Here is a 72,089-nt window from a genome sequence, read left to right as displayed (position 1 = left end):
GTTAACACATTATACCTGTGAATATGACATGCCTTCCTGTTTTTGGTACATACTACGTCTTTCTATTAACCATGTTCTTACATCAAACTACTTTTCTTGTGTATCCCTCATTAATGCTCCTAATTTGTTAAAATGCATCTCCTTAGCTTACACATTATACATGTGAATATGACACGCCTTCCTGTTTTTGGTACATACTACATTTGCCTATCACACCACGTTCTTACATCAAACTACTGTTCTTGTGTATCATGCGTCTATCGCTTATGATGAGATAGTCACGCGCGTGGGTTAATATGAGACGCAATACTCTTATAAAGAATGCAATTTCATCCTCTCCACATGATTCTCAAGAAACAGCAAGCCTAAATGAAGATATTGAACGTAGCTCTGTACCTGAAGACCGCACTTCCCCTACACCACCATCACAGGTGCTTTCTATAACTTCGCAGTGTGATATGTGGTTGCATGTTGCATACGGTGTCTAGCTTGTAATGCTTCTAATTAGGGTAAATTGCATCTGCTTAGTTTACACACTATACATGTGAATATGACATGCCTTCCTATTTTTGGTACACACTACATCTATGTGTTAACCTTGTTCTTACATGAAACTACCTCTCTTCTGTATCCTGCATCAATCACTTACGATGAGTCACCTTTACTCGTTGCATATTGCATATTATTTCTAGCCTGTTTCCATGTATTGCTTCTAATTTGGTCAAATACATTTGTTAGGGCACCCTTTTAATTTGGCAGAGTGATATTGGTTTCATCTTTCATATGGTTTCTAGCTTGCATCGATTCTAACAAGTTGAAGCACCTTGTGCTTAGTTTACACTATATACATGATACATTTCAATATGTCACGCCGTCCTGTTTTTCATACATATTCCATCCTCCTATCATGCAGCTGCCTTACACGAAAGTAGTGTTCATCAGTATCATGCATCAATGAGTTCTGAAGAGCAAATTTTATTCCTTTTTCTTGTGGGTTTGACTTGACAAGGCAAATTCAAGAAAGAGGAAGGAAAAGAGTAAGGAAGGCGATGATGGTGGTCCTCTGCAGCAACGTAAACGGAGCATCTGTACCGATTCTCCTTGTACTGATAGTGCATTACAAGGTCCAAGTCTCCGCTCCCCTACTCCACCATCCAAGGTGCTTGCTCTAACTTGGCAGTGTGATATCTGGTTGCATGTTGCATATGGTGTCTAGCTCGTATTGCTCCTAATTAGTGTAAACTGCATCTGCTTAGCTTACACATGATACATGTGAATATGACACGCTTTCCTGTTTTTGGTACATACTATATCTGTCTATCACACCATGTTCTTACATGAAACTACTCTTCTTGTGTATCCTGCATCAGTCACTTATGATGGGACATCTTTAAGTTGGCAGTGTGATATTGGTTGCGTCTTGAATATGATTTCTAGCATGTATTGCTTCTAGTTTGATGAACGCCACCTATGATGAGACAGTTTTAACTTGGCAGAGTGATATTGATTGCACCTTCCATATGGTGTCTTGCAGTGTTTCTAATTTGTTGAAGTGCCTTCTGCTTAGTTACCACATCATAGGTGTGAATATGTCAAGCCGTCCATTTTTTCGTACATATTCCATCCTCGTATCATGACTTTGCCTTTCATCAGAGTAGTGTTCGTCAGTATCATGCATGAATGAGTTCTGAAGAGCGAATGATATTCCTTTTTCTTGTCGGTATGACCTCACAATGCAAAATCAATAAAGCTGAAGGAAATTGGCAAGGCATTGGATGATGGTGGTCCTTCCGAGCAACTGAAACGGGGGTTCTCTACAGATTCTACTCCGCCATCCTCCCAACGAGATTCGCAAGACAACGCAAGGCTAGACAGTGAACGTAGTTGTGTAGATGATGAGCACATCTCCCCTACTCCACCATCACAGGTGCTTGCTCTAACTTGGCACTATTATATGTGGTTGCATGTTGCGTATGATGTCTAGCTTGTATTGCTTCTAACTTTGTTGAATTGCATCTGCTTACTTTACACATAATGCCTGTGAATATGACATGTGTTCCTGTTTCTACATCAGACTACTATTCTTGCATATCCCGCATCAGTCACTTATGATAAGGCACCTTTAAGTCGCCACTGTGATATTGGTTGTATCTTGCATATGATTTCTAGCATGTACTGCTTCTAATTTGTTGAAACGCTATACAGTTTGAACTTGACAGAGTGATATTGGTTGCATCTTTCATATGGTGTCTAGCTTGCAGTGCTTCTAATTTGTTGAAATGCCTTCTGCTTCGTTACCACATCATAGGTGTGAATATGTCACACCATCATGTTTTTCATACATATTCCATCCTCGCATCATGTGTTTGCCTTTCATCCGAGTAGTGTTCGTCAGTATCATGCATGAATGAGTTCTGAAGAGCAAATTTTATTCCTTTTTCTTATCGGTTTGACTTCACAATGCAAAATCATTACAGCTGAAGGAAATTAGTCCGGCAGTGGATGATGGTGGTCCTTCAGAGCAACTCAAATAGGGGGTCTCTACAGATTCTACTCCGCCATCCTTCCAACAAGATTCGCAGGACAACACAAGGTTGGACAGTCAACGTAGCTGTGTAGATGATGAGCACATCTCCCCTACTCCACCATCACAGGTGCTTGCTCTAACTTGACACTATTATATGTGGTTGCATGTTGCGTATGATGTCTAGCTTGTATTGCTTCTAACTTGAATTGCATCTGCTTACTTTACACATAATGCCTGTGAATATGACACGTGTTCCTGTTTTTAGAACATACGTGTACATGATGAGCACATCTCCCCTACTCCACCATCACGGGTGCTTGCTCTTACTTGGAACTGTTATACGTGGTTGCGTTTTCCGTATGATGTCTAGTTTGTATTGCTTCTGATTATGTTGAATTGCATCTGCGTAGCTTACAACTTATACCTGCAACGATCACTTACCCATAAGACACATTTAACTTGGGACTGTGATGTAGGTTGCATCTTGCATTGTCTTCTAGCTTGTACTGCTTCTAATTTCTTGAAATGGCACTTACGACGAGACACTTTTTACCTGATAGAGTGATATTGGTTGCATGTTCATATGGTGCCTAGCTTTCATTTCTTCTAATTTTGTTGAAATGCCTTCCGCTTACTGTTCTTTCATACATATTCCATCCTCCTATCGCACGTGTGAATATGAAACGCTGTCTTTTTTTGTATAAATTCCATCCTCCTATCCTGCGCTTGCCTTACATCAAAGTAGTGTTCATCTGTATCATGCATCAACCAGTTATGCAGATCTAATTTTATTCATCTTCTTGTGGTTTTGACTTCATAAGGCAATATCAGAAAATAGGAAGGAAAAGAGTAAGTTAGGGGATGTTGGTGGTCCTCCGCACCGACGCAAACAGAGACTCTCTAGATTTTCCACTGCTACTGCTAATGAAGTTGAAGTCCCAAGTCTACATGATGAGTTCATCGCCCGTACTCCACCATCGCAGGTGCTTGCTCTAAGTTGACAGTGTGATAATTGGTTTCATGTTGCATATGTTGTCTAGCCTGTATTTCTTCTATTTTGATTAAATTGCACCTGCTGAGTTTATACGTTATACATGTGCATATGACATGGCTTTCTGTGTCTAGAATACACTGCATCTATCTATCATACCATGTTCTTACATCAAAGTACTACTGTTGTGTATCCCACATCAGTCACTCATGATTGGACGCTTTTAACATGGCAGTTTGATAGTGGTTGCATCTTGCATTGATTTCTACGTTGTACTGCTTCTAATTTTTCAAATTGCCACTTATGACAAGACACTTTTAACTTGGCACAGTAATATTGGTTGCATCTTTCATATGGTGTCTAGTTTGCATTACTTCTATTTTCTTGAAAATCCTTCTGCTTAGTTTGCACATCCTAGCTGTGAATATGTCATGCCGTTCTGTTTTTCTTACATATTCCATCCTCATACGGTTGCCTTACATCAAAGTATTGCTTGTCTGTATCATGCATCAATGAGTTCTGAAGAGTGATTTTATTCTTTTGTGTTGTGGGTATAGCTTGACATGGCAAAGTCAAAAAAGAGCAAGGAAAATAATATAGTAGGAGGTGCTGCTACTCATCGGGTGAAACAGAAAAAGTTCTGCCGTCGAGATTCTGCTGGTACTTATAGTGCAGTAGAAGGTCCAAGTCCACCGGCTAAATCTACAAACACAGTATCACCTGCTCCACCAGCTGCAGCATCCGCTTCAATTGTACCAGCATCTCAACCAGTTACTCGTTCGTTTGCTCCAGAACTGGCCAGTTCCCAAGCTGCCTTCACACCTCACACTACTTCTGAAGCACTGCTGACACAACAGGGACTTGGCAAGATCAGATGAACCTCATGAGCATCAACACCAAGATGGTACCTGACCGAGTCAAGTTGCAGTTGCATGCTCCTTTATATGTACTCTCACAGTTTGATGTACACTAACACTTTCCATATTCGTTGTTGAACTAGCACCGCGGCGCAAGCGAAAACAGACATTAGGGATAATGCTTGACAGATTAACAAAATCTAAAGGAGGAAGAATGGAGATCCATTTTGAGGCAGGTTTAAAAAGGCCACGTGATGCTACAGAGTCAACCAAGTTAGTATCAGAGGCAGGAGTTGCCGTTAGGTGTCATGCGTGTATCCTCCCAACGTGGATCCAGTACAGGAATGAGAAAGACAATACCCAGTTTAACACCTTCCTTGACCATTTATCCGTAAGTAATGTTATTCATCGCAATTAGTAATATTGTCTTGCTCTGTCCCATACTTTCTAGCTTCCTCCTAATAAGACTCACATTCTTTTTTCAATGGATGAGGTTCAAGTTGGATCCGAAAGATGATGCAACTAAACAAGCATGCACTCATATTTTTCGGTCTGCTCTGCGACAGTATTGGTACCACCTTAGAAAATTTCACTTTGAAGGCAAGGCTAACAATGAAATCGCCCAAGCATCTCCAGTGGAATATATTACAGATGAAGACTGGACAGCCCTCGTTAAACACTGGTCTAATCCAAAGTATCAGGTAGGCTATATGTATTTGATCAGACCACATATTGAACTTGTATTTATGTATGTGCCTTACAAGTGTATCTTCTTCAAGGCTAACTATTTGAAGAACAAAACCAACCGTTCTAAAGTGAAATTCCAACACACAACAGGATCTCGTAGCTATATTGCACACTGCGAGGCTCTTGTAAATAGCTGCTACTTCCTTCTTTTTTGTGCCATATTATCATATCTATATTGACTTGTTCCAAATACAGAGGAAAGCCCGTGCGGACCAAAAAGAACCTGAACCGAATGCAGTGCAAATCTTCAAGGATTGCCACACCATCAAGATGAAGGGCATGAGCACACTAGTTCAAGCCGCTGTTGTAAGTTCTTACTCCTCCTGCCTTGAACTGATTGGTACTGTGATGTGTTCATTTAACTACTTGGTTTGCAGCCAATGTCAGTTACTATGTTCACTTTTATTCACAGTTGTCTTAACGTATCATTTCACCTTACATGGTTTAAAAGAGATGAAGGATATTCTTTTGGTCTTGATCTGTAATCTAGTTGTTATGTTCACGTGCGCACACAATGATAAAATAGCCTGTTTGGTTTATATCTGTTTGCCCATGATATGAATGATGTCATACTATGTTCATCCTACTTTAAACCATGTCTCTTTATCCTTAGATGTCAACGAATGTGAGGAAATAGACAATACATTAGGCATGCTACATGGACATATGTTCCGAAAGTGATTTTATTATGTAGTTGGCACTACAACACATGCTAATGTATTACAGTAGTTCACCAAAATAAGTTATGTATAAACGTTTAACCTACTTTGTTTGTTTTTGTCTCATTAGTAACTTATCTGGTACACTAATCTACATGTTCAAACTTTCAGGAAGCTATGGAACAAATGATTGAACAACTGTAACACCCCAAGTGTCACTCTACAGTAAACTCTTGTTTATGGTGCCACGTCATCATAATTAAAAATTTTCTAATCATCACTTTGTTCCAAACTGATCTCGAATTCAAATTTAAAAGATAGGTCAAATTATTATTTCTTCAAACTATAAAACTAAAATGTTCGAATTTTGGTATAAAATCCCCTAATCAATTGTCAGTTGTAACCAACATCATTTGACTTACCATTTAATTTCTAGGAAAATGTAAAGTGGTCAAACAGCTACCAAAATAGCCATTTCAGAATAAACAAATGTTTATGTGTTTCCAAACCACTTAAAACTTTGTGGGCCTCTCCAAAATAATGAAGACTATTTATATGACAAGTTTCATATTTTACATAATGCTTTTGCTATTAAAAATAAATAGAAATCGGTAACTCTATTTTGTGCACAGCCCAGCCCATGTAGCCGCCATCTTCAACCTCCTGTTCACTCCATCGCGGTGGACGGCGCTCCCGCGTCCATGGCGCGGATGGCCACACGTCCGCCATCCTGCGGCCTCCCCGACGTCGTGGGTGCCTACTAGACCGCTCTCGCGGCACCTCGGCGAACCCTAGCCTCCCAATCCCCTTCCTCTCGCTCTCTTTCTACTAGAGCTCGCGCCCGAGACTCCCGTCAGCGCCGCGTCGTCGTTGCCGTGCTCCGAGGCATCCCCGAGCTGCTACAAGGTGGCCAGGATCCTCCCCGACCTCGTCTCCTTCACCTACACCTCTGGATCGAATCCAAAAGGCCATGTATGTTCCTCATCGAGCTGCAATCCCCACCATGGCCGCCGCAGCCATCGCCGTCGATCTCCACCACCGGCGCCTCCCCGACCTTCCCCGAGCTCGCCTACGTTCTCCCCGGTGAGCCCTTCTCCGGATCCCCCTTCCTCCGCCTCGATTCGGTCACCGTTTGCCTTCCCCGAGCACATCCAAGCCCGCGTCGCGTGTACGCGTACGCGTACTGGCGTAGGCGCGTGCGTGAGCTGCTGCTGCTTAACCACCGTCTCCTGCGGCGGCGTACTGCTGCTGAAGCGCGCCCGCCCTGGCCTCGCCTCTGCCTGGCGCTGCTCGCCGGCCATCGGCCGCGGCCATGTAGCGCGCCCCTGCTGCTCCTTGCAATGCGTTGCTGCTCATACGGCTACTCTGCTCTGCTTGCTACTGCTGTCGCTGCACTGCTGCTCCATTTGCTGCTGCTCACGGCCGCTGCTACTGCTTTCCTTGTGCTGCTGCCGCTGTTGGCCATGGCCGCCGTGGCTTGTGCCTCGTGCGTGCTAGCCATGGCAAGCACAGCCAAGGCCCGGGTGTGCCGCTGCCAATGGCCGACCCAATTAGTAGGTCTAATTAGTTTAGGCTAAATTAGATGTTAATTAGTCTAAGGCTATTAGAAGTGGACCCAGGCTAATTAATCTAATTAACTAGAATAGTTTAGTTGTTGTCTATGATGTGTGGCTCCCACCTCTAATTAATCTAGATTAATTAATCTGTTAAACTAAGACAATGACAATTGGGCCCCACTGTCACTATTCATCAGTGGACTAGTCAAACTTGACTGGGTCAACTGAGCCCTCCAGCCCCACATGTCATGCACACACACACATTCCTGGGTACACTCCTGTGTACCCATAGCCATTTTTTTATTTGGATTAAATTTAATTCCAGGATTTCAGAAATGTTTAAAACTTCATAAAATCATATAAAATAAACCATAAGTCGGATGAAAATACTTTGTACATGAAAGTTGCTCAGAACGACGAGACGAATCCGAATTCGCAGTCCGTTCGTTCACTACACGTCCCTAGCATAGTGAACCTGCAACTTTTCCCCTCCGGTTCATCTGTCCGAAAACGTGAAACATCAGGAATACTTTCCCGGATGTTTCCCCCCTTCGCCGGTATCACCTTCCACCGCGTTAGGGCATACCTAGCACCGCGCATTGCCACATTACGTTTTGTGTTACTTTGTTTGGTCTGTTATTTATTGTGTTCCCCCTCCGTTACTTCTTTCCGGTAGACCCCGAGACCGCTGCCAGTACCCCCGATCGACTACGGTGTTGACGACCCCTACTTGTCTGAGCAACCAGGCAAGCCCCCCCTTCGATCACCAGATATCGCCTACTCTTCTCTATACTGCTTGCATTAGAATAGTGTAGCATGTTACTGCTTTCCGTTATTCCTATCCTGATGCATAGCCTGTCGTTGCTACTACTGTTGTTACCATTACCTGCTATCCTACTGCTTAGTATAGGATGCTAGTGTTCCATCAGTGGCCCTACACTCTTGTCCGTCTGCCATGCTATACTACTGGGCCGTGATCACTTCGGGAGGTGATCACGGGCATATACTATATACTTTACACAGTTACATTACCTATGGTACTGTTCGGAGTTGGGGGCTGAAGGGGCAGGTGGCTCCATCCCGATAGAGGTGGGCCTGGGTTCCCGACGGCCCCCGACTGTTACTTTGTGGCGGAGCGACAGGGCAGGTTGAGACCACCTAGGAGAGAGGTGGGCCTGGCCCTGGTCGGTGTTCGCGGATACTTAACACGTTTAACGAGATCTTGGTATTTGATCTGAGTCTGGCTACTGGCCTATACGCACTAACCATCTACGTGGGGACAGTTATGGGCACTCCACGTCGTGGTATCAGCCGAAGCCTTCGTGACGTCAGCGACTGAGTGGCACGCGCCGGATTGGACCGTAAGCCTGCTCTTGTATTAAGGGGGCTAGTTCTGCTTCCGGCCGCGTACGCAACGTGCAAGTGTGCAATGGGCGATGGGCCCAGACCCCTGCGCCATAGGATTTAGACCGGCGTGCCGACCTCTCTGTTGTGCCTAGGTAGGGCTGCGACGTGTTGATCTTCCGAGGACGGGCATGACCCAGGAAAGTGTGTCCGGCCAAATGGGATCGAGCGTGTTGGGATATGTGGTGCACCCCTGCAGGGAAGTTAATCTATTCGAATAGCCGTGTCCCTCGGTAAAAGGACGACCCGGAGTTGTACCTTGACCTTATGACAACTAGAATCGGATACTTAATAAAACACACCCTTCCAAGTGCCAGATACAATCGGTGATCGCTCTCTCACAGGGCGACGAGGGGAGGATCATCGGTTAGGATTATGCTATGCGATGTTACTTGGTGAACTTACCATCTACTCTCTCCTTCTGCTGCAAGATGGAGGTTACCAGAAGCGTAGTCTTCGATAGGAGTAGCTATCCCCCTCTTATTCCGGCATTCTGCAGTTCAGTCCACATATGATACCCTTAATCCTTTTGATACCAATGCATACATATGTAGTGTAGCTCCTTGCTTGTGAGTACTTTGGATGAGTACTCACGGTTGCTTTTCTCTCCTTTTTCCCCTTTCCTATATCTGATTGCTGCAACCAGACGTTGGAGCCTAGGAGCCAGACGCCACCGTTGATGACAACTACTATTACTCGGGAGGTGCCTACTACTACGTGCAGCCCACTGACGATGATCAGGAGTAGTTTAGGTGGATCCCAGGCAGGAGGCCTGCGCCTCTTTCGATCTGTATCTCAGTTTGTGCTAGCCTTCTTAAGGCAAACTTGTTTAACTTATGTCTGTACTCAGATATTGTTGCTTCCGCTGACTCGTCTATGATCAAGCTCTTGTATTCGAGCCTTCGAGGCCCCTGGCTTGTAATATGATGCTTGTATGACTTATTTTATTTGTAGAGTTGTGTTGTGATATCTTCCTGTGAGTCCCTGATCTTGATCGTACACGTTTGCGTGTATGATTAGTGTACGATTGAATCGGGGGCGTCACAACAGCCACAACCACCTGAAGGTGACGAGGCTACTACAGGAACAATGTCACCTCTTGTTGCAGTGCATCAGTATCTCTCCACTAACAGTGCAAAAAGCACCTTACTGCGTAATTCTGGGTTGGTTGTCAAGGTAACCTCGTCCAAATCGCCTACTGAACAAAATCTTCCTGCTAGACAGAGTGATATATCTGTGCTCCAGACACAAGTCTAATCCCTAATGAATGTTGTTTAGGAAACAAGAATAGTGTTTGAGAAATGTCGTCAAGATATGTATGGTTTTGAAACCAGACTATCAGACATTTGCTTCGTTGTTCAAGAGCAATGGCGGAAAAAAGGTGGAGATCGTGCTGCTCCATCAGATTCTACAGCCTGAAACATTAGCACTCAGGTCAAATGATCTGTGCTTCTATACATCTGATGGTGCTTTTATCTGGAAGGACTGTAAACTTTATGCCAACAGGCCTTTTTTTGTATGGTTGGAATTTATTTTGTTGTGATAAACATTTATGATGTTGCCTTAGGCTGTAGTAATTACGACGCTATTTTTGTATAGTGTAGGTTTATCTTAGTAATGTATTCGGCCGAAAGCTTCGTAGGAGCCCAACATGCCAACACTCGTCAGGCCCATTACAATTGGGCTAAAAACGATTACGGGCCGAAATTGGCATGTAGCCCACTAAAAATATCTGGGCCTAAATCAGCATAAGCTTTCATATTTTTCTGGTACGCATGTGCCCATAGTGGGCCTTTAACAGGCCTAAACATAATTTGGGCCCTCAGTAAAAATAGGTCGTTTACATGTGTAAATATCTCGAGCCCATAAAAAACATGGGCCTTTAATAGACCGAAAGTGAGATTGGGCCCTGGTTGTGCCAAATAACCCACTGGACTTAGCAGGCCGAAATGGTGGCCCATTTACGATGCGGATCTTTAACAGGCCGAAATTCGGACGAGATTAGAATAGAATGAGGTCTAATGAGAAAGCACTACCCATATGCACATGAAACAAACACAAACATTTCACTCAATCAATCAAACAAGGGCATACAATCGATCTAACTATCGTTACCAAACTGCTCGGGCTATACTATTTACATGGTGGAATACTACTACTGATGTGGTGGTCTACTAAAAATATTCTTCGGTTGAAGACTCCATGATGTCTACTCCAGCTTCGTCTTCATAGTCATCATCGCTATTGTCGGGGTCCGAGTCGGTGTCGTCGATGATGATGTAGTCCTCCGGGCGAATCTCATTGGGTTCTTCGTCTTCTTCTCCTGGTGCGGGGTCTCCCAGGAATACTCCTAGCTTCATTGTTAGGTCGGCATTCTTATCCACTAGTACGACAATTTCCTCCTCATAATCTTCATGTGTAGCCTTGAGTTCTTCCTCCAGTTCCGTGATCCTAGTCATTGCCTTCTTCAAATCTATCATTCTTGCACACATCTGGTTCTCCTGGCGACGAATATGTTGGTTTAACTCCTGGATGAAAGCTGCAATTGATCTATCCTTCCTGGTGATGATCATCTCCCATTGCTCATCTCGGCGCCCACAAATCTGATGGATAGTATCCTTAAGCTCCTTCTGATAAACTTCTCCAATGGGTCCCATGGTGATGTGAGCTGTCATACTCTTTCCTAGACTCCAGGTTGGTGCATCGAAGGAAAATTCTATGGGCTTAGTGACTGGCGTGAATGTCCTTCCTGGAACTTGAACTTGAATCATCCATCGCTCCTCTTCTGGTAGAGTGGTGTTGTAAGTCCCGGTGAAGCTTGGTATTCCAATGTTCAGGTACCTAGTGACTTCCTTCAAGTGTCATCCAAAAGGTGCTTCTTCATCCGGTTGTGCAAACTTGTTTCTTGCGTCCGCCATTCTAAAGAGTAGAAAATGGAGAGGAGTCAGAAATGAGAAGAGAATAGTGATCTAGGGCTTTTAGCTTAGTGGTCGTGTCCTACACTCAGCGTGTGCTCTGATACCATCTTGTAGCGACCCGACCTCAAACGGTCAAGTCTCAGTGCTTCAGTGTCATCCCTGGATCGATAATGCTGACACACACATTACTCGAGGATTTATAACAGAGTAGCAATCACACACTTATTACATTGGATATCTCAAAAGAGAACTTATTACAATAAATATGGCTTAAGGCCATCTAATACGATAACAGTGGAAGGCTTGGAAGATAAAGTGAGTCCATCAACTCCAACAGCATAGCGAGCTGCACGGCAACGACCTAACGAACCTTACTCCTCGTCTGAAAAGTCTGCAACATAATACGTTGCAGCCCGAAAACGGGTCAGCACATGGAATATGCTGGCAAATATAACACAGTAGAGCAAGAACAGAATAATACTATCACTACATGCATATTTGGCTGGTGGAAAGCTCTATGGTTATAGTTTTGCGAAAAGCCAATTTTTCCCTACAACAAAGGAATAGATTTTATTTAACTATCATGGTAGTTGAAACATCATTGAGAAGGTTCCTCCAACTCAATCCCAATTAAAGTAATTAACAACCCAACAATATTATTTTAGAGTGATGAGATACTTATATACTCCAAGTACTAGATACTCAAGATGTCCATAACTGGGAACACGGCTAACCATGATTAGTTTATACACTCTGTAGAGGTTTGCGCACTTTTCCCCACAAGACTCGATCTCCTTCGTTGGATTTCTCGCACTACAGGGTGTTTGAGAAACGGATGACCGAGACACAGTCTTTCAGAAGCATTAACCCCTTACTCCGGGCAGACCATACCAACCTACATCCCTCTACCTGCTGATCCACCTCTTCGGGAGCTTCACGCAACTTACTCAACTATGCTAGAGCCCATAATAGCTTGTGGCTGCACACGGAAGTTCCTAGCATGAAAATATCTCAGTTCCCTTTGAGCCTGGGTGGCGGACCATAGGATTATCACACGGGTACTCCGGGATATCCTAGGACAACACTGGGTTCTCTAGGTGCCCAACAAACAATCCACCCAGATGTGTATTCAAGTTGCCACCTTAAGTTGAACCATTAATTAACAATCTCACATCTGTCATGGATTTCACTCACCCAAACCACGTCTATGAGCATAGCATAGCAACATAAGCAATTCGTAGAAGTAACTCCCAAGGGTTTGATAATAATAGGGCAATAGGTTCTACCTCATCAACTACTTCCCAACTCACATGTTAATCACAACCTAACCATGCAATGTTTGAGGATTGGAACTAATGCATAAAAACTGGGTGATAAAGGGATATGATCAAAGTGTTACTTACCTTGCTGATGATCCGCAAAACCTAGGGATTCATAGTAGCACGCTTCGCACTCCGAGTGTTCTATCGCAAACAAACAATAGCATACATAAGCAAACAAGCAAAGAAACACTGGTAAATCTCAAACAAGAAGATCTAACCAGAAAGTTCAACTTAAGAACTCCGGTTTGCGAAAAGAATCAAATCGAGCGAAGCAACGAAACTCAAACTGCGAAACAAACAAGATCGGTTTGCTAATCTGGACTAAGGTCAAATTTTACAGTAGCAAAAGCTTGTTCAAGTTGGTTAAACGGAAAAAGGGTTTTAAGACGAAGATCTAGGCGCTTGAATCACCTGATTCCAACAAACGAGCGAAAAAATAAACTAAAACAAAAATCTGATCAGAAATCGCGATTGAAAATAATCGCGGAAAATCCGAGAAAAAGAAAAGTGACGAACAGGCTAACGAACGAGCGTTCATTGTCTGCGGCTAACGAGTGAACTCCGTTCGTTAAAATGAACGTACGGACGAACGTCCGCAAAGTAACTAAACCGAAAAAAAACCGGCGAACCGATCTATCCAAAAAAACTAGGGTTTCTAAAAAACCGAATCGATTCTTTAAAAAAACGAATGGCGCTATACCTCCGGCGAGGTCCGGCGCGGCGGGCGGCTCCAGCGAGCGGTGGGGCAGTGCGGGGCGGCGGCGCGGGCAAGCGGCAGCGGCGGCGGCGGGGCGGCCCGGCTTGCGGCGGCGGGGTGGCTCGCGGCTCTAGGGGGTGTCGGGGGCGGCTTATAAGAGACGGGGGCGGCGACTTGGAGGAGGGGCAAGGCGCAGTGGAAACGGAGTCCCGGCCGGACTCCGGTTAGCGGCGGCGGCAGCGCGGTCTCCCGCTCGGAGACGGCGGCGGGGAAGCGGGCCGGCTCGACTGGGCTTCGGCCCAGTCGGGCGCTGCGCGTTTTTTTAAATAATTCTACCAAACTAAAAAAATCCTAGAAAATAAAATAAAAATCTAAAAATGCCAAAACAAATTTTCACCATCTAAATAAAATATTTAGAGCAAGATGAACATTTTCTTGGCCCTAAAATGCAACTTTGAAAAAACGTGCAATTTTTCTAATTCAAATAAAATAGCAATAAACTCCGAATGAAATCAAATATTTGATTTTAATATTTTCCCTCCAATATTTCATTTATTTTGAAGAAGTCATATTATCTCCTCTCATATATTTTAACATGAAATATTTTCGGAGAGAAAAATAATTAAAACCAAAAATCCTCGTTTCGATATTTGGTAAAACCCAAATATGAAAACAGGGAAATCCCCAACTCTCTCTGAGGGTCCTTGAGTTGCTTAGGATTTCGAGGATCGCAAAAAGAAATGCAGTAAAATATGATATGCATGGATGATCTATGTATAACATTCCAAATTGAAAATTTGGGATGTTACAAACCTACCCCCCTTAAGATGAATCTCGCCCTCGAGATTCGAGTTGGCTAGAGAATAGGTGTGGGTGGTCTTTGCGAAGATCATCATCTCATTCCCAGGTGGCTTCATCCTCGATATGGTGGCTCCACTGAACTTTGCAAAAATAACCTTGCTGCGGGTGACTCGGCTGGCAAATTCGAGAATCCTGACTGGCTTCTCCTCATAGGTCAAATCACTGTCCAACTGAATCGCCTCCAAGGGTACTGTATCTCTTAATGGTTTATCGGCCATCTCAGCATGACACTTCTTCAGCTGTGAAACATGAAATACATCATGAACTCCTGACAGTCCTTCGGGTAACTCCAACTTGTAGGCAACTTCTCCCATATGTTCCAAAATTCGATACGGTCCTACAAATCTCGGGACTAACTTTCCCTTAACTCCAAAACGTTTCACTCTTCGCAGGGGTGACACTCGCAGATATGCTCTATCTCCAATTTCACAGGTTATTTCCTTGCGTTTCGAATCTGCATAACTCTTCTGCCTGGACTGAGCTATCTTCAGTCTATCTCTGATCAACTTGACTTTCTCTTCAGACTCTTTGATCAAATTTGGTCTAAACAACTGTCGGTCTCCGACTTCATCCCACATCATTTTAAAAAACTAGGGTTTCTAAAAAAATGAATCATTTAAAAAAAACGGCGCTATACCTCCGGGGAGGTCCGGCGCGGCGGGCGGCTCCGGCGAGCGGCGGGGCAGCGCGGCAGCGAGGCGATGCGGCGCGGCTTGCGGCGGCGGGGTTGGCGGCTTGCGTCGGCAGGGTGGCTCGGGGCTCTAGGGGGGGGGCTTATAAGAGACGGGGGCGGCGACTTGGAGGAGGGGGCAAGGCGCGGGGGAAACGGAGTCCCGGCCGGACTCCGGTTCGCGGCGGCGGCGGCGCGGTCTCCCGCTCGGAGACGGCGGCGGGGAAGCGGGCCGGCTCAGCTGGGCTTCGGCCCAGTCGGGCGCTGCGCGTTTTTTTAATAATTCCGCCGAAACTAAAAAAATCCTAGAAAATAAAATAAAAAACTAAAAATTCCAAAACAAATTGTCACCGTTTAAATAAAATATTTAGAATAAGATGAACATTTTCTTAGGTCTAAAATGCAACTTTGAGAAAACATGTAATTTTTCTAATTCAAATAAAATAGCAATAAACTCCGAATGAAATCAAATATTTGATTTTAATATTTTCCCTCCAATATTTCATTTATTTTGAAGAAGTCATATTATCTCCTCTCATATATTTTAACATGAAATATTTTCGGAGAGAAGAATAATTAAAACCAAAAAATCCTCGTTTCGATATTTGGTAAAACCCAAATATGAAAATGGGGAAATCCCCAACTCTCTCCGAGGGTCCTTGAGTTGCTTAGGATTTCGAAGATCGCGAAATGAAATGCAGTAAAATATGATATGCATGGATGATCTATGTATAAATTCTAAATTGAAAATTTGAGATGTTACAACACCTATGAACACGCATATCCGAGCACATTGAAAGAATACAAAAATGAATCGATTGAAAACAGATTTTTCTTATCTTCTCCTCCTCCTTCTTCTTCTTCAAATACTTGTCATAACTTAACTCGAGATAGCTGTCCACACATGTCATGTGGTTGAATAAACTGCTACTTCCTCCGTCCCAAAATACTTATCATGGTTTTACTTAAAACGATAAATATTTTGGAATGAAGGAAGTATGTACTAAGCCTACCTCGGAACATGTGAAAAACTATACATATGTATACACTGATCGTATAATCCCAATGGGCAACTAGCCTCCGTTCCTGACGCCATTGATGTGCATTCCTCAATGTCTGGGCCCCCTTTCTCTTCCTCCTTTTATCAAGCTTGGGGTGATGGCGAAGGCAAGACAGGTTGTGGCCAGAACCATGGCCGGAGCAGGTCCAAGGCCATCGCCGCCGACGAGCGCAAGAAGAAGGCTAATGCAGGCGTCGGAGAGAAGGAGCCGAGCGAGGCGCTTGGGAAATGGTTTCCCTCCTCCACTCGCGGCCACAACCTGGAGGCCCTACAGGCCAAGAAGCCATTGTCGCCACAAGGAGTGCTACAATGGAGGATGCCGAGAAACAAGGCCGTCCCGGCATTGGTCGGGGACGAGCGCGTCGCGCACCAACAATTTTTCGGCCAACTTTATCATGGTGTGCGAGTGCCACCACGAGACGGCTCCGCATTTCGAGTTGTTCAGGTGCTTACTTCGGCAGCGCCTTGGAGGTGGTAATGATCGACGCAGAGCCCCTTGTCCTCTCCGATGGTGGTGAAGGCGAGGTTGGTGTTCTCCTCCGTCCTCAAAAACATTGAGATTGAGGTGCTAAGATCATACTCCATCCGTTCATCAATATAAGATGGTTTCCATATTTTAATATGGACTATATAAAGACTGAAATAAGTGAATACACTAAAACATCTCTGCATACACAGTTAGGACATCTTATATTTGTAAATGGAGTAGTTTTTAATAGCATGCTATCTCGGTGTCATAGCGTTTGGAGGGGCCTCACACTAAATGCATCGTGTACAACTTAGCGTCATCTAAACCGCTATGGCACCATTTAGCGTGTTATAACATCAATTTAGCGCCAAACATGGAATGTCATGGCCATTATTTAAAACTAGGTTAATATGCAAAAACGTGATGAGCAATCTTGACGTACAAGGGCGCCCACCGCGTAAGCTAAGTAGCAGCATGTAGTTGTCCACAACTGATTCCATTCATGATGATAATGATGTTTACCAAGTACAAGTAGTAGTACACTACCAAACATTGTCACATCATTTGGTAGTTCATGAAACACTGCAGCCCCTTGACCATCTGCCACTACTCCAAAATTCATCGTACATGCACAAGTCTGGTGCCGGCGTCGGTGTCCATATAAATATGGGGCAAAATCGCAATGCAGAGCTCCCAGAGCATCAGGATCATTTTTCAATTGGCTTGGACTACACGGAAGGGCGAATCCGGAGGCGCTTCCGTTCACATTTCTCTCTACACAGCCAGAGTCAGAAAGAATGGGAGAGAAAGGAGCACACAGTACATGATCCAGGAAGCTGTCGATCAGTCGACACGATCTTAATTTACAGAGGAGCAGGGCAAGTGATCTACGAGGATACGTCCAGATCCTTGAAGTACTCGTGCTCGAGGGCGGTTCGGGCGTTGATTCTTCTGGTTGGATCTAAGCAGAGCATTTTCTGCACGATGGTGTGGAGAGAAGTTAGCAAGCAAGGTTATGAATGCACATGAATAGAATCATATACTCATGGCAAAGAACAGAAAAGGTAGAAATGAAATAAATCTATCATAAGGAGCGTATATCATCAATGGTGTTATGTGGTATTATGCTCGTGATATAATCGCATCAAAGGAAGCACACATGTATACAATTCATGACTGCAAATGCAGCAATACAAATCATGCAAGAGCCATGATGAGAATGGACTTACTGCAATATCTACTCAAAAGGGGTCACATGCCTAGCAACCTAGATAAATTAGCAATGTGCATCCAAAGTGGCATTCTGGTAGCATATGCACCTACAATCTATAAATGTTTTTTTAACATGACAACTTCAGTTTGTACCAGACTAAGATTTTTTTTTTAGTATGTTTGTCTGAATTCATGTGGGAAGGGAAGCACAACTTAGAGCGCTGCTACATAGTCTCAAGACTGCAACAACAGGAATAAAATAAGCACAGACAAGATCACAGCAATAGAAGCAGAATCTACATTGTTCACCTTAGATTATTGAAATGCAATAAAAAATAAGGCATTGCAAACCCCTCATAAAAGATGCACCGTGTATCCACACACTAAGCAAAGTGAATGCAGATAGCAAGATAATAAGCACAAATGCACAATCCATGACACATTATGGAAACAAATAACATTTGATTGTGAAACTTACAGAGAGAAGATCAAGTCCCAAAGGTTCGAGTGTTGGAACCACAGTTGCAAGATCCTGCAGCAAACTCCTCGGGTTAGAAACAAAATCCCAGAGTAACAATCAGTATAATGTTGTATAATCACAGAGTTACAACTAATTCCATAGCAAGGAGAAACTACAAGGTCTGACCCCTAACGGCAACTTGATATTTTAACCCCTTTTTCACAAGAATAATGAGAGAACATTTATGACTTACCACGGATGGCCACTTGGGGAAAGCTGATTTGTAGTCAGGTAACGAAGAAACACCTGGCCAGGTTTCTTCATTAGGAGTGCCCATAATTCTGCATGAAAGTAAAAGATTTGGCAACCAAGATTAGCTGTTTCTTCAGATGCATGGAATAGCTTAAAGCAAGACCACACAATTTACAAGAAAAACCTGAAAATCTTGAAGAGTTCATCAATCTCAGAATCACCAGGAAATAGAGGTTTCTGATTCACCATTTCGGCGAAAATGCAACCAACCGACCACACATCAACAGGGGTAGAATACTGCCTCGCACCCAGAAGAATTTCTGGTGCTCTGTACCATAATGTCACCACCTATAAACATCATTCTGTTTAGATCAAAAAACAAAGGCAAAAGGCAGGAGCAAAATTGTAACATGGGAACAGCTCATTAATATGATCATATGAATACGCTCAAACTAAATTAAGCTTGGAGCTATGCTTGCCTACAATTTGAAAATTTTCATAAAACAGAAACTTCATGTTTCATTCTCTTTTGCCCATAGTAACAAACACTGTATGTTCTGGGAATGTAGCAAATTGTTCTGTACCTTTCCTAGATTATCTTGCCTTTTGTCACGTGATCCGTCATACAGGAGAGTACAGCTAAATTGGCAAGGTAGCACTACGACAAGAGACTAGCAAAATCATCCACCGTTGATTATGGAAACACTTGATAAAGGCTAAAGAGGAAGGCGATAAGCGAACAGTCTTAAGATGTAGTACCAAACAACAGTGAACACTAATAGGAGACGTCAACCTCTCTTTTGTTTGGGAATGGGAGATATCAACCTCAGTTTGCAACAAGACATAGTACATAGTTATCTCTTTTCTATGAAGACATGCACACTTTGATAGCCAAATGAGACAGATAGTAGTACGTACGCCAGCAATAGTGTGCACACGTGGTCTACTGAATTCAAGTACAGAATGCATTTCAGACTTGAAATGAAGGAGGTATTGATAGGTATCACTGTAAGTCTGTAACTAATTAAAATTAAGTGCATTCTGCCCCTGACAAAAGCATAGCAGAACAATTTTCCAACTGCCATCTCCCAGATACATGCAACTTAAATCACAATGTACCAGACCGACGACATGTCGGTGCTGCAAAACGTACCTCATGAGTAAATGTCCGGACAGGAATGCCAAACGCCCTGGCCAATCCGAAGTCAGCAAGCTTCAATGAATTGGTGCGGCGATCTATCAGCAGGTTCTGGGGCTTGAGATCCCTGTGAAGCACACGGTGCGAGTGGCAGTAGGCGATGCCGCGCAGGATCTGGTAGAGGAAAGACTGCACGCAGGGCACAAAACAGCATCACATTTCACATTTCCACATGATAGCAGCCAAATGGAGCTACTGTCAGTAAGCAGTAACCGACAGTCGGCAATCTAAGTAGTGAAGGAAATCAAAGGGGGTGGCGGCTGTGACCTTGACTATGTGGTGGTTCTTGAAGTCCGCGGAGGAGTCCATGTGCTTCTTGAGGTCGAGGTCGAGGTACTCGAAGACGAGGTATATGCACTTCTCGTTGTGCACCACGTCCTGCAGCCTGCGCGGCAGCAGCCAAAGGGGTCAGCCGGTCCATGCATTCGGCAGCGGCCAAATCCAGCCCAAACCCTGACGCCGGGGAGGAGATACGAGACGGGACGGGGGAGGGGAGGGGTACCTGACGATGTTCCGGTGCTGCATCTCCTTGAGGAGGGAGATCTCGCGGATGGCGGTGGAGGGGACGCCCTCGTCCTCCTGCTCCAGCCGGATCTTCTTGAGCGCGATCGTCTCGTTGGTGTAGCGGTCCTTGGCCTTGTACACCACCCCGTACGTGCCCTCCCCGATCTTCTCCACCTTCTCGTACTGCGCTCAACGCAAACACAAGCTGACATTACGGCCGGCGCCGGCACGGACGGGGGCAGGGAGGCACACAGGGGAGGGGAGGGAGCGGCGCGGCGATCGGACGGGCCGGGCGGGCTCACCTGGTCCATGGCGCGGCGATCCGCGCGGCGCGGGGCGGATCGGAGCGGGGCGGCGGCGGCGGCGGCGGGGAGGAGTGGGGTGGGGGGAGGGAGGGGGAGGGAGGGCAGTGTGTGGTGGTGGACTCGGGAGTTGGGTTGGGTTTGTGGTGTCGTGTGTGCGGCGTCGTCGCTGTCAGAAATTAAATCGCTCGCGCGTTCGTTCGTGATGCCCTCCGGTCCGGCTCTGGCCTGCCAGGTCAGAATGTCATGGACCGCCCGTGCACGAAATGAATTCTTTGGTTTGGCATCTTTGGTTGCACATTATGATTCTATATTTCTATTCCACCACTACGTTTTGGCGACCACAATCGAGTTTTGTGGCGCATTCCACTGATTTTTAAAGTTTGCTTTCTAGTGTTTGCTCATAAATTCGTTATATAACCGCATTGATTTGGTTTGGTTTGGTTGTTGATATTGATAACAGTATGGGGAAAACAAATTGTTTCACGCACCGTGAACCGGAAGAAAACCGCAACGTTTGAAACGAAGCACCAGGTTGTACAGGTAGATTTGGGCTATCTATGGTCCATCATTGCGCTCGATGCTTATTTATAAATTTCTTTTGTTCCCTTGCGAGGGATCAACCATCGTTTCTATAGGAATCTCTCTTCCAGGAGCTTCAAACGCATCAAATTTATAAATTCACATACGAAATCAATAAACATATTGGCTGAATAGTACTGAATCTTTTTTCCCAGCATACACAATTCGGCACAAATGTATTTTGGAAAGTCGATTTCATATCTGCGCATGGCACGAGCAAAGGCCACGGTCCACGGTCCACGGAACACCATCATCAGCGGCAGTGGTACGCCGAGTCCACGGAAGCTGTCAAGCGCGAGCGGGAGACGGGGAATGGGAGCGCAAATTGCCGCTCTCTCTTTTCGGGCGCGGGCGAAGAGCGGGAAGGACGCCCATTGACGCGAACTAGTCGCGGGGTCAGCGCGTGCGTGTGCCTGGTCCAGGTGCGCCGCGGCGCCCCGCGTCGCGCGACCCTGGTCAGGTCCACGAGGACCCGGCGTAGCGGGGTGGGCTGGCTGGCGCCGGTTACCACGTTTGACCCGGCCCGCTGTCAGCGGCGGTGCGTGGGGGTGCCGTCACGGGCTGTTTTCGGGCCCGTCTGGCGCCACCAGGTGACGGGATCGGATCGCCTTCCCGCGGAGGAGTACTGCGATGGTCAAACGGCGCGCGCTTCCCCGGCGTTTGGCCCGGAATCGTTTTATTCGGTGGAGAGCGGCCGATCTCGTTTCGCCGCCGTGAAACGAGACGAGGGAAAGTCACGCGTATCCTGCGCGTGCGGTAAGCCACGATCACGGTTCATGATTCGTGAATGAATGCCCTGCATCAGGGCTTCACGCGGATGGCACGTACTCCCTCTATTTCGAATTACTTGTCTTGAATTTGTCTAGATACGGATATATCTAGGCTCATTTTAGTGTTAGATGCCTCCGTATCTAGACAAATCTAAGACAAGCAAAAAACTCTGTGCAGCAAGGGGTAAAGAGCGCCTCCAACGGATGCCAGAAATGACGGCCCAGCTAAAACAAACCGCCATTTTGTTGAGTCCCCTTGACCCCTTGGCCCCTGGAAGGCCCCAACACCATTGTTTGTTGTCTCGGCCCCGACGGCATCCGTCAACCAGTATCGAACTTCCGCTCCGCCTCCTTGCCTCCCCTCTATGGCCTCCTTTAGTTTATGGAATAGAAATATAAATAAGAATATGAAAATTATAGAAAGTGAGATGGTATGCATCCCAATTCTTATAGGAAAAAAAAGATGTCATTTAATGCATAGGATAAATTTTTTTCATTGAGTCTAAGCTAACTTTTTTTTCTCTAAAATATGAATGATTGATTCATATCCTACATAGGAATAGGAATTCATTTTTCCCACAAACCAAACGGCTTCAAAGAACTTTTTCCTTCGCAAATCCTATCATATAGCATTCCTATAAAATTCCTACAAACCAAATGAGGCCTATAGCTGGCCATCTGTCGGGCCGGGCCGGGCCTAACAAATCCCGAGGGAGAAAACCTAGGCCCGAGCCTGGCTCGGTCGTCGGGCATGTTTTTTAGGCCCAAGCATGGTCCGACAGTGATAAAGCCTGCTGGGCCTCAGGCCTCGGGCCAGGCCCCTTCCCTAAAACGCAAAAATGTTAAGCCCAAGCCCGGCCTGACGTTTGCTTCGGGCTCAAAACTCAGGCCCAGCCCCGGCCCGCGAACAAGACTGGGATGGGTCGGGTCAGGCCAGTCGGGCCGGGTATCCCATGGCCAGGTATACTTCCCTCCCTACCGTCGAATCTCATGTCTCAATCGTTTTCTAAATGTTGGGGGCACTGGTTATAGGGCTTTACTGGGAAAACAAAACTTTGCTGGTTCCAAAAACCTTCTCTCACCTAAGACCATGTTTAGGGCATAAAATGTTTGGTCATCTGTTGGAGATGCTTTAATCCAAGCATGCGGAAACGGATTCGTCGTAATTCTTGGCCGGTTTCCAACGTGTGGACAATATGATTTTCTCACCACGATCATCTTCTTTGTTTGACGCTGACGCCACTACCGACGGACCAGCCCTCGTCGTGGAGAAATTCACTGGGGAAATGATGGTTTGGCTGGCAGGAAGTGACGGTAGGGAATGAATGAAGATAACAACAGAACCGCGAGGAATCATATTCGGCTACGGTTGAGCTGAAGCCAATAACATTCTGCATGTTACGTCTTTCTTTCCCCTCTCCCAAATCGTCTAGGGCAAAGCCTTCCTCTGGATTCATTTCCCATTTGCTTGCCACTCCGGAAGGTAGTGGCGGGGAGGGCAATCATGGTGCATCGGCTCCGGCTAGTAAATAGGTTAGGGTTTTAATCCTTGCAGGGATGGCGTCCGGATGAATGGCAGCGCTTCTTCCTCGATTCAATCTTCTAGGCTCTGATCCTCCTCAAATTCATCTGTAGGTATGGATTAGATGAAGCTCCAGTGTAGATTCCTGCCACCTCCTCGGGATGATGAGGTTGGAGTTTCTTGTCATGTGTTCACGACCACAAGTTTTGGTGTGAAGTTTTTTAGATCAATTCGAGGGTTCAACGACCACAACTGCGGTTTTGGGATGCTGGTCGCACATGCACGAAGATTTGTAGGTTGTCATCTATAAGGTCGGCCTGGATCCGTTTTGGGAGCGGCGACAATGACGCGACGGTGGCTCGTTTGTGTAATTTTTACTATGTGTTTGGGTGCTTTGTATTTCTGGTCAACTTTTTATAATAGATCTGAGTTCTTTTCACAACATAAATAAATAAATCTGCAAGCCTATCCAAATGAGATAGCAAGAGCTTCAGTAGGACATAAAACTGGGAGGAAGCTGAACCTCTCGTTCGTCATGCTTCTAACTGAAAACTGCACATGTTGACGCAATATCCAGGTTTCTAAAATAAATCCTTGAGCACCTGAGCGGTACCTGTTGCCATGCAATGAGCTTGGCTCCACTCAACAGCATTCCTACAAGTGATCTAATCAATATTCACAGCAATCTTGCAATAGTGTCAAAAAACGTTTTACATTATGAGACGGAGGGAGTAGTATATTGAAACAGATTTCAGTAACTGCCATCAAGTGTTCACCACTCTTTTTTGGAATACTTATGCTCTAAAAACGCCATAGCTCTACAACAAAATGGAGTCAATCTCGTCAAAACTGAAAGACCTCGGATCTCTTCTACTCTAATCACTAGTGATCTAAACGCTTTTATATTTCTTTACAGAGGGAGTACTACCTAGGGAAAGCCTACTTCACCCACAGGCCACAGTGACAAGGATCCAGCAAAAGCCTCCTGGTTCTGCAAGCAACGAACATGTCTAAAAAATCTAAATCTCTCCGGCAGCAATGCAGAAAACAAGATGACAAACATCAAGCAGTACACACAAGGATCCCTGCAAAAGCCAACATTGTTTCCAGGTCCTTAGCCAAATCCAATGCTGTACTTGCTCTAGGAAAGAGTAAAATTACTAGCTAGTGATCTAAAAGATCTTATATTTATTTACAGAGGGAGTAGCTAATTTGTACAAGACAGATGGCACTAAGTTACATTTCAGTAAACTCAAACTTCAAGGAGAGAGAGAGAGATCAAACACATAGCTACTGGTACATACCCTCAGCCCCGAGGAAGAACTACTCCCTCCTCGTCATGGAGAGCACCGGGATGATGAAGATGGCCACCGGAGAGGGATTGCCCCCTCCGGCAGGGTGCCGGAACGGGTCTAAATTGGTTTTCGGTGGCTACGGAGACTTCTGGCGGCGGAACTCCCGATCTATTGTGATCCCCGATCGTTTTAGGGTATATGGGTATATATAGGAGGAAGAAGTATGTCAGGGGAGCCACAAGGGGCCCACGAGGGTGGAGGGCGCGCCCAGGGGGGTGGGCGCGCCCCCCTACCTCGTGGCCTCCTCGAAGCTTCCTTGACGTGGACTCCAAGTCTCCCGGGTTGCTTTCCTTCCAAAAATAAGTTCCGTGAAGTTTCAGGTCAATTGGGCTCCGTTTGATTTTCCTTTTCTACGATACTCTAAAACAAGGAAAAACAGAAAACTGGCACTGGGCTCTGGGTCAATAGGTTAGTCCCAAAAATGATATAAAAGTGTATAATAAAGCCCATAAACATCCAAAACAGTAGATAATATAGCATGGAGCAATCAAAAATTATAGATACGTTGGAGACGTATCACAACTCACTCGACAGAAGGTCCACTCGGTTATCTCATCTCCACTCGACCACCGTTATTCACTCGGAATATCTGATTTCACTCGAAGAACAGAAGACCTAGAGCCACCCCAGGATGGAAACGGTCAGGAAATCACTCCATCGCTATAAAGACGATTAAACACGGGCGTTTCCAGTAACGTTTGTGCCTTTATTCTCTCATTGAACCCTTGCGTAATTGAGGACCGCGAGGGGTCAGTGGACTCTATATAAGCCACCCCTCCCCTCTTGCACAAGGGTTCGCACCCCCTGTAACTCAACACTGCAATCAAACAAAGCCTCTGCGGCACCGAGACATATGGCTATTACCTGCTTCGAGAGGGGCCCGAACTCGTAAATCCGAGTGTACAATCTCGCCGTAGCTAGGCTCTACCCTCTCCTACGTACCCCCTACCTCTACTATCAGATCCGTTCCCACGACAGTTGGTGCCCACCATGGGGCATGTTGGGAACGTAGCATGAAATTTCAAAAATTTCCTACGATCACGCAAGATCTATCTAGGAGATGCATAGCAACGAGAGGGGGAGAGTGTGTCCATGTACCCTCGTAGACCGAAAGCGGAAGCATTAGGTTAACGCGGTTGCTGTAGTCGAATGTCTTCACGATACAACCGATCTAGTACCGAACGTACGGCACCTCCGAGTTCAACACACGTTCAGCTCGATGACGTCCCTCAAACTCTTGATCCAGCACAGGGTCGAGGGAGAGTTCCGTCAGCACGATGGCGTGGTGACGGTGATGATGATGTGATCCGCACAGGGCTTCGCCTAAGCACTACGACGCTATGACCGGAGGAGTAAACTATGGAGGGGGCACCGCACACAGCTAAGAGAACAATTGATGTGCTTTTGGGGGTGCCCCCGCCCCCCGTATATAAAGGAGGGGAGGAGGAGGCGGCCGGCCAGGAGGGGGCGCGCCAAGGGGGGAGTCCTACTAGGACTCCTAGTCCTAGTAGGATTCGGCCCCCCTTCTTTTCCTTATCTTGGAGGTGGAAAGGGGGAAGGAGAGGGAGTAGGAGAAGGAAAGGGGGGTGGTGCCCCCTTCCCTAAACCAATTCGGCCTCCTCCCTTGTGGAGGGCGCACCAGCCCCTTCTGGGCTGGTTAGCCTCCCTCCTATGCCCCATATCTTCCCACGGGGGGGTTCTGGTAACCCATCGGTACTCCGGTAAAATACCTGAATCACTCGGAACATTCCGATGTCCCAATACTACCTTCCAATATATGAATCTTTACCTCTCGACCATTTCGAGACTCCTCGTCATGTCCGTGATCTCATCCGGGACTCCGAACAAATTTCGGCCACCAAAACACATAACTCATAATACAAATCGTCATTGAACGTTAAGCGTGCGGACCATACGGGTTCAAGAACTATGTAGACATGACCGAGACACGTCTCCGGTCAATAACCAATAGCGGAACCCGGATGCTCATATTGGTTCCTACATATTCTACAAAAATATTTATCGGTCAAACCGCAATAACAACATACGTTATTCCCTTTGTCATCGGTATGTTACTTACACGAGATTCGATCGTCGGTATCATCATACCTAGTTCAATCTCGTTACCGGCATGTCTCTTTACTCGTCCGTAATGCATCATCCTGCAACTAACTCATTAGTTACATTGCTTGCAAGGCTTATAGTGATGTGCATTACCGAGAGTGCCCAGAGATACCTCTCCGATCTCGGAGTGACAAATCCCAATCTTGATCTATGCCAACCTAACAAACACCTTCGGAGACACCTGTAGAGCATCTTTATAATCACCCAGTTACGTTGTGATGTTTTATAGCACCTAAGGTGTTCCTCCGGTATTCGGGAGTTGCATAATCTCATAGTCAGAGGAATATGTATAAGCCATGAAGAAAGCAATAGCAATAAAACTTAACGATCATTATGCTAAGCTAAGGGATGGGTCTTGTCCATCACATCATTCTCTAATGATGTGATCCCGTTCATCAAATGACAACACATGTCTAACCATCTTTGATTAATGAGCTAGTCAAGTAGAGGCATACTAGAGACACTCTATTTGTCTATGTATTCACACATGTACTAAGTTTCCGGTTAATACAATTCTAGCATGAATAATAAACAATTATCATGACATAAGGAAATATAAATAACAACTTTATTATTGCCTCTAGGGCATATTTCCTTCAGTCTCCCACTTGCACTAGAGTCAATAATCTAGATTACATAGTAATGATTCTAACACCCATGGAGTCTTGGTGATGATCATGTTTTGCTCGTGAAAGAGGCTTAGTCAACGGGTCTGCAACATTTAGATCTGTATGTATTTTGCAAATATGTATTTCTCCCTCCTTGACTTGATCTGCACTTTGATCCTTCAAAGTGTTGGGGAACGTAGCAGAAATTCAAAATTTTCCTACGTGTCACCAAGATCTATCTATGGAGAAACCAGCAACGAGGGGAAGGAGAGTGCATCTACATACCCTTGTAGATCGCTAAGCGGAAGCGTTCAAGAGAACGGGGTTGAAGGAGTCGTACTCGTCGTGATCCAAATCACCGGAGATCCTAGTGCCGAACGGACGGCACCTCCGCGTTCAACACACGTACAGCCCGGTGACGTCTCCCATGCCTTGATCCAGCAAGGAGAGAGGGAGAGGTTGAGGAAGACTCCATCCAGCAGCAGCACAACGGCGTGGTGGTGGTGGAGGAGCGTGGTACTCCAGCAGGGCTTCGCCAAGCACCGCAAGAGACGAGGAGGGAGAGGGGTAGGGCTGCGCCAAGAAGGAGAGGAACTCATGTGTCTTGGGCAGCCCAAACCTCAAGTATATATAGGGGGGGAGGGGCTGCGCCCCCACCTAGGGTCCCCTCCCTAGGGGTGGCGGCAGCCCCCAGATCCCATCTGGGTGACGGCCAGGTGGAGGGGGAGAGGGAGGCGCACCAGGCATGGGCCCTAAGGCCCATCTGCCCTTAGGGTTTGCCCCCTCCTCCCCTTAGGCGCCTTGGGCCCTTGTGGGGGGGCGCACCAGCCCACCTGGGGCTGGTCCCCTCCCACACTTGGCCCATGCAGCCCTCCGGGGCTTGTGGCCCCACTTGGTGGACCCCCGGGACCCTCCCGGTGGTCCCGGTACGTTACCGATAAACTCCGAAACCTTTCCGGCGACCAAAACAGGACTTCCCATATATAAATCTTTACCTCCGGACCATTCCGGAACTCCTCGTGACGTCCGGGATCTCATCCAGGACTCCGAACAACATTCGGTAACCACGTATATCTATTCCCTATAACCCTAGCATCATCGAACCTTAAGTGTGTAGACCCTACGGGTTCGGGAAACATGCAGACATGACCGAGACACCTCTCCGGTCAATAACCAATAGCGGGATCTGGATACCCATGTTGGCTCCCACATGTTCCAAGATGATCTCATCGGATGAACCACGATGTCAAGGACTTAATCAATCCCGTATACAATTCCCTTTGTCTAGCGGTACGATACTTGCCTGAGACTCGATCGTCGGTATCCCGATACCTTGTTCAATCTCATTACCGGCAAGTCTCTTTACTCGTTCCGTAACACATCATCCCGTGATCAACTCCTTGATCACATTGTGCACATTAGGATGATGTCCTACCGAGTGGCCCAGAGATACCTCTCCGTCACATGGAGTGACAAATCCCAGTCTCGATTCATGCCAACCCAACAGACACTTTCGGAGATACCCGTAGTGCACCTTTATATCCACCCAGTTACGTTGTGACGTTTGGCACACCCAAAGTATTCCTACGGTATCCGGGAGTTGCACAATCTCATGGTCTAAGGAAATGATACTTGACATTAGAAAAGCTTTAGCATGCGAACTACACGATCTTGTGCTATGCTTAGGATTGGGTCTTGTCCATCACATCATTCTTCTAATGATGTGATCCCGTTATCAATGACATCCAATGTCCATGGTCAGGAAACCGTAACCATCTATTGATCAACGAGCTAGTCAACTAGAGGCTTACTAGGGACATGGTGTTGTCTATGTATCCACACATGTATCTGAGTTTCCTATCAATACAATTCTAGCATGGATAATAAATGATTATCATGAACAAGGAAATATAATAATAACTAATTTATTATTGCCTCTAGGGCATATTTCCAACACAAAGAACTGAGCTCTCGTGCTCTGGTCTGATCTTGGTGCTGAAGTCTTGTTCTTGCGCCTGTGCACAGTCTGGGCAACGGACCCAGGGTTCGTTGCACCAACAGGAGCCCTCGGGCCTGGCCCGAACACGCTGCCGGGCGTCGTCGAGGTAGGCCCAAACTAGTGCATAGGCAGAGGCGTAGAAGTGGCTGGCCCCTTGAGATCTTCTTTGCTTCTTTAGTAACTTGAGCCCGGGCCAGTTTCTGGTTCTTTCGCGTGTCGTGTAAAGCCAATCGTGGTGGGTCCACTCTTGTAATGGCCCGTGAATGACTTCAACGCACGGGCGAATAACTGCCAATTCACTCTTCCCACCACGCCCTTATCCTTAGCCACGTATGCTGCATGCATCGAGTGGGGTAGGTAACGGAGGCGTGTGGTGCGAGAGAGTATCAAGGCAGGGGCCCGGTTTTCTTGAATTGGTGGAGGAGGACGGCGGTTACCCATCGAGGGATCGACTCTCTTCCCTGACCCACCTATAAAAGGAGGGGCGAGGGAGGAGCGGAGGCATTCATCCTCACATCCCTTCTCCTCCATCCTCTATTTTCTACTGGTTATGTTGAATGTGAAACCTTGGGGCCAAGCCCCAGGCAGTAGCTTGGAGTTGGCGATGTTGAATGTTCGTGCTGATGCTTGGGGAGTGAGCCTGGTTTAGGTCCGGAGGAGGTGCGGTGGGCGAGCTGCCCACGGTGCAGGAGATATCAAGCTTTCCCATTGTGGTGAAATGCGTGTCTCCTCCACCTCGATCGGCCATCTGACGTGGAGCGTGGAACTTGCCGTGAACCACTGCAGCTCATCGACCCGGTGACCAGGTTCTTGGAGCCTTTGATGCTCGTCCGGGACGCAAGGCCAGGAGTTGTTGGTAATCCCAGCCCTGCCCCTTCCAGCAGAACCGGGTGTCGGTGTCAAAACTGGCGGATCTCGGGTAGGGGGTCCCGAACTGTGCGTCTAAGGTCGATGGTAGTAGGAGACAGGGGACATGATGTTTACCCAGGTTCGGGCCCTCTCTATGGAGGTAATACCCTACGTCATGCTTGATTGATATTGATGAATATGAGTATTACAAGAGTTGATCTACCAGGAGATCGTAATGGCTAAACCCTAGAGGTCTAGGTTGTATGGCTATGATCATGAAAAATCTCTCCTCCGGACTAAGTCCTCCGGTTTATATAGACACCGGGAGGATCTAGGGTTACATAAGGTCGGTTACAAAGAAAGGAATCTACATATTCGGTCGCCAAGCTTGTCTTCCATGCCAAGGAGAGTCCCATCCGGACACGGGTGCAATCTTTGGTCTTCGTGTTCTTCACAACCCATCAGTCTGGCCCATGGCTAACAGGACGGATGCCCGAGGACCCCTTAGTCCAGGACTCCCTTAGTAGCCCCTGAACCTGGCTTCAATGACAAGGTATCCGACGCGTAGATCTTTCTTCGGCATTGCAAGGCGGGTTCCTCCTTCCGAACTCCAACATAGTCTTCGGACATATTGAATGTGTCCTGACCGGTAACACACGCACCACACACAATTGCAGAGGGAATATAATATTCCACGAGTCCCATCTGCTGACAACTTTTTGCAAGATGACATCACATCTGTTTGGTCACTATATCAAACCGTTTTTGTCCGTTGCCCCGCGTTTCGAGATGCGGTTTCCATTGGCACGTCTTGTCAAAGCAGAGATCGTGTCCCCTTATTGCGGGATTTTCACCAATGCAGGCGTGGGTAACCCAACTGTACCATTTACACAGCCCTTGAGAACAGGCGAGTTTTAGGGCGAGTGGGGATGCGTTCGATTTTCACTGCCTTTATAAGGGGATAAGGACTCCCCCTTCCTCTCCCACGCCTTCTCTCTTCCTCTGCCCTTCCACTCTTGAGCTCCAGCGCCCAAGTTCCCATATTCTTCCCACTCAAGCTAGCACTCAACCATGTCCGGATCCGGAGGTCAAGGCAAGTGGATGGTCTCCTCCGTCAAGGAGGAGGACATTACTGAGCTTCAGGCGACCGGGTATCTGGCGAAGGAAATCGCCCATCGTCTTCCAGCCCAGGGGCAAGTCATCCCCACACTGAAGCTCAATGAGAGGGTGGTATTCATCCCTCACTTCCTCCGCGGGCTAGGGTTTCCACTCCACCCTTTCGTCCGCGGGCTGATGTACTATTACGGGATAGACTTCCACGATCTATCCCCGAACTCCTTCCTCAATATTTCGGCATTCATCGTTGTGTGTGAGGCCTTCCTCCGCATTCAACCCCACTTCGGGCTGTGGCTCAAGGTCTTCAATGTGAAGTCAAAGGTGGTGGATGGCCAGCACGCAGAGTGCGGAGGCGCCATGGTGAGTAAGCTGACCAATGTCTCCTGGCCGAAAGGTACTTTTGTGGAGACTGTCAAGGAATGGCAGAAAGAGTGGTTCTACATCACAGAACCCCGCGATGCCGGTTGGGCCGCAGCTGCCAATTCAACTCTGGTGCTCCAATGCGACTCACCTCATGGGTAGAGAAGAGCCCGAATTGGTCTTCGTCAGACGAGTTGATAGCGCTACAGACGCGCGTCCAAAGCATGGTGGACAAAGACATCAAGCTCGTCGACGTAATCCAGGTGATGCTAGTTCGCCGGATTCTTCCGTGCCAAAGCCGAAGTCTCCCTTTATGGGAGTTCAATCCAAAAAATCACCATACCCTGAAGAGGCTCTTCGAGACCACTCACGAAGATGTCGGGAGGTTACTCTTCAAGGGCAGCGAGACACCACCAGCCACAGTTTCGGACCGCGGGCACGACATTAACCACCCCGCCAGCGAGGTAAGTTCTTAACACATCCCCTGCCTGTTTATTTCAAGGAGGGTGTCTAAACTTTTATCATCATTGCTTCTCCAGAAATGGGTGAAGAGGGCGAAGTGAATGCAATGTCCGGCTCCACTGCCTGAAGAACCAGTCATCCCGCGTCTAGCAAAGATGCTGGTGCGGCGCCCTACAAGGCACCATAGAAGAAGGCCATGGGGAAGGCCAAGGGGGTCTGGAGTGGCCCCCTGCGGCAAAGTCATTTCAGACATAATGTCCGAAGACAAGACCCGTTCCTCCGTCGCCGAAGACGACGAGGAGGAGGAGGAGGAGAGCGACTCTCCCCCTGATGGGGGGAGAAAGAAGAGGGCGACCTCCTGATACGTCTCCGTCGTATCTATAATTTTTGATTGTTCCATGCCAATATTATACAACTTTCATATACTTTTGGCAACTTTTTATACTATTTTTTGGGACTAACATATTGATCCAGTGCCCAGTGCCAGTTCCTGTTTGTTGCATGTTTTTTGTTTCGCAGTAAATCCATATCAAACGGAGTCCAAACGGGATAAAAACTGACGGATATTTTTTTTTGGAATATATGTGATTTTTTTGGAAGAAGAATCAATGCGAGACGATGCCCGAGGGGGCCAGAAGGCAGGGGCGCGCCCCAGGGGGTCAGGCGCGCCCTGGTCCCTCGTGGCCATCCCGTAAGGCGGTTGATGCCCTTCTTTCGCCACAAGAAAGCTAATATCCAGATAGAGATCGTGTTAAAATTTCAGCCCAATTAGAGTTACGGATCTCCGGAAATATAAGAAACGGTGAAAGGGCAGAATCCCAGAACACATAAACAAAGAGAGATAGAGAGACAGATCCAATCTCGGAGGGGCTCTCACCCCTCCGCCTCCATGGAGGCCATGGACCAGAGGGGAAACCCTTCTCCCACCTAGGGAGAAGGTCAAGGAAGAAGAAGAAGAAGAAGGGGGGCTCTCCCCCCTCGTTTCCGGTGGCGCCGGAACGCCGCCGGGGGGGGGGGCATCATCATCACCGCAATCTACACCAAGACCTCCGCCATCTTCACCAACATCTCCATCACCTTCCCCCCTCTATCTAAAGCGGTCCACTCTCCCGCAACCCGCTGTACCCTCTACTTGAACATGGTGCTTTATGCTTCATATTATTTTCCAATGATGTGTTGCCATCCTATGATGTCTGAGTAGATTTTCGTTGTCCTATCGGTGGTTGATGAATTGCTATGATTGGTTTAATTTGCTCGTGGTTATGTTGCTGTCCTTTGGTGCACATCATATGAGCGCGCGCGTGGATCACACCATAGGGTTAGTTGTATGTTGATAGGACTATGTATTGGAGGGCAAGAGTGACAGAAGCTTCAACCTAGCATATAAATTGATGCATACGGGATTGAAGAGGGACCAATATATCTTAATGCTATGGTTGGGTTTTACCTTAATGAACGTTAGTAGTTGCGGATGCTTGCTAATAGTTTCAATCATAAGTGCATAGAATTCCAAGTCAGAGATGACATGCTAGCAGTGGCCTCTCCCACATAAAACTTGCTATCAGTCTAGTAACGTAGTCAATTGCTTAGGGACAATTTCGCAACTCCTACCACCACTTTTCCACACTCGCTATACTAACTTTATTGCTTCTTTATCTAAACAGCCCCTACTTTTTATTTACGCGCTCTTTATTATCTTGCAAACCTATCCAAAAACACCTACAAAGTACTTCTAGTTTCATACTTGTTCTAGGTAAAGCGAACGTTAAGCGTGCGTAGAGTTGTATCGGTGGTCGATAGAACTTGAGGGAATATTTGTTCTACCTTTAGCTCCTCGTTGGGTTCGACACTCTTACTTATCGAAAAAGGCTACAATTGATCCCCTATACTTGTGGGTTATCAAGACCTTTTTTTGGTGTCGTTGCCGGGGAGCAATAGCGTGGGGTGAATATTCTCGTGTGTGCTTGTTTGCTTTATCACTAAGTAATTTTTATTTGCTGTTCTTAGTTGTTCTCTATCTTTAGTTATGGATATGGAACAAGAAATACCAAAAAAATTAGGTGTACCTGCTACTCATGGAGATGGGGAACCTCCTAAAACCCTCGATGCTGGTTATGTGAAAAATATTATGTACTACTTTGATAATCCTGAGAAAACCCCATTCAATTATGTTATGGGAGACACGTTGGATCAACGTGAATACTTTAGGGATTATCGCTTGACTCAAAAAGGGAAACTATTATGGGATCAAATTCATATGTTGCATTGGTATGCTCGGGAACTATGCTTGAGATATGATTATACTTGTTGCTCTAGGACGAAGGCTCCACACCTTCCCTTTTCATGCAAATTTAATGATGATAAAACCTTGGCTTCTTATGCTAATGGTATATATGATTACTATGATGTGGAACAAATAGAAGAATTTGTTGCTTTTATGGGTGCTTATGAAATTGAATCTTTGTTTAAAGAGTGTGAAAATTTTGATGATTCAGTTTATAGACCTGAAAAATTAGCTATCCTTAAATATTGCTATGAGAATTATGAATTCAATTCTGATATTGATGATTTTATTGAGAGAGTCTCCGCTGTCCAAGAAGAGACTAATATTTTGCAGGAGTCTATGGAAGAAGAAATTAATGACATTGTGAGCTCGTTGGATGAAAAAGATGAGGAGGAGAGCGAAGAACAAAAGGAGGAAGATCGGATTGATCACCCGTGCCCACCTTCTAATGAGAGTAACTCTTCAACTCATACATTGTTTAATTTCCCTTCGTGCTTACCGAATGATGAATGCTATGATGGTTGTTATGATCCCGTTGATTCTCTTGAAATATCCCTTTTTGATGATGCTTGCTATGCTTGTGGCCAAGATGCCAATATCAATTATGCTTATGGAGATGAACTTGCTATAGTTCCTTATGTTAAACATGAAATTGTTGCTATTGCACCCACGCATGATAGTCCTATCATCTTTTTGAATTCTCCCAACCACACTATATCGGAGAAGTTTACCCTTATTAAGGATTATATTGATGGGTTGCGTTTTACTATTACACATGATGATTTTGATAGATATAATATGCATGTTCTTGCTGCTCCTACTTGCAATTATTATGAGAGAGGAACTACATCTCCGCCTCTTTACGTTTCCAACACGAAAAAATTGCAAGAAACTGTTTATACTATGCATTGGCCTTTACTTTGTGTGCATGAATTGTTCTTTTATGACATGCCTATGCATAGGAAGCCACAGGGGAGGAAGAAAAAGAAAAAACAGAAAGAAAGAAAACAGAAAAGGTGCAAAGGTGATAAGCTGGGGCTTTAAAGCTCCAGCCGCGAACTGTTTTCATTGTAATTTAATTAATACGTCGAGGCGCATTGATACAAGTAGTGCGATAAGCAACATGCTATTTAATATGCCAAAAACCAAGGGAGAGCTACATGTGGGTCCTGAAAAATAGGTACAGTGATTGTTAACGAAATCACCTTGAAAATCCCCCGTACGTCTGTATTTCTCGTCGTCTTGGTGTGTTTATCCTTCAAGAGGACTGATGATCAGGCCATCCGATGGGGCCTGCGGGATTGAGACCTGAAAAGGAAACGAATAAAAGTGAAAGTATGTGTGTATCCGGTGTCGGTTGAGCCATACTGTGGATCACAAACTAGCTATGCCTCCATCGATGCCCATGGAATTTTGAGTGCGTAGTTATGTACGCGTGATACGAATGCCACTACTTGACCGGGACTAAGACAGAGGCCGAATTGCTAGTCTAACTCCTGACGAGCTGAGCTGTCCTGCTGCAGTGTAGTTCGGACCCTCTTGACGGTGTCCGTGGGCTCGGCAGCCGAATTAAGGTTCTGCTTGAGAAGGTCGATCTGTACTTCTGTTGCTAAGGCAGCTATGTGCTCTTCTGTATGGAGGGAGCGTTTCGTATTTCCACTGACTATTATGACGCCATGTGGGCCGAGCATTTTGAGTTAGAGATAAGCATAGTGTGGCACTGCATTGAATCGGGCGAATGCGGTCCGTACGAGCAGTGCGTGATAGCTGCTACGAAAGGGGACTATGTCGAAGATTAACTCCTTACTTCGGAAATTGTCCGGAGATCCGAAGACAACCTCGAGCGTGATTGAGCCCGTACAGCGGGCCTCTACACCTGATATGACTCCTTTGAAGGTAGTCTTTGTGGGTTTGATCTGTGATGGATGAATGCCCATTTTGTGCACTGTATCCTGATAGAGCAAGTTGAGGCTGCTGCCACCGTCCATTAGGACTCACGTCAAGTGGAACCCATCAATTATTGGGTCCAGGACCAGTGCGGCTGAACCGCCATGACGGATACTGGTTGGATGATCCTGGTGATCAAAAGTGATCGGGCATGACGACCATGGATTAAATTTTGGGGCGACTGGCTCTATCGCGTAGACGTCCCTGAGTGCGCGCTTGCGCTCCCTCTTGGAGATGTGTGTAGCATATATCATGTTCACCATTTTGACCTGAGGGGGAAACTTCTTCTGTCCCCCTGTGTTTGGCTGCAGGGGCTCCTCGTCATCGTCCTCGCTCTGCGATCCCTTTTCCTTGTTCTCGGTATTTAACTTGCCGGCTTGCTTAAAAAGCCAGCAATCTCTGTTGGTATGGTTGGCTGGTTTGTCTTGGGTGCCATGGATTTGGCACGGACGGTCGAGTATGCGGTCTAGGCTGGATGGTCCCTGATTGTTTCTCTTGTACGGTTTCTTCCGCTGGCTGGACTTGGAGTCGCTGAATCCGGTGTTGACTGTAGTGTCGTTGGTATTATTACCATTGCTTCGGTGTTTGTGTCTGTTACGTCGAAGCTTGCCATTGCTGTTTTTGGCCTTAGAGGGGCCTGCGTCGCTGGCCGTGTTTTTACTACGAGCTAGCCAGTTATATTCACCTGCACAAAAGCGGGTCATAAGTGCCGTGAGGGCTGCCATGGATTTCGGCTTTTCTTGGCTGAGGTGGCGGGCGAGCCGTTCATCGCGGATGCTATGTTTAAAGGCCGCTAGAGCTTCATCATCTGGACAGTCGATGATCTGGTTCTTTTTGGTTAGGAACCTAGTCCAAAATTTCCTGGTTGACTCTCCAGGTTGTTGGACTATGTGGCTTAAGTCATCGGCGTCTGGTGGCCGGACATATGTACCTTGGAAGTTGTGAAGGAAGGCTTCTTCCAAGTCCTCCCAGCTGCCGATAGAGTTTTCAGGCAGGCTGTTTAACCAGTGCCGAGCTGGCCCTTTGAGCTTTAGTGGGAGGTATTTGATAGCCGGGGCCTTCGGCTTTAGCCTTCTTGTCGGTACTAGGCATGCCCGATCCCTCAACTGTCAGCACTACTTTATCCTTGTGCTTCTTGTTCTGACTGATGGACTCGTCGTCATCCTCCGAGTCGATGTCGACACAATCTTCCTCTCCAGGAAGTTTCCTCCCTTCCTCCACCCGAGCACACTTGTCCACCAAGTTCTAAAGCTCCTTCACGATCTTGGGCAACCGAACGTTCATCTTGGAACGTATCCTGCGGTTGCGCACATTGGACTGGAAGGTAGCTATCATAGCTGTCGGGTGGATATCTGGGATATTTCTGTGGACTCGGTTGAATCTATGCAAGTACTTTCGCAGAGTCTCTCATTTTTCTGTTGGAGAAGTTGCAAATCGCTGGGCCGCCCTGGTTCTTGGTGGCCGCTCATGAAGGCGCCAATGTACTCATGGCAGAGGTCAGCCTAGGTCGAAATGGAGTTCTCTGATAGATGCATCAGCCAAGACCTCATGTTTGGCTTGAGTGCCAAAGGGAAGTAGTTGGCAAACACCTTCTCATCTCTCCCCGGCAGCTTGAACAGCGATGGTGTAGATGCTCAAGAACTCTGTCGGGTTTAGTCTCCCATCATACTTCTCGGGTATCTCTGGCTTGAACGTGCGAGCAGATGGCCAACGGACTTGCGACAACTCACGAGTGAAGGCAGGGCACCCAACCTCGAAAGGCAGGAACCCGCCATCTTCGAGCGCGGGCTCGTTGACGTTGGGGCCATCACACCCATTGGTTCGACGGTGGTTGTCGCGACAGCGATGCGCGCGCCTTCCCTTCGCCTGTCCTCCGGGGCCCGCCGTTGGCCTTGGTGCACTCGAGGGTCGGAAGAGGCCATCAAGACGTCATCGGGTTCTTGATTTTGCGGCTCCTGCACTAATTGCCATGGAGGGGACTACACCGTGAGGGTGGTCCCTTCCTCACGGCCAGCAGTACGAGTCGTCGTCGTCGTCTGGGGAGGCCATGGCGGGCTAGCTCGCTGTGAGCCCCCAGCCTCAGCAAAGCCAATCAAACTCTGAATGGTGGCTCTCCACTCATCCATTTGATCAGCTTCCGGCGGAAACCTCAGTAGCAGCTGGGCCCGTGCCATAGCCTTCTAAGCGGGGCTTGGCATCGACGATGATGATGTGGACTGCAGCGTCGCTTGGCTCCTGACAGTGCCGATGGTGGCTGCGTCGGGCTCCCGTTGTCGGGAACCAGTCGCTGGAATGGCGTGCTGACGAGGTGAAGGCGCGCGCGGGCCAACGACTCCATTCAGAGCATTGGTTGGGCCAGTTTGCTCCGGGGACGGTTCATGTCCTGCGACCGCGCCCACGGCGGGGGCGTCCGTAGGGTTACAATTTGCCTCGGAACGAACGTCACCGCCGTGACTATGCCCCTCGGCCAGGCCAAGAGGGCAGAAGGAATAATCTCTCTATCCTTACCTCGTAGAGCATGGTCGCCAGGATGTTGTTGATGTTGTCCTTCTCCTGTACCTCCCGCTCCTGCTTCAGCCGCGGGGGAGGTGATGACAACGCCACCTTGGCAAACCATGTCCCTCGCAGCGCCCACGTTCATGCACCTCCGCATTCCCCGTGGCGTCGGCGGTCGCGGGCGAGGGGTCCTTCAAGGTGGACGGGTGAGCTGCAGCACCGGACTTCTTCTTGGGCGTCATAGTCGATGGAGCCGTCGATGATGAAAATGGTGGTGAAGATGACGCGCTGCTTACGCTCTCGGGTTCGCGCAAGTGATCCCCCTACCTGGCGCGCCAAAGATGTCGTGGGAAACCACGACAACCTATGGGACCAAGAGCCCCTTTTGGTTTGGCAGGGGATCAGCATGTTGCACAAAGAGCGGAGAAGCGTAAAGCAGCACGACAGAGATCACGCAGGCAGTTTTACCCAGGTTCGGGCCGTCACGAGGCGTAAAACCCTACTCCTGCTTTGGTGGATTGATGGTGGAGAAGCGATGCGCTCTTGCTCGGCAAGGTTTCCTCGGGGCTTAGTCACTTTTGTCACTTTGCAGCTTGACACCGCACTGATCGATGACTTGTGTCGCTCGTGAGGTGGAGCGGTGGAGTGGTTTGCCTCCACGAGCCCCGGCAGGCCTGCCGGGATGATTTGGGGGCTTGCTTCCGGGGGTAATCTCATCCTCGCCAGGTTCGGTTGCCCGGCAAGGGAGGTTCTTCTCATAGTTGTATCTTGCCTCTTTGGCTAGTCTTGGTCTTCTTAATCTGCACTTTGATCCTTCAAAGAGAACTGAGCTCTCGTGATCTGATCTGATCTTGGTGCTGAAGTCTTGTTCTTGCACCTGTGCACGGTCTGGGCAATGGACCTAGGGTTCGTTGCACCCATAAGGAACATGTTAAAGAACAAAAGAGGAAGCATATTCTTGAGGTTCCGCTTCTTTGCATATAATGTTGGTTGCCCACTCATGATGAATCACAACGCACAAAGAAATGCAATTCCATGATGTCTCTCTAAATGTGGCCACATGCATTTGGAAAATCAAGTGGGAGCACTAGCCGACCAATTAAATGTGTGTCTGTTAACTAATATCAGTATCATATCACAATCCATATTTGAAGAAGTAAGATTTGGACTTATGATTGGTGTGTTGTTTAGCTTCAAGAGTGGACTGCTGCTAGTGCGAAACAAAGCAACTACACAGATCATAGTGTAGATATAACAGAAAAACCGTAAGCATCACAGGTAAAATCAGGAAAGTGGAGCTTGCTGGAAAATATGGGCTACTATTTTTGATACAGCTAGAAAAGCTTCGGATACCACCTCTCTTCAACTGAAGGTGTGGTACTGTTAATATCAGTGTAACTCTCAAAGGCGACACAGCTCCCCACATTTCCTTACTAATCTTATAGGATTCAAGTGGGCAGGCACTACAATTCATATTCCTATATTTACAAAATCCTACGAATCAAAGAGGTCCGAAGAGTTGAAAGTGTCCATCACAACCGACCGAATGACCTCTACACTGTCCCTACTCCTCTTCACTACAAGAAACATATAGTACTACTATCATACTCCCTCCGTTCCAAAATATAAGTCTTTGTAAAGATTTGCACCATGGATCACATGCAGATGTATACAGATACATTTTAGAGTGTAGATTCACTCATTTTGCTTCATATGTAGTCCATGGTGGAATTTATACAAAGACTTGTATTTAGGAACGGAGAGAGTACTTATTAAAAAAGAACAGAAGAGAAACATGCTAAAGAAGAGCAAGCAGATTTTGCATAATAAAATGTTCGTTACGCAGTGCCCACACATGATGAACCAGAGCACATTAAGAATGCAACTCCCTGATGTCTCTCTATATGTGATGCACGTGCTTTTCGAAAGTAAAGTAGGAACATTAGCTGACCAATTAAACGTTATCTATTTTAGTAATATCAACATTATATCAGATTTATATTTGAGCAACAAGTTTGAAATTATGAGTGGCACATTGTTTAGCTTGATGGATTGAGAGCAGTGCTAAGCAACTATGATAATGGTACTGAATATAAAGGAATGTCTGCATGCAAGTCGCGTGAATTTCGTCATTTGGGTCAGTCGACCATTTCAGATGGTTGGATGAAGATCCTACGTCTCCTAAGCCATCTTCTTCCTCATATCTGATTCTTTCCCTACAGAACACAGCACGGGCCGCCGGCCAAACCACCGGCCCCGACCCCCCTCCCCTGAAACGCCCCCCGCCGTCTGTGTTCCTCCGCCACCCCAACCCCCCACCCTCGCCCCCACCCGCGTCGAGTTTTCTACGTTTTGGCGAGGCCTCACCACCGCCCCCCACAACCACCGCCCCCCACAACCACCGTCCCCACCCGAGCCCCTCCCTTTCCTCTGACAAACTCCGGCGAGCTCTCAAAAATCGACTGACCCAATTTTGAAATTTAGTCTACAATTATTTAACTAGTGTGGAATAAGGCCAACCCGACTTCCATATATAAGGCCAGCCCGGCTCCATTTTGGGAGCAGCGTCAGGCATGTCGGTGGCTCGTTTTGGTAACGACGGTGATCCAAGGACCTTGACGTAATCTTTACTCTGTGTCTAGATGCTTTTGTATTTCTGGTGAACTTTTTATAATCGATCTTAGTTCTTTTTGTAAAAAATAAAAATAAAAAATCTTCAGGCCTTTCTAAATGAGATAGGAAGAGCACATTATGATGGCTTTATAGCAGCCAATTCGGACAACCGGCGACCAAATATTTCTTGTCCCATCAACTAATCATCCCCAACCAAATTCAAGCGGCGCCCCTCCAGCACCGCCACCATGATCCCGTGCCACCGGCAGCTGGCTTGCCGGTGTGGAGCGGAAGATCCCGGAGCGGCATTCTTCTCCTTGGAAGAAGATCCACTGGGAAGGTGCGTCCCGGGCGTGTTGAGATTTGTGAATGAATAAGTCGAACCGTCTATTCCATTCCATTGATGATTAGTACAGGATTTACACTAGTAATCGTGTACGTGCAAATGCACGTATCTAAAATTGATCCTTATTTAGTTTTTACGCTGGTAATAAATCTAAACAAGAACATCACTAAATAACATATATCCTTTATTCAAAATTGTTTCCACACCCCAGAAATGCAAAGAAAAAAAAATTCCAATTATCATTTGCATGCAAGCCACATATCGATCAAAGCAAATAGTGGAAAAAAATATTTCAAGCACAGGAAACTTGTAGTTTTTGTATGCACAATTTTATCCGACCAAGTACAGTTTTATAATTTATAAATATAATTCTTCACTTTCCAGATTTAAATATTAAGGAATCCTGCTACTATAGAGATCTTATTTGAAGATGAGACCATTCAAATATGTTCACACAGATTTTTTTGTTACAGCAATATGTTCACATGGTTCACAACAAACAGCAATAACGAACTCTTTATATTAGTATTTGAATTATACATCGGAAAAATGAATTCAGGTCTATGCCTATATGATCGGCTTACAATTCCATGCATGACTCGATTCCATTGTTTGATGCTCCATTCAGCTCTAACTCTTCCATATAACAAGACATACTTTGTATCACTCTTCACATCTTCTCATTGATGGCAAAAACATGACTATTGTGGCAACTACGCCACCACTTCATATCCAAACACAAGATGAAATGGATGGAAGATGGGAAGTACCTGTCAGCATCTCCCCTACTCCCAAGATTATGCTTCCGCCTCTCTTTTCCCCCTTCTCTTGATTCTTTTTGTCAAACAAACAACATGAGTTGAAACTCAACCAAGCAAAACAGAAAAAACAAAGAAAATATAAAAACATGAGTAAACCTTATATCACTTAAATGCAAATCAGGATATCGTGGGTGCCTTGCCGCTGATTATGTTGCACTTGTTGGACAGCTCAACCTGAACACCATGTGAAATTACCTAGAAGGTTCAGAACTCTGGTGGTTCTGCAAGCAAATATCTTGTCTGGATATAATAGTTCTTGGGACAAACCTGAAAACTTTATTAGGTGCCTCTATGCACTATGAGGCCTTGCAGTTTTAGCTCGCCCCAACAGTATGGACATGGAAATCAGGTATCAACATGAAATTATGCAGGAAGATTCTATATATTTTTGTAGGTGGAAGAAGAAATTTCGATTAGTAGTTGCTACAGGTATATATGTACTGAATCATTGTACATACAGTATTATATATCAATCTAGTAAAAGTGGCGACAAGGCTGTCCATATTGCAACATTGTACAAATACTAAGATATTTGGTCAAGATAACACATCGATTCACAAAACCATGTCCCCAAAAGTGAGATCATCCTTCTGCATATTTGCACGGCAACACATTATAGTCAGACATATGGAAGAATTATTTGCATGCCGAAATCATACCATTAGAATCCGTTAATATGAAGAAATATATACTTTTCTAATGTACTTCAATCATCAAAAGCATACTGGTTAAGAAATAGGAGTTAATCTGAAGCATGTGTCTTGTTCTTAACTTCTCTGATCTGGCTGTTGCTCACTCCTCCTTCCAGTATTATACTCTGTTGACATCCTCTTTCAGAAACACATTCAGTCATGGGGCAGCAGCAGCATGATCATAAGGCTTTGGATATTGCTAGAAAGAATCACATAACGGTCATTCATGGGGCAGCAGCAGCCTGATCTGTTGAATACCAATTTGGACGCATTCACAACCTAAAAAAACACGGTTGGTGATCTGCAAGTGTGTTTGTGTAATAAGAAATACCAAGAAATGCTATCAGTACATCACAAATGAAATATTTGGTTGCTTTCTTTGACGTTTAACAATCAAATGTTTTGATGTCACCAGACATATAAGCATCTAACTTTTCACGCAATAATAAACTTGAATAGAGACGGTGAAAATGCTTGAGCAATTAATATGTACACAAACAATACCTTGCTCAAAAGGATTTATGAGGTAACATTGGATGATAATTAAGAAAATCAAATCATCAACCTATCTGTAGCTGCACAAAATGATATGGCATCTGTAGGTGTAGGCTCGCCTCTCCTAAACTATAGCTTGGAGATGAGTTCTTATATCTGCATCAAATCACATGATAAAAGAAACTGAAACCAAAACTACGAGGAAATGCATACATGAACGTTTACCTCTATGTTTCTGGTGTAAACTTTGTAATTCCAATTCTCCGTGTCCCTTTCCTCCAATAGAGACACAATAAAGTGCCACATCCTAATTGAATCACTGACATCGTGAGAGATGGAGTGTTGTGCGGGAAAGCTACCTCCTCGGCTCTTCCCTGCATTGAAATGTCAACCCATCAAACATACAATACTGGTCTTCTATTGCAAAGAAGAATTATGCTAGATTGCAGGAAGTCATAAAAGATGCAAGTTCTGCTCAAAGTAAGTAGAATTGGTTGGTGATTTTTTCAGTAGAACATAAACTTCAGAAAATAAAGAATAATAAAACAGAGAGATTTCTTGCTCATCATAATCACCTCAATCTTCGAGAGACAGCCGGAGGCCTTATCCACTCCGTATCCCACCCATTATGTCCACTTGGTTGTTGGTGTTGCTGCGGTCAGTGGATGTGGCTGCCCCGGCGGCGGCGGCGACCGTGGCCGTGAACTCACGGCTCAATCGCCATGAACTGCTCCTAGGAGGAAACAAAGCGGTGAATGCTGGCAGTTTCCTACGCGATCAACACATCGAACGCGGTATTTGTTCAGGGTGTGAATAGCGGTTTGGGGCTTGGGCAGCGGTTTCAGAGGGTGGATATCCCAGATCCGGCGACCCTGAAGTCGTGGAACATGGCATTGGTGATGCTGACATCGGCTTCCTCGTCTACCCAGCAGAGGGAGACGGTGGTAGAGGGTGTGACGATGGCATACGTGTGGCAGCGGTTGAGCAGAGGACCTTCCAGTGGCCTTCCTGCGCGTAAGAAGAGGCCGGCTGCTAGAAGGATGTGGCGAAGGCGTGCGCATGGCGGCGGCCGGGTGCGTCAGCCTGTCGGGACATGCGGCGGGGAGGAGGAGCAGTTTTCTAATGGAGTGGCGGCCCTGCGGGCGGCACCCCCGCGTTCGTGCGTAGATGCGGCGTTGAGGGGAGCAGTTTTCTAATGGAGCCACGAATGGGCACGGGATTAGCAGCGAGGGTGAGCGGTTCTGGACGTGGACAAATCGTTATGGAGGTGTGGGTCGATCGGTGGGACTGGTGGCTTGTTAGCGTTAAACATAGAAAGACCGTGGATCGTTAGATCGTGTGATTAGGTGGCTGAGATGATCTGGATCTGCCCCTCTCGTGCTTTTATAGTGGTAGTAGATAGTAGATGTCTGGATCCGTGACCACCTGGTACAAGATGGTCTAGACGGTGGTACAACTGACCATGAGCACGAAATGTATATACACCGGTTCTTGCCGCGGTGTTGACCCGCTGGTCAAGGGTAACTCCAAGACTTGTGAAGGAGAAGTGGGAGTTGAAATATCGAATGTGTTGTCTAAAGTATTTTGCATCCTGGTCTACCTGGCTTGAAAACAATCGTTGCAGCTCTTGAGAAACCTCTGGGATACATACCTTAACTTTACCTTTTCTGCAACAGAAGGCTGGACCTTCATACTGGAACCTCATTGCTCCACAATGGACACAGTCTTTTACTGGCTTCAAAACATGATGCTTAGTTGGTAATTGGTAGATTCTTGTAGACATAGTCATAAGGATCATCAGCCGCAAAAGCCTGTTGTGAAACATTAGGTGTCACTCTGTATGATTCAAACTCATGACCTGCAATAATATTGGAGTCAAAAATACATCACAGTCTGCAAGATATAAGGGTATATGCATTCATGGTATAGGTCACCTTGTCCAGTAAATATCCTGCATTCATCATCATCATCATCATACACTGGTTGCCCATCCTGTGTGTCGTGCAAGCATTCTAGGAAAGCAATAACATTAAATCAGCTTCATGTTTGGATGTGAGCATCATCATTTCTCCTATTGAAAAATTTAGTACTGTAACGCGAGGATATAGATTCACCCAAAAGTTTTTAAGCTAGATTCAGTAGTTTTTAAACACTGGAATCTCTAAAAAAGACTTGTATTTAGGAATGGAGGGAGTATACACCACAATTACAACACACGGGAAACTACACAGTGCCGTATAAAGGAATTAAGTAATGGGACAGGAATAATGAAAGGAAATATACCGTCCACTTCGGCAGGGGGCTCCATAGGCTCTAATATTCCAGCATCATAGGATTCTTCACCATTGCCGTGGCAACCTGGTTGCACACCGCCGACACGATAGAAACAAAGTTGAATATCACATGGCAGGTGCAGTCAATTACCACGCAAACACAGTTATTTTTGACAAAAATTGAAGATAAATGGTCTTTTAGTGGGACTAATTAAATTACATGTAAGATCAATGGCATGTGTAATTGGGGAGGGGACTGCAGATCCACCTGTTGGCTCAGCAATGTAGGACTGTTCAGATGATGCATGGCGTTTTCCCATCTTATGCACACGTTTCCTCTGCAAGACAACTTCTTTTTCTTCCGGCGTCATTTGATCATATTGTTCTCTCATGCGACGCCGTTTCTTCTCAGAAGATGCCTCTGAATGGGATACATGTGGTCAGGAAACTGTGTCTATAAAATCAAAATGGGTCAATCAGTACTGAATCCTCGGCATACCTTTCATTTGAACAGAGCTAAGTGTTCGAGGCAGAAAGTTTTCTTGTATGTGCGCTCCTTGAGCTTGTGACATGTTAAATACCCCATGAACATCCATCGTTTGTCGTTCGTAAGTGGGATTTGTGTGCAGCCAATCAATATGACCATCTATCTGCATAGATGACCCACTGCATGGCGAGTTTAGCATATCGTTGACAACAGATTGTGCTGTTTAAAGATAAGCAATACCTAGAGAAAGACAGTGCATCGTATGGCTTTCATATGGTTGAAGATGAGCAATACGTACAGAAAGATGGTGCATCATATGGTGCTAGAAAATATTTGTTGAAATTACCAGGTGATACTTGGACGCTAGTGGTTGCAGCTTTCTTCTCTAGTCGAGCGATCCGGAGCTTCTTGCAGTGCTCTGCTTTCTCCTCGTCGGATAGACATTAATACCACGTTTCAGAGCTTCGTTTTTTGCGCCCAAGAGCGACATCTTCAGATGGATGGTCGGTATAAGCCGAGGTTGCAGCTGCATGTATGATACGTATGATAGGTTAGTCTCTCAATATAGTAGTGTACCATAGAATATTGAAACAATAGTCAGAATATTAAAATTGCAGCATGTAAAGATAAAGAACGAACCGGTTGTGTTTGAGTTGGCTATGTTGCTCAAAGGGGGCCGTGGCACATCCGGTGATGAAGAAGCAGGTGTTGGAGAGACCTCCTCAGGGTTAATACTAATGACAAATGCAGCCTTCTTGTGTGCTCGGGCCATACGCCGCTTCTGGTTGTACTCCGCTCTCTTCTCATCGGACATTCGTGCATACCAATTTTTACCACTTTTTGGTTTTTCAACATCTTGATTTACAACTGAGTTGGTTATGTTGCTCAAAGGGGTTCGTGGCACATGCAGTGACGAAGAAGAATGTGCTTGATTTGCAGTCTCCTGAGTAGGTGTATTCGTCGGATCTTTACATGGGGAACGATCCCCTGATTGTAACGCATGCGGACAATGATTCCTCATCTGTGGCATGAATGGTTAACATCGTACATCATTAGTAATATTCACGCAATATTGAGAAGCTCAATTCTTAAATGTTGCAAACAAAGTAAGCAGAATCTCAAGTAAATATTAATATGTGACGAAAAGGATCTCTGTCATGAATGGGAAACATCGTACATCATTAGAAATATTCATGCAAGAGAAGCTCAATTCCTAAATGTTGCAAACAAAGTAAGCAGAATCTCAAGTAAATATGAGTATGCGCAGTTAGTTAGGGAGGAAGAGGAAACATAATTTGTTTTCATTATGTCAAAATTATATATTTCAATATATTTCAAAATGGCATTCAGTTTTGCCGCATCTGTTTTTGAATGTTGAAACATATATGAAACATATTTCATGAATCTTGAAACATATTAGCTTGCACAAAAAAAAGAACTACATTATTTTCCCGTATAAAATTCAAGAAAGCGATAGCAGCAGACTGGTTAAGAGTAGAGGCTTGAGAAGATGTTGCAGAGGTGTGGAAGAAGGTAATACTGAAAAATAGAATTTTATAGGTCAAAGCAAGTTGCATATCTAAGTGGAGATGAAAGGTTTAATGTCATGAGTGTACCAAGCAGAGAGCATCTATTTTCTATTTTGCAAGCAGAGAGGCTGCAGGGTGGCTTGAGAAGATGTTGCAGAGGTGTGGAAGAAGGTAATACTGAAAAATAGAATTTTGTAGGTCAAAGCAAGTTGCATATCTAAGTGGAGATGAAAGGTTTAATGTCATGAGTGTACCAAGCAGAGAGCATCTATTTTCTATTTTGCAAGCAGAGAGGCTGCAGGGTGGCTTGAGAAGATGTTGCAGAGGTGTGGAAGAAGGTAATACTGAAAAATAGAATTTTGTAGGTCAAAGCAAGTTGCATATCTAAGTGGAGATGAAAGGTTTAATGTCATGAGTGTACCAAGCAGAGAGCATCTATTTTTCAGGTGGAGGGAAAAGAGAGTTGGCAAGTTGCTGACATGCCAAAACCTCATCCACCTCCTCATAGGGTAATGCCAGGAAGAAAGAAGACAAAAAGAAGAAGAGAAGAAGGTGAGAAACCTCACGGGAACAAGCTTTCAAAGAAAGGCATTAAAAAAAGGCATTAAAATTGCTTGTTCTATGTGTGGGAGCTTTACTCATAACAAGAGAACCTGTGAGCAGAATCCAAACAGAGGTAAGAAACAAAATGCTAGCTACACAAGAGCAGCAAAAAGAGCAAGGAGAAAGAAGCAAAAAGATTTAGGAAAAAACACACAGCAGGTAACTGTTATCTCTGAATTTTAATGTGATATATGTTCACTCTGAAAGTACTGATCATTTTGTTTCAGGTGGTACACCCAGGGAAGAGGACAAAGAAGCAACCAACATCTACTTCAGCAAGACCATCTTCTCAAGAAAGAAACAATCAGCCGCAAGTCAAAGTGCAATGCCTACTGCATCTTCTCAACCAGTTCCAAGGGGAAGCCACAGTAGGAGTCGCAAACAGGGCTTCTTCAAGCTCACAGCAGATGCAAGTGCCAAGAAATAACATGCTGGAATGGCTTCTCACTGGGAAAAAGTGAATGCCCGGATTGTTTTTCAATGTCACGTAGTTGATGTGTGACACAAGATAGAAGTGTGTGCTTTTATTTGATGTGAAACATCAAATTCCTTGACAATTAAGTGTCGTTTGTGGAGTTTTGCATGTCAAAGACCTGTAGCTTTTATCAGGTTGAACCTGAGTATGCCATGGAACTTATTGTGTGAAATTAAGTTCTTCAATGCTATGGAAATTTGCTATCTATTTCTGAATTTGATGCCAATAATTTGTACACTTCTGATAAAATATCTTGCAACACACTATTCCATACAGAACAGTACAGTGATAAAATATTTGCTGTCAAAAGTTTCCTTCTTTTACATAGCATTGCATACAGAACAGTATAATGATCAACAATTTGCTCTGAAATTATATTGCTGTAGTACACTGCTGAAAAATTACAAAGCTCACACTAAGTCCATTGGGAGGCGAAGAGGCTGGGTCTGGGTCGAACCGGCTCGAGGGCGTCGTTTAGACCACACCCAGCAGGCCCAGTCCGACGTGGCCGGTCGATGGGCCCATCCCAGGCGCCACATATGCAAAACCACCTTCCCAAACCACTTAAGTGGGTGCCAGGGGGTGATATGTCCAGTTTAGAATAGTTCAAGGGATTAAGAACTCGGTTTTAAACATTGGGGGGTTATGTGATCCAAACGGGATACTTCTGGGGGTTATCTATACTTTTTTTTCATTTTTAACTAAAACTACAATGTGCAGATTATATATTTAGATTATAAATTTGAGTAGTTGTCACAAAACAAAACATCGCTGCCAATACTATTGTGGATAACCCAATATAGCAAAATTTAGGCAACTTCAGGAGCATAGCAACACAATGGGATGGGAAGGTAAGCAACAAAACTTCAAAATATGAGTTGCTTGAACTACAAATTTCCGAAATCCTCACTAATTCAATATGTCCTCGTAAATTTCAGGAATCCTGATGGCAGCTATTTGTCTATATGCTGACAGAATTTGAAATTGGTTTGCTTGATTCTCTGAGTATAGAAACTTACTTGCGAATCCGGCGGAGTGGCAGCGTGGCGGCGTGGCGGAGGCGACGACCCACGGCGGGGCGGCTCCGGCAGCTACAGAGGCTCCCGGCGACCCGCGGCTCCGGCGGCGCGCGGTGAAGAGCGCGGGCGGAGGCGGCGACCCGCGGCCGGGGAGGCTCCCGTCCCGGCGACCCACGGCAGCGGTGAAAGGCGCGGAGGCAGCGGTGAAGGGCGGGCGGAGGCGGCGACCCGCGGTGGGGAGGCTCCCGTCCCGGCGACCCGCGGCAGCGGTAAAAGGCGCGGCTGCGGGAGGAGGTGCGGGAGAAGGAGGAGGTCGTGCGGGGGCGGTTTTTTTTTACTGCGGGGCGATTAGCGATCGATCGTGGCTCGTTGCGTGGTTGGTAGCGTTAAACACATAATGATTAAGGATCATTAGATTTTGACGATGGATGGCTGTGATTTGTTTGGATCTGCCTCTCTCTTCTTTTTATAGTGATAATAGATAGTAGATAGTAGATAATAGATACTCCCTCCGTTCCAAATTACTTGTCTTGGATTTGTATAGATACGGAGATATCTAGCACTAAAATGAGTCTAGATATATCTGTATCTGGACAAATTCAAGATAGGTAATTCGAAACAAAGGGAGTAGTAGATAACGCTACGAACAGCCACGTCCGTTCGTGGGGAACTGGTGTTTCTCCTCGGTGCAGCGGCGGTTGGGGATCGCAGGAAGGAGACGTTCGTGCGTGGGTGGCGGTTATCAAACCGAAGGAGTTAAAAAACTGGCGGGGCGTCAGACGAACATGGGAGTTTGAACCTTTATGAACAGGAGAAGTTACTACCACGATGCACCATTGCCTGCAGTTACCGAGCGCCCCATCTCCATAAACCCAGTGATGCCTTGTACAATGAAAGATGCTTAAAGAAATATTTTAAAAAATAAAACAAGATTTTCTGAAGCACCGGTGTCTATTTCTATAGAAAAGACATTTAGTTAAGCATTTATCCTGTACAAATAAACACCGATACTTAAAAAAAATTCGGTTTATTTCTCTAATCATCTTTCCTCAGCACCTACACGGCGTGATAGTGTGGGACGCGGGCTTACCCCTCGCCAGTCGCCAGTTGCCGACCATGGAGAAGGAGGCCGCGGGGGAGGCGCGCGAATCCCATGGGTACGCCCGGAAGCGGGCACGGAGCGGCGGCGGCGGCGGCGGTGGCAGCGAGGATTTCATCACCAGACTCCCCGACGACATCCTCGGCATCACCATCTCCCTCCTCCCCACCAAGGACGGTGGCCGCACGCCCATCCTCTCCCGCCAATGGCGCCACCTCTGGCGCTCCGCGCCTCTCAACCTCGAGGTCAGCACCCGACCCCCCGGCGCCGCCGGCCCCGTCCCCACTCCCTCCCGCGTCCCACCCTCCGCTGTCTCCCAGATAATCTCCCAGCACCAGGGCCCCGCGCGCCGGTTCTCCTTCCACTGCCGCGGCGCCGACGACCTCTGCGCCCAGGCGGAGAGCTGGCTTCACTCCCGGGCCCTCGCCAACCTCGAGGAGCTCGACATCGCTCACGCCAGCCCCCGGCTGCTGGCATCAGTGTTCCGCTCCGCATCCACCACCATCCTGGCTGCCAAGATCAACGGTTGTGATTTCCCCGGCGAGATTGTGCCGGCCATGAATTTCCCCAATCTCAAGAAGCTCACCCTGTTTCACACTTCCATCTCGGAGGACGTCTTGCACGCGCTGCTCTCCGGCTGCCATGCCTTGGAGAGCTTATACATGGCCGAAGTTTCTGCTGCTGGTCGCCTCCGTGTTAGCTCGCCGACTCTTAAGACCATTATCTTCAGTCATAGCTCTAGTGAAATGGTGGAGATATTGGGCCCTTTCATAGCCGCCGTCTCCAATATCCTACTCTTCCAGGTAGCAGCAACGTTGTCATCTAATCTTGCATTCGCCACACCGACATGCAGATGATAATTTTTATGTCCATTGTTTGCTTTCTTCAGGGAATAAGCCCGGTCAGCTCGGCAAACTCCATGCGCACCGTAAAGGTTTTGGCTCTCAGATCTTCTGCAGATAAGCTGCATGCAGTTCTTAACATTCTCAGGTGGTTTCCCTGTTTGGAGAGGCTCCATGTCACCGTGAGTACTCATTTTTGCTTGCTTTAAGTGTCTGATTTGATTCACATAGTATAGTCTAGTTAGCTACTGCCATAACATATGCCTCTTCCTCCCATGTCGCAGTTTGGTAAACACCATGATATGGATCAGCAAAATGAGCCTCAGCATGACCCACTACATCCAATCGAATGCCTTGAGGCCCATCTCAAAAAAGTGGTGTTTAAGCCATTCGAGGGCTATGGGAAACAGGTTGAATTTGCCAGGTTCTTTGTATTGAATGCAAAGGTGCTAGACAAAATTGAATTTGAAGCGTATAATCACTACGGCATTGAAATGGTGGGTTATGAGCACAAGCTGCTACAAGTGGAAAACAGAGCCTCTCGACACGCTCGGTTTGTATTCAAGACTATTTCATACTGACCGAGTACCATGTCAATAAGCATAACCATGATTGGTCGGTCAGTAGCCGACCCCTTCCGACAGTCTCTTGTGCTCATTCGGTAGATGGTGTTGATACCTGAAGATTACACCATCTTCCACTGTCTGCTCTGTTTCTAGTCTATAGTTGCTTTGTAGTTCCAGTAACTTATTGTATTGAAGTTTGAGTTTACTGAATGTAACTTAGTGCCATCTGTCTTGTACAAATTAGCTACTCCCTCTGTAAAGAAATATAAGATCTTGTAGATCAGTAGCTAGTAATTTTACTCTTTCCTAGAGCAAGTAAAGCATTGGATTTGGCCAAGGACCTGGAAATAATGTTGGCTTTGGCAGGGATCCTTGTGTGTACTGCTTCATGCTTGTCAACTTGTTTTCTGCATTACTGCCAGAGAGATTTAGTTTTTCTAGACATGTTTGTTGCTTGCAAAACCAGGCTTTTGCTGGATCCTTGTCACTGTGGCCTGTGGGTGGGGTAGGCTATCCTTAGGTAGAAGAGATCCGAGTTCTTGAAAGAACAGTTTTGACTAGATTGGCTCCATTTTTGTTGCTGGGCGTGCATAGTTTTCCAGTACTGAGTGGCATGTTGTAGAGCTATGGTGTTTATATTAGGGCATGTATAATGGTTGATATGATAGTTTTATCTTAAACCTTGCATGTATGATGACAATAAAACATGTATACAATGGGTTATCTCATAGTCTTATCTAAAATAACTAGTTATTCCTAAAATCATGGTGACACATATCGAGCTAAGTGATCATCTCTTAAATAAGAGAAGACAAATATTTTTTTATGGATTCTCTCTCCTACACCTCAGCAATTATCCTATGTAGTGCACCTAAGATAGCACCATTGTACATGCCCTTAGAGCATAAGTATTCCCAAAACAGGGTAGTGAACATTTGGTACTCTCTCCGTCCCATAATATAAGAACGTTTTTGACAAGCGTAAAAAATGTTTTTATATTATGGGACAGAGGGAGTATATACTAACTAGTGCAAGATGGCTGGGAATAAGGATGCTAGTGTACAAATTGCGGTGGGCACAGTTTTTTCTTTTCTTTTGAATACAATATTGTAGGAATGCTGTTGAGTGGAGCCAAGCTCATTGCATGGCAACCGCGCTCAGGTGCTCAAGGATTTATTTTAGAAACATGGATATTACGTCAAACATGTGCAGTTTTCAGTTTTTTTTGAAACGGAGGCAAAAGATTTGTCTCATATATTAAATAAGGAGGAGAGAGAGTTTGTTACAATACACACCCAAGTTACGGCATGACAATTATTCTTGCAATAAAAAAGACCCTAGTTTCTTTGCCCCAGCTTTGATCCAAAGGTTTGCCTCGTCTTCAATGATGCTGAGCAAGATTTGCGGAGGTGCGCTCTTTTGCCTGAACACTCTTGCGTTGCGCTCATTCCAGATGACCCATGACACTAGCATGGTAATCGATGTCTTTACTTTTCTATCGGTGGTGCCCGTGGTGCATGTGCTCGCCCACCAGGCATGAATGGAGTCAAACATGTGCCATGTAGACGTGTCCATGTCGTGGATGCGAAATTTCTGGATAGCCATGTTCCAAAGCCTGAGAGTGAAGCGGCATCTGAAGAAAAGATGAGGGCCACATTCCTGCATCCGTCGGCACAAGGGTCAGGGGCCACAGTTAGGCCATCCTCGCTTCTCCAATCTGTCAGCAGTCTAGATCCTATCCTGAAGCGCGAGCCAAGCAAAGAACTTGACTTTTGGTGGGGCCAAAGCCTTCCAGACCATTTGGTCCATGGGGGAGAGGACCAAGCCCAAAAATTGTGCCTTGTAAGCGGAGGCCGCGGAGTAGTGCCCAGATTCCGTGTGCTTCCATAGGATGTCATCCTCAGTGAGCTCATCCAGGTGCACCTCGTGCAGCAGCATCCAAAGGGTGAAGAATTGCGCAACATGCTTGATGGAAACCGATGCGGGCGGTCTGATTTTGAGAATCCACACATTGTCCTTGAGGGCCTCCCGTACCTTCCAGTGCTTCCGGGAGGAAGTCTCGTAAATGAGCGGAGCAATGTCTTTGGGCTTGCGACCAAGGAGCCAATGGGAGTCCCAAAATGGAGTCTTCGCACCGTTCCCAATCGTGATGGTGGTACAGGCGTAGAAAAAGTTGAGGTCCTCCTCATCGCACGGGTTCCCACTCCCGATCCACAACTTCGTGGGCTCTTTCCACTCGTACCAAGGCCACCGCAAACGCAAAGTCCGCGTGAACTTGTTGGTGTTGAGGACCCCTAGTCCACCATAGGCGAGCGGCTAGCTGACAACATCCCAATTGACCTTGCACTTTGCCCCGGATGTCGTATCCGACCCCAACCATAGAAAGGCCCGCTCAAGCTTGTCGATGTTTTGCAGAATGGTGGGTTGTATGACAAGTGGCATGATGAAGTAGATCACTTGGGAAGCGAGGACCAACTTAACAAGGGTCGCGCGGCCAATGGTGGTGATGTTTTAGCCGTCATATGTAGTCAGTCTACTTGCCACTTTATCGACAAGAAATTGTAGGTCGGCGAGCTTCAGCTTCCACACAGATAGCGGGAGTCCCAGGTAGCGGAGCGGAAAGGAAGCCCTGACAACCGGTAGCCCTTGCGTGATGTGGCCCCGGTCAAGGTTGTCGCACCGAATGGGGACCATTGAGCTCTTATGGAAGTTGGTGCGAAGGCCGGTGACTTCACCAAAACCTCGCAGAATGGCCGCGAGGTTGTCTACGTCTCTTTTGATCGGCGCTACAAACACAGCCGCATCATCTGCATAGAGAGAGGTTCGCCCCATGACCCCTCTCCCTCGAACCTTGTGAAGAAGGCCCTTCCTTGTCGCCACATCAAGGATTTGCCTCAATGGGTCAATAGCTATCACAAAAAGGAGGGGAGAGGCGGGGGCCCCTTGCCATAGTCCCTGGTCATGCTTGATGGGGGTACCAGCTACCCCATTCAAGAGGATCCTTGAAGATGAGGAGTATAGAAGAGCCGCAATCCACTCTCAAAATTTGCTTGGGAAACCTCGCCTCCAAAGGAGGTCAAGCAAGTACTCCCATTTGACAAAGTCAAATGCCTTGCAGATGTCCAGCTTGAAAAGGAGAGAGGGAGTCTTGCTCTTGTGTAGGCGCCGCGCAAGGTTTCTAACATGCATGAAGTTGTCGTGGATGCTCCGTGTTTTGATGAATGCACTTTGAGCGTTGGAGACGAGGGCGGACATGTGCGGACCAAGCCGGATAGCGAGCACCTTCGCGATGATCTTGGCGATTGCATGGATGAGGCTAATGGGCCTAAAGTCGACGATGCTCTCTGCCCCATCCTTCTTGGGAAGCAACACAATATTCGCAAAGTTGAGTCAGTGTAGGTTTGTTGTGTGGAGGGAGTCAAAGCGTTGAATCACCCTCATGAGGTCGTGCTTGATGATGCCCCAACAATTTTTGTAGAAGAGGCTGGTGAAGCCATCTGGCCCAGGCGCCTTGTTGCTAGGCATGCTATTAATCGCCTCGATGACCTCCGCCTCAGAGAGGGGAGCATCAAGCTCACGCAGGTCATGCGACTCCAGATTGAGCTCCTCTCAATTGAAGTCCTTCGTGCTCCCGCTTCCTCTTTTCATTACTTGCGAGAAGTGGTCATGGATTATCTTCTACTTGGCATTGTGTTCGGTCACCCACCCTTGATCCTTCATAATCCGGTGAATATAGTTTTTCCTCCTTCTCGTGTTAACGCGACGGTGAAAGAATTTGGTGTTGGCATCCCCTTCCTTAATGTTTGTGATTCTAGCACACTGCTTTTTACGTGCTTTCTCCAGCGCGCCCAAGCTTATGACCCTTCTCTTAAGCCGAGCTCGAAGGTTGCACTCCCCAGGGGAGAGCAACCTTCCCTCCTGAGCAATGTCGAGGCAGAGGATCACCAAGAGGGCACATGGAGGTGGATCTTGGCTTTAGAGAAGGGCCTCTACTCCATTCCGTGAGACGCGTCGCCATTTTCTTGAGATTGTGGAAAAGGATCATGTATGGGTCGGTATGCTCAACTGGCTCGGCCCATGCCTTGTGGACCACGTCATAGAAGCCTGGCATAGAAGCCCAAAAGTTCTCAAATTTGAAGGTCCTAGGCCTCCTTGGCCCCTTATCTTCAGCAAGAAGAAGCGGGCAGTGGTCGGAGAGGGACGAGGAGAGTGCATGTAACACGTGGTCGTTGAATGTTTTGTCCCACTCTGCATTGCAAAAGAAGGAGTCGAGCTTGCAAAGGGTTGGACCTCTCATTGCTCCATGTGAATCTCCTATTCTGGAGGTGGATTTCTTTGAGCTCACAACTATGGAGAGTTGCACGGAACCAATTTATACGGTTGCAGTTCACGTTCCTCTTGTTTTTATCCCTTGCCCGGTAAATCTGGTTGAAACCCCCGGAGACGATCCAAGCCACACCAGCGGGTGGCTTTTGGCCAATGAGCTCGGCAAAGAACACATCTTTGAGCGAGTGGTCGGTGGGGCCATAAACGGTGGTTATCTTGAAGCTCACACCTGAGTCACTGACACGGACCATGGCCGAGAGGCAGAAGGTGGTGATGATGATGCTGGACATCTCCACCAAAAGGTCATCCCAAAGAAGAAGGATACCACCCCTGGTGCCATTTGCTGGACGTTGTGCGAAGCTACGCAGCCTATGCCCCCCCTCCCAAGAAAGCAGCCGTGAACTGATCGATGCTGTCAAGCTTCGTTTCCTGGAGGCACGCTACATGACAGGAGGAGGAAGCGATAGTAGCATTAATTGTCGACCGCCGATTCGGACAGTTAAGGCCCCGGACATTCCAGCTCAGAAAGTTTACTGGTTGTGCTGACATAAATTAACAGCAAGGACCCTAGAGCATAGCCACTAAACATAGGCAAGAGGAAACATGATAGCATCTGAACTAGCAGCGAGAACAGCAATTTGTGTGCATACATATGCGACAGCCAACACCCACGGTTGCATAGATAACCTGATACATGGCGCATATACAGCACGCCCACACACTTCGCTACCAAGCTAAAACTTGACCCAGCACCTAACCATCCGGCAACATACAAATAGTTGTACTAACATAGCAACTAACAACCCAGATTATGAGTAGCGGCTCAGGATGCTGCCTACTGCAGCACGGCCTCCTCGTCGGCCCTCTCTAGGTCCAGCGCGCCTCCTCCTCCCAGGGCCGGCCCTGAGGGGGGGGAGGGGGCAGAGGGGGCGGCCGCCCCGGGCCCCCCAAATACAGGGGCCTCGTGCCAGGTATTCTGTATGCTACGTAGGTAGCCCATCCTCGCCTAAAAACCTATGTACCCCAGCCAGGCAAATGCAGCTAACCAACGCAGGCAATCAGTGGTTTCTTTCTTTCCTTAATCAACGATTTCTTTCTTTGAATTGTGCGTCTCTGGCTCTTTCCTACGATCTGTAGTTCAGGGCCCCGATCGCGAGTTGCCGTTAGGTAGGCGCTGTACGATCTAACTCCATGGCCCTGACTGTGGCAATACACCGATGAACTTCGCTACCCTGTCCTTGGGCCTTGAACACACACGCACATCATAGAGTGTCCCGCCAGATTCCAGTCAACACGGTGCCATTGCCGAGCCGAGCCGCCGAGCACTTGACAAGCGTTCGCCTACATGGCGACACCGATCTGTATGATTCAAGGTATGCCATACAATGAATCCCTATTTCCTATACGTATATTGCTAATTTACGTAATTTACATGATGCATAGCATGCATCGTTCAACCTTCGATGCAATTTTTTTCCTAACAATTTGTGCTATATATTACTGTCGTTTACAATGTATGATATCTAGTACTCCCTTCGTAAATAAATACGAAGTGAATAAATACATTAAAATGTATGCTACTTCCTAATAAGAAAAGAGTTAGAATATTTTATATTTGTTTACGGAGGGAGTAGATTGAAAAAAAAGGAAGAGAAAATGATGAGTTGGGGATACTTGTTGTGGAGGAAAAGAAGCCAACTAAGAAAACTTCTAAATTGAAGCGGAAGAAAATTTTGGCATCAACATCGACGACAAAAATGTAAGAGGCCCTAAGAACATAGTTAATTCGTTAATGACAACAACATTTATTGGAAACATCTTGTATACAATACTGATTTGTCATGATGTTTGTATTAAGGGCCCCAAAGTAGTAGACTCGCCCCGGGCCTCTGAAATCTCAGGACCGGCCCTGCTCCTCCATGCGCCAGGAGAGCTTCCTCCACAGCATCTACATTGACGTCGTCTAGCTTAAACAGGCCTCTCATGGCTGTGAGCACCTCCGGCGATAGATGCTCCTTGAAATGGTCCGCGAAAGCGTCCAAGGCTGTGGTGGTGACGTCCTCTCCATCCTTGACAATGCCAAGAGAGCGACATACCAGGATTTCTGCCGCGCGAGTCACGGGCGTGGCCTTGGGGCGGCTTGCCGTCTTTGTCTTATGCAGCGAGAAGGTGCCGCCGACCCTGGAGATGAAGACTCCGGCCATTGTTTTATGGCGCGCCGTAAGAGCCCGAGGCGATGTTGGAGCTGGGGTGCGCAGGATGGCCTCCTGCGATCTTCAAACAATGGCGCAAGGCACTGCAGGCCAACAGCACTAGAAGCATCGGCCCTATGGCGCCGCACAGGCGAAGGGGTGCAGCGTACTGGCCTGCTGGACGGCAGTGGCGGCGTTGGCGAGGCCTCGAACCCAGGGGGCCTGGACGGGGACGGCACAAGCAGCAGCATCGTCGTGGGCGCACAGAGCTGTAGCAGCGCCCCACTTGGCTTCCCTGGCAGCAGCGTGGCCAACTAAACTTCATTCCTCTTGGACCTGGGTGACGGCGGCAGAACGGAGGTTGGTGACAGCGGTGTCGAGGCAGGCGGCGTGAGGGCTTGTTGAGAGCGACGCCGAGCAGCCCGCGGCGAGGGATTCAGTTAGAAGCATGATGAACGAGAGGTTCAGTTTCCTCCCAATTTTATATGTCCTACTGAAGATACTTTGCCCACCTTCAAAGAAAGTACTTTGCCCAATCGAAATTCATGGGGCGATGCACCTGTTCCTAGTTGGGCACTAGCCTATGCTTGTACGAGCAGCAAGAAAAAAATGACGAGAAAAAAGATGGCTTGAGCCACGATAGTGAGCTATCATGTTTTGGCCTATTGCAAAAAAAATGTTTTTTTTCTGATGAACTTCTAACCAGTTTAATTTCTCTACATCAGTGTTTGTTAGTAATTCCTAACATATTACTGTACTGTGTAGAGATAATATCGATGATAGTCATAGAACTTGCATATAATGTTTAGTTTAGTGCTAAAAGATGCAAAATACGTTATTGCAGTCATATAATTTGCCTATGTGTGCAGATATGGTTAGTCTTCCGTATCTGCCGTATCTAGCGCTCACGTGGCGTGTCAGCATGAATGCGGCCCACATGACAGCGGTTAGAGTGGTGAGGCGTTGGGTGAGCCACACATTTTTTTTAGAAAACGCCTTTGATTTTTATTTAATTACGCACCTGTCAGTAGATAGTAGAGCCAAGGGGATCCACGAGCACTATTTTTTTAGAAACCACCCTTGCATTTTATTTATTTACAATGAAAATCCTCATATAAAATAAAAAAACATAACTATTTTTTCTCAGAAACCACCCTTGCATTTTATTTATTTACACTGGAAATCCACATTCTTTTTGTAGAAAATGCCTTTATTTTTATTTAATTACGCACCTGTCAGTAGATAGTAGAGCCAAGGGGATCCACGAGCACTATTTTTTTAGAAACCACCCTTGCATTTTATTTATTTACAATGAAAATCCTCATATAAAATAAAAGAACACAACTATTTTTTCTCAGAAACCACCCTTGCATTTTATTTATTTACACTGGAAATCCACATTCTTTTTGTAGAAAATGCCTTTATTTTTATTTAATTATGCACATGTCAGCACATAGTAGAGCCAAGGGGATCCACGAGCACTATTATTTTTAGAAACCACCCTTGCATCTTATTTATTTACAATGAAAATCCTCAAATAAAATAAAAAACACAACTATTTTTTCTCAGAAACAACCCTTGCATTTTATTTATTTACGCTCAAAATCCACATTTTTGGTAGAAAATGCCTTTGATTTTTATTTAATTACGCACCTGTCAGCACATAGTAGAGCCAAGGGGATCCACGAGCACTATTTTTTTTATTAGAAATCGCCCTTGCATTTTATTTATTTACAATGAAAATGCTAAAAAAAATTAAAGACACAACTATTTTTTTCTCAGAAACCACCCTTGCATTTTATTTATTTATGCTAGAAATCCTCAAATAAAATTAAACTCTAGAGCTCGGATTTCAACCGTCGACCTGCTGCGTTTAGCAATGCTTGATAACCACTCGACCGGCTGATGTTTGACATGAATTAAAGATATATACATAATTAATCTTCTGTATTCAATCTTTTTTCTATGTTAGCAAACAATTTATATCTAGATAAATTTTTCAGGCAAATCAACTTAATTTTGTTTGATTTTAAATAATTTTAAATTTTAAATCAAGAGAAAAGGAAATATGGTGCAAAATAAATGTACGTAAATTTTTCGGACAAATCAACTAATTTTTTGTTCGAATTCAATTTTTTTCTTAAAAATCTCGATATTGAAAAATATAGGTCAAATCAACTATTTTTGTGAATTTGAATATATTTATCTTAAAAAATCTAGATAAAAGAAGATATATTCCATAATGAATGTGTGTAAACTTCTTTCAGGAAAAACAATGAAAATTTTGTTTGAATTCGAATAGCTTTAAATTTGAAAATCTAGACAAAAGAAAATATAGTTCATCGTCCGAAAGAAATTTAAATTTTGAATAATTTAAAATTTGAAAAAATAGACGCTCAATCAGAATGATCCCGCTCTCGTCATAGTATGCCCATGTCATGAGAATTTCAATTCCCCGCATAGTTTTCTTAAATAGAACAAGATAAATAAAATATATGCACGAACATTTATATTCCCCGTCAGATTTTTATTTAAATGTGTGAACATTTTTAAAGGAAAATTACGTTTTTTATAATTACAAAATATTTCTTACAGAATTTAATATTTTTTACATGTCACATATTTTTTTGTAACTTATGAACATTTTTTAAATGTGACAAACAACAGAATTTAAGTTGTATTCTTAGATACATTTATTCCTGCAGGGAATAACACGGCAGATCTTTTGTTTATTTTTGAATTTTTTGACAAATCAACTATTTGTTTTGAATTTTAATGTTTTAAATTAAAAAATCTAGATAAAAGAAGATATAGTGCAGAATGAATGTGTGTAAATTTGTTTCACACAAATCAGTGGAAATTTTGTTTGAATTTGAATAGCTTTAAATTTGAAAATATAGATAAAAAATATAGTTCATCTGATTTGTCCGAAAGAAATTTAAAATTTGAAAAAATGGATGCTTAATCAGCATGATCCCGCTCTCATGATAATATGCACATGTCATGGAGAAATTCTATTCCCCACATAGTTTTCTTAAATAGAACAAGATAAATAACAACAGATGCACGGACATTGATATTCCCCGCCAGATTTTTATTTAGAAATGTGAGCCTTTTTACAATGCAACTTACGTTTTTATAATTACAAAAATATTTCTTACAATGTTTAAATATTTTTTTAGATGTCACAGATTTTTTTAACGCATGAACAATTTTTTGTCCGAAACAACAGAACTTAAATTCTTTTCTTACATCTATTTATTCATGCGGGGAATAGCACCACATGTCTTTAGTTTTGGTTTATTCCTTTGTTGGGCTGAGCGAACATTGTGTTAAAGAACATTTCGTTTGTCTTACTTGCATCAATTTATTCCGGGTTGACTGGATAGTGCAGTTAGCTTATGGAGTGCGGGGCATCGAATAGAATCCCCTTGGCACTATTTTTAATTCATGTTTCTCGCGAGCCACTATGTGCTGAAGTCTGAAGGTGCGTAATTAAATAAAAGTTGATGGTGTTTTCTGCATAAAAACAATCATTCTTGGCTCACCCAACGCCTCACCACTCCCCCGCCCACTGATATGTGGGCCACATTCATGCCGAGACGCGATATGAGCACTAGATATGGCTGCATACGGAAGAATCGACCGTATCTACACGCATAGGCAAGTTATATGATTGCAATGACGTATTTTATAACTTTTAGCACTAAATTGAATATCAGATGCAAGTTTTATGACTGCCACTGATATTATCTCTACTATGTAATGTCTGCACATTTTCTGTCAACATATGTATGGATGCAGTTTTAATTGCTATATGTTAATTATGCTTGAAAATGATATGACTACTTTTAATTTTTACACATATCTTATTGATTGCATTTATGACAATGTATAGCTTTGGCCACAAATCCGCGGTCTACGATACATCTTCATCCTATTTATATTTTTTGATTGTTTCATGTCAATATTCTACAACTTCACAAATTTTGTAACATTTTATATTATTTTTGGAACTAACGTATTGATTCAGTGCCCAGTGTCAGTTCCTACTTTTTTGCATGTTTTTTGTTTCGCAGAAAATCCATATCAAACGAATTTAAACGCGATAAATTTTTACGAAGATTTTCTTTTAATATATATGATTTTTGAGAGGAAGAATCAATGCAAACGGAGGCCCGCAGCCTTCACAAGGCATTAGGGCGCCACCCCCTCGAGCGCGCGGGGTTGCCTTGTGGCCACCTCGTAAGTCGGTTGGAGTCCTTCGGTCGGAAGGAAGCTTATATCGGGAAAAATATGGTGTTAAAATTTCAGCCCGATCGGAGTTAGGATCTCCGGGAATATAAGAAACAGTTTTCGGCCAGAAAACAGATTCACAAGAGAGAGAGAGAGAGAGAGAGAGAGATCAAATCTCGAAGGGGCTCCTACCCTCCGGGAGCCATGGCGGCCAAGGACTAGAGGGGAAACCCTCCTTTCATCTAGGGGGGAGGCCAATCAAGAATAAGAAGAAAGGGGGGATCTCTCCCCTTCTCCCCCGGTGGCGCCGGAGCGCCTGCCGGGGGAACCATCGTGACGGTGATCTACTCCAACAAAGTCGTCGTCTTCATCAACACCTCCATCACCTTCCCTCATCTATATTCAACGGTCCATTCTCATGCAACCTGTTGTACCCCTACTTGAATATGGTGTTTTTTGCTTCATATTATTATCCAATGATATGTTGCCATCCTATGATGTTTGAGTAGACTTTTGTTGTCTATGGGTAATTGATGAATTGCTATGATTGGTTTAAATTGCTTATGGTTATGTTGTTGTTCTTTGGTGCCCATCATATGAGCACTCGTGGATCACACTGTAGGGTTAGTTGTATGTTGATAGGACTATGCATTAGAGGGCAAGAGTAATGGAAACTTCTTCCTACCATAGAAATTGATTCATACAATATTGAAGGGGGACCAATATATCTTAATGATATGGTTGAGTTTTACCTTAATGACCTTTAGTAGTTGCGGATGCTTGCTAATAGTTCCAATCATAAGTGCATAGAATTTCAAGTAAGGGATTACATGCTAGCAGTGGTCTCTCCCACAATAAAACTTGATATCGGTCTAATAACTTAGCCAATTGCTTAGGGACAATTCCGCAAATCCTACCACCACTTTTCCACACTCGCTATGCTAACTTAATTGTTCTTTTAGTAAAACAGTACCTAAGTTTTATTTTCACATCTTTATTATTTTGCAAATTTATCTTACTACACCTACAAAGTACTTCTAGTTTTTCTACTTGTTTGTAAGTAAAGCAAACATTGGTGTGCATACAATTGTATCGGTGGTCGATAGAAATTGAGAGAATTTTTATTCTACCTTTAGCTCCTCGTTGGGTTCGACAATCTTACTTATCGAAAAAGGCTAAAATTGACCCCCTATACTTGTGGGTTATCAGTCTACACCACCCTGTGGTGATTACCCTATGGCGACACATACTAGGCTGTGATCTGGAAAACATTGCGGCGGTTAAACCGATAGAAGAGAGTGATATTAATGAGTTGGGTGTTCATGATTTGGAACATATGTGTCAGGAACTGGTACCCATGAGTCTGCTAGATTCAGAGATCTTGGAGGTAGAGGAGCATGCGGCTTCTTTACACCCAACCGAGGGTGCCGGTAATGATCTGAGTCATGCGGACTGTGAGATCGATCCAACAAAGCCCAAACGCACACGAAAGAGGAAGGTATACGGCCTTTCTGTTGTGCGTCAGAGTGCTAGGATTAAATTCAAGCGGAAATTCCATGGATCCATGAAAGGGATTTTCTGGAATAGCAGAGGTCTTGCAGACCTGGCTAAGCGTAGGTTTCTGGCGAAGACTTCCAAGGATTACAGGCTTGATTTTATTGTGTTGCTTGAGACATGACGTGATAATTTCACCTCACAGTATCTTGGAACTATTTCTGGTGGCCTAGACTTTGATTGGCACTGTTTGCCACCTAGGGGAAGGTTTGGTGGGATCTTACTCAGAGTTAACTGCAAGTCTCTTGAGGTGGTAAACATGTTTTTGGGTGAGTTCTGTTGGGGAACGTAGTAATTTAAAAAAAATCCTACGCACACGCAAGATCATGGTGATGCATAGCAACGAGAGGGGAAGAGTGTTGTCCACGTACCCTCGTAGACCGTAAGCGGAAGCGTTATGACAACGCGGTTTATGTAGTCGCACGTCTTCACAATCGACCGATCCTAGTACCGAAAGTATGGCACCTTCGCGGTCTGCACACGTTCGGCTCGGTGACGTCCCACGAACTCTCGATCCAGCTGAGTGTCGAGGGAGAGCTTCGTCAGCACGATGGCGTGATGATGGTGATGATGATGCTACCGTCACAGGGATTCGTTTAAGCACTACGATGATATGACCGAGGTGGATTATGGTGGAGGGGGGCACCGCACACGGCTAAGGGATCAATGATCAACTTGTGTGTTTATCGGGTGCCCCCTCCCCCATATATAAAGGAGTGGAGGAGGGGGAGGGCCGTCCCTCTATGGCGCGCCCTAGGGGAGTCCTACTCCCACCGGGAGTACGATTCCCCCCTTCCAAGTAGTAGGAGTAGGAGAGAAGGAAGGGGAGGAGAGGGGAAAGGAAAGGGGGGCGGCCCCCACCCAATTCGGATTGGGCTAGGGGGGCATGCCTCCCACCTTTTCCCTTCCTCTCCTCTATTCCACTAAGGCCCAATAAGGCCCATATACTCCCCGGGGGGTTCCGGTAACCTCCCGCTACTCCGGAAAATGCCCGAACTCATCCGGAACCATTCCGATGTCCAAACATAGGCTTCCAACATATCGATCTTTACGTCTCGACCATTTCGAGACTCCTCGTCATGTCCGTGATCAAATCCGGGACTCCGAACTACCTACGGTACATCAAAACACATAAACTCATAATACCGATCGTCATCGAACGTTAAGCGTGCGGACCCTACGGGTTCGAGAACTATGTAGACATGACCGAGACTCATCTCCGGTCGATAACCAATAGCGAAACCTGGATGTTCATATTGGCTCCCACATATTCTACGAAGATCTTTATCGGTCAAACCGCATAACGATATATGTTGTTCCCTTTGTCATCGGTATGTTACTTGTCCGAGATTCGATCGTCGGTATCTCAATACCTAGTTCAATCTCGTTACTGGCAAGTCTCTTTACTCATTCTGTAATGCATCATCCCGTAACTAACTCATTAATCACATTGCTTGCAAGGCTTATATTGATGTGCATTACCGAGAGGGACCAGAGATACCTCTCCGATAATCGGAGTGACAAATGCTAATCTCGATCTATGCCAACTCAACAAACACCATCGGAGACTCTTGTAGAGCACCTTTATAATCACCCAGTTACGTTGTGACGTTTGGTAGCACACAAAGTGTTCCTCCGGTATTCGGGAGTTGCATGATCTCATAGTCATAGGAACATGTATAAGTTATGGAGAAAGCAATAACAACAAACTAAATGATCATCGTGCTAAGCTAACGGATGGGTCAAGTCAATCAGATCATTCAACTAATGATGTGATCCCGTTAATCAAATAACAACTCTTTGTCTATGGTTAGGAAACATAACCATCTTTTATTAACGAGCTAGTCAAGTAGAGGCATACTAGTGACACTTTGTTTGTCTATGTATTCACACATGTATTATGTTTCCGGTTAATACAATTCTAGCATAAACATTTATCATGATATAAGGAAATAAATAATAACTTTATTATTGCCTCTAGGGCATATTCCCTTCAGTCTCCCACTTGCACTAGAGTCAATAATCTAGATTACACAGTAATGATTCTAACACCCATGGAGCCTTGGTGCTGATCATGTTTTGCTCGTGGAAGAGGCTTAGTCAATGGGTCTGCTACATTCAGATCGGTATGTATCTTGCAAATCTCTATGTCTCCCACCTGGACTAGATCCCGGATGGAATTGAAGCGTCTCTTGATGTGCTTGGTTCTTTTGTGAAATCTGGATTCCTTTGCCAAGGCAATTGCACCAGTATTGTCACAAAAGATTTTCATTGGACCCGATGCACTAGGTATGACACCTAGATCGGATATGAACTCCTTCATCCAGACTCCTTCGTTTGCTGCTTCCGAAGCAGCTATGTACTCCGCTTCACATGTAGATCCCGCCACGGCGCTTTGTTTAGAACTGCACCAACTGACAGCTCCACCGTTTAATGTAAACACGTATCCGGTTTGCGATTTAGAATCGTCCGGATCAGTGTCAAAGCTTGCATCAACGTAACCGTTTACGATGAGCTCTTTGTCACCTCCATATACGAGAAACATATCCTTAGTCCTTGTTAGGTACTTCAGGATGTTCTTGACCGCTGTCCAGTGATCCACTCCTGGATTACTTTGGTACCTCCCTGCTAAACTTATAGCAAGGCACACATCAGGTCTGGTACACAGCATTGCATACATGATAGAGCCTATGGCTGAAGCATAGGGAACATCTTTCATTTTCTCTCTATCTTCTGCAGTGGTCGGGCATTGAGTCTTACTCAACTTCACACCTTGTAACACAGGCAAGAACCCTTTCTTTGCTTGATCCATTTTGAACTTCTTCAAAACTTTGTCAAGGTATGTGCTTTGTGAAAGTCCAATTAAGCAGCTTCACCGAGGTCTTTCATTGAAAAACTCTTATTCAAGTATCCCTTTATGCTATCCAGAAATTCTATATCATTTCCAATTAGTAATATGTCATCCACATATAATATCAGAAATGCTACAGAGCTCCCACTCACTTTCTTGTAAATACAGGCTTCTCCAAAAGTCTGTACAAACCCAAATGCTTTGATCACACTATCAAAGCGTTTATTCCAACTTCGAGAGGCTTGCACCAGTCCATAAATGGATCGCTTGCACACTTTGTTAGCTCCCTTTGGATCGATAAAACCTTCTGGTTGCATCATATACAACTCTTCTTCCAGAAATACATTCAGGAATGCAGTTTTTACATCCATCTGCCAAATTTCATAATCATAAAATGCGGCAATTGCTAACATGATTCGGACAGACTTAAGCATCGCTATGGGTGAGAAGGTCTCATCGTAGTCAATCCCTTGAACTTGTCGAAAACCTTTTGCGACAAGTCGGGCTTTGTAGACAGTAACATTACCGTCAGCGTCAGTCTTCTTCTTAAAGATCCATTTGTTCTCAATTGCTTGCCGATCATCGGGCAAGTCAACCAAAGTCCATACTTTGTTCTCATACATGGATCCCATCTCAGATTTCATGGCTTCAAGCCATTTTGTGGAATCTGGGCTCACCATCGCTTCTTCATAGTTCGTAGGTTCATCATGATCTAGTAGCATGACTTCCAGAACAGGATTACCGTACCACTCTGGTGCGGATCTTACTCTAGTTGATCTACGAGGCTCAGTAGTAACTTGATCTAAAATTTCATGATCATCATCATTAAATTCCTCACTAATTGGTGTAGGTGTCGCAGAAACTGGTTTCTGTGATGAACTACTTTCCAATAAGGGAGCAGGTACAGTTACCTCATCAAGTTCTACTTTCCTCCCACTCACTTCTTTCGAGAGAAACTCCTTCTCTAGAAAGGATCCATTTTTAGCAACGAATGTCTTGCCTTCGGATCTGTGATAGAAGGTGTACCCAATAGTTTGCTTTGGGTATCCTATGAAGACACATTTCTCCGATTTGGGTTCGAGCTTATCAGGTTGAAGCTTTTTCACATAAGCATCGCAGCCCCAAACTTTAAGAAACGACAACTTTGGTTTCTTGCCAAACCACAGTTCATAAGGTGTCGTCTCAACGGATTTCGATGGTGCCCTATTTAACGTGAATGCGGCCGTCTCTAAAGCATAACCCCAAAACGATAGCAGTAAATCTGTAAGAGACATCATAGATTGCACCATATCTAGTAAAGTACGATTACGACGTTCGGACACACCATTACGTTGTGGTGTTCCGGGTGGCGTGAGTTGCGAAACTATTCCGCATTGTTTCAAATGTACACCAAACTCGTAACTCAAATATTCTCCTCCACGATCAGATCGTAGAAACTTTATTTTCTTGTTACGATGATTTTCCACTTCACTCTGAAATTCTTTGAACTTTTCAAATGTTTCAGACTTGTGTTTCATTAAGTAGATATACCCATATCTGCTTAAATCATCTGTGAAGGTGAGAAAATAACGATATCCGCCACGAGCCTCAACATTCATCGGACCACATACATCTGTATGTATGATTTCCAATAAATCTGTTGCTCTCTCCATAGTACCGGAGAACGGCGTTTTAGTCATCTTGCCCATGAGGCACGGTTCGCAAGTACCAAGTGATTCATAATCAAGTGGTTCCAAAAGTCCATCAGTATGGAGTTTCTTCATGCGCTTTACACCGATATGACCTAAACGGCAGTGCCACAAATAAGTTGCACTATCATTATCAACTCTGCATCTTTTGGCTTCAACATTATGAATATGTGTATCACTACTATCGAGATTCATCAAAAATAGACCACTCTTCAAGGGTGCATGACCATAAAAGGTATTACTCATATAAATAGAACAACCATTATTCTCTGATTTAAATGAATAACCGTCTCGCATCAAACAAGATCCAGATATAATGTTCATGCTCAACGCTGGCACCAAATAACAATTATTTAGGTCTAATACTAATCCCGAAGGTAGATGTAGAGGTAGCGTGCCGACCGCGATCACATCGACTTTGGAACCATTTCCCACGTGCATTGTCACCTCGTCCTTTGCCAGTGTTCGCTTAATCCATAGTCCCTGTTTCGAGTTGCAAATATTAGCAACAGAACCAGTATCAAATACCCAGGTGCTACTGCGAGCTCTAGTAAGGTACACATCAATAACATGTATATCACATATACCTTTGTTCACTTTGCCATCCTTCTTATTCGCCAAATACTTGGGGCAGTTCTGCTTCTAGTGACCAGTCTGCTTGCAGTAGAAGCACTTAGTTTCAGGCTTAGGTCTAGACTTGGGTTTCTTCTCCTGAGCAGCAACTTGCTTGCTGTTCTTCTTGAAGTTCCCCTTCTTCTTCCCTTTGCCCTTTTTCTTGAAACTAGTGGTCTTGTTGACCATCAACACTTGATGCTCCTTCTTGATTTCTACCTCCGCAGCCTTTAGCATTGCGAAGAGCTCGGGAATTGTCTTATCCATCCCTCGCATATTATAGTTCATCACGAAGCTCTTGTAGCTTGGTGGAAGTGATTGAAGAATTCTGTCAATGACGCTATCATCCGGAAGATTAACTCCCAGTTGAATCAAGTGATTACAATACCCAGACATCTTGAGTATATGCTCACTGACAGAACTATTCTCCTCCATCTTGCAGCTATAGAATTTATTGGAGACTTCATATCTCTCAATCCGGGCATTCTGCTGGAATATTAACTTCAACTCCTGGAACATCTCATATGCCCCATGACGTTCAAAACGTCGTTGAAGTCCCGGTTCTAAGCCGTAAAGCATGGCACATTGAACTATCGAGTAGTCATCAGCTTTGCTCTGCCAGACGTTCTTAATGTCGTCAGTTGCATCAGTAGCAGGCTTGGCACCCAACGGTGCTTCCAGGACGTAACTCTTCTGTGCAGCAATGAGGATAATCCTCAAGTTACGGACCCAGTCCGTGTAATTGCTACCATCATCTTTCAACTTTGCTTTCTCAAGGAACGCATTAAAATTCAACAGAACAACAGCACGGGCCATCTATCTACAATCAACATAAACAAGCAAGATACTATCAGGGACTAAGTTCATGATAAATTTAAGTTCAATTAATCATATTACTTAAGAACTCCCACTTAGATAGACATCCCTCTAATCCTCTAAGTGATCACGTGATCCAAATCAACTAAACCATAACCGATCATCACGTGAAATGGATTAGTTTTCAATGGTGAACATCATTATGTTGATCATATCTACTATATGATTCACGCTCGACCTTTCGGTCTCCGTGTTCCGAGGCCATATTTGCATATGATAGGCTCGGCAAGTTTAACCTGAGTATTCTGCGTGTGCAAAACTGGCTTGCACCCGTTGTAGATGGACGTAGAGCTTATCACACCCGATCATCACGTGGTGTCTGGGCACGACGAACTTTGGCAACGGTGCATACTCAGGGAGAACACTTCTTGTTAATTTAGTGAGAGATCATCTTATAATGCTACCGTCAATCAAAGCAAGATAAGATGCATAAAAGATAAACATCACATGCAATCAATATAAGTGATATGATATGGCCATCATCATCTTGTGCTTGTGATCTCCATATCCGAAGCACCGTCATGATCACCATCGTCACCGGCGCGACACCTTGATCTCCATCGTAGCATCGTTGTCGTCTCGCCAATCTTATGCTTCTACGACTATCGCTACCGCTTAGTGATAAAGTAAAGCATTACAGGGCGATTGCATTGCATACAATAAAGCGACAACCATATGGCTCCTGCCAGTTGCCGATAACTCAGTTACAAAACATGATCATCTCATACAATAAAATTTAACATCATGTCTTGAC

The 72,089-nt window shown here is 45.4% G+C and overlaps 2 protein-coding genes, 1 long non-coding RNA gene and 1 pseudogene across 16 annotated transcripts; 1 reads left to right on the top strand and 3 right to left on the bottom strand.

Moving 5' to 3' along the window:
* Positions 1 to 17,215: 17,215 nt before the first annotated feature.
* LOC125514974 (cyclin-dependent kinase A-2) lies at positions 17,216 to 20,827 on the bottom strand. The gene is made up of 8 exons (XM_048680376.1): positions 20,667 to 20,827; positions 20,363 to 20,547; positions 20,128 to 20,245; positions 19,816 to 19,989; positions 18,847 to 19,010; positions 18,664 to 18,751; positions 18,429 to 18,482; positions 17,216 to 17,715 (listed from the first exon to the last, which is right to left on the bottom strand). The coding sequence occupies exons 1-8, from the start codon at positions 20,673 to 20,675 to the stop codon at positions 17,626 to 17,628; spliced, it is 882 nt and encodes a 293-aa protein (XP_048536333.1). The 5' UTR covers positions 20,676 to 20,827; the 3' UTR covers positions 17,216 to 17,625.
* Positions 20,828 to 41,772: 20,945 nt separating this feature from the next.
* Positions 41,773 to 50,828, bottom strand: LOC125513618. Of its 14 annotated transcripts, XR_007286049.1 has the most exons (13): positions 50,494 to 50,828; positions 47,507 to 47,888; positions 47,214 to 47,393; positions 46,880 to 47,046; positions 46,649 to 46,801; positions 46,391 to 46,465; positions 46,042 to 46,119; positions 44,683 to 45,965; positions 44,333 to 44,481; positions 43,188 to 44,263; positions 43,017 to 43,094; positions 42,870 to 42,933; positions 42,602 to 42,735 (listed from the first exon to the last, which is right to left on the bottom strand). It is a non-coding gene; the product is annotated as an uncharacterized LOC125513618 (long non-coding RNA). The 14 variants fall into 14 exon arrangements; XR_007286051.1 differs by lacking the exon at positions 42,602 to 42,735 and adding an exon at positions 41,773 to 42,140 and having other exon boundaries at positions 43,017 to 44,263; XR_007286048.1 differs by having other exon boundaries at positions 43,017 to 44,263.
* A 744-nt stretch (positions 50,829 to 51,572) lies between these two features.
* Positions 51,573 to 53,416, top strand: LOC125514976 (F-box/LRR-repeat protein At3g03360-like). The gene is made up of 3 exons (XM_048680378.1): positions 51,573 to 52,395; positions 52,482 to 52,616; positions 52,719 to 53,416. Exons 1-3 carry the CDS (start codon positions 51,610 to 51,612, stop codon positions 53,013 to 53,015), a joined length of 1,218 nt encoding a protein of 405 aa, XP_048536335.1. The 5' UTR covers positions 51,573 to 51,609; the 3' UTR covers positions 53,016 to 53,416.
* Positions 53,417 to 59,179: 5,763 nt separating this feature from the next.
* LOC125516521 lies at positions 59,180 to 59,949 on the bottom strand (annotated as a pseudogene).
* Between the last annotated feature and the right edge of the window lie 12,140 nt (positions 59,950 to 72,089).

Source organism: Triticum urartu, chromosome 6, assembly GCF_003073215.2.
Source record: "Triticum urartu cultivar G1812 chromosome 6, Tu2.1, whole genome shotgun sequence".
NCBI classification, from domain to species: domain Eukaryota; kingdom Viridiplantae; phylum Streptophyta; class Magnoliopsida; order Poales; family Poaceae; genus Triticum; species Triticum urartu.
This window is presented reverse-complemented; position numbering and strand designations above follow the sequence as displayed.

Coding starts and splice junctions, on each gene's coding strand:
- LOC125514974 (XM_048680376.1), bottom strand. Junction 20,246..20,362: donor CAGCACCGGAACATCGTCAG/GTACCCCTCCCC, acceptor GCTGCCGCGCAG/GCTGCAGGACGTGGTGCACA. Junction 17,716..18,428: donor TGGGACTTGATCTTCTCTCT/GTAAGTTTCACA, acceptor ACCATCGTGCAG/AAAATGCTCTGCTTAGATCC.
- LOC125514976 (XM_048680378.1), top strand. CDS start 51,610: ATGGAGAAGGAGGCCGCGGGGGAGGCGCGCGAATCCCATGGGTACGCC. Junction 52,396..52,481: donor CCAATATCCTACTCTTCCAG/GTAGCAGCAACG, acceptor TGCTTTCTTCAG/GGAATAAGCCCGGTCAGCTC. Junction 52,617..52,718: donor TGGAGAGGCTCCATGTCACC/GTGAGTACTCAT, acceptor CCCATGTCGCAG/TTTGGTAAACACCATGATAT.